Source organism: Serinus canaria, chromosome 23, assembly GCF_022539315.1.
Source record: "Serinus canaria isolate serCan28SL12 chromosome 23, serCan2020, whole genome shotgun sequence".
Taxonomy (NCBI): Eukaryota; Metazoa; Chordata; class Aves; order Passeriformes; family Fringillidae; genus Serinus; species Serinus canaria.
Window position 1 is genome coordinate 2,644,286 of NC_066336.1, and position 60,948 is coordinate 2,705,233.

General features: G+C 50.6%; 3 protein-coding genes across 4 annotated transcripts; 2 read left to right on the forward strand and 1 right to left on the reverse strand.

The window, feature by feature from the left end:
- Positions 1-18,761: 18,761 nt before the first annotated feature.
- UTP11 (UTP11 small subunit processome component) lies at positions 18,762-24,354 on the reverse strand. The gene is made up of 8 exons (XM_030233505.2): positions 24,251-24,354; positions 24,063-24,124; positions 23,460-23,562; positions 23,100-23,213; positions 21,386-21,479; positions 21,026-21,156; positions 19,612-19,722; positions 18,762-19,036 (listed from the first exon to the last, which is right to left on the reverse strand). The coding sequence occupies exons 1-8, from the start codon at positions 24,311-24,313 to the stop codon at positions 18,953-18,955; spliced, it is 762 nt and encodes a 253-aa protein (XP_030089365.1). The 5' UTR covers positions 24,314-24,354; the 3' UTR covers positions 18,762-18,952.
- A 443-nt stretch (positions 24,355-24,797) lies between these two features.
- On the forward strand, positions 24,798-50,096 carry FHL3 (four and a half LIM domains 3). 2 transcript variants are annotated; one of them, XM_030233199.2, is made up of 6 exons: positions 24,798-24,903; positions 45,441-45,625; positions 45,703-45,877; positions 46,493-46,662; positions 46,824-47,010; positions 48,160-50,096. In XM_030233199.2, the coding sequence occupies exons 2-6, from the start codon at positions 45,470-45,472 to the stop codon at positions 48,309-48,311; spliced, it is 840 nt and encodes a 279-aa protein (XP_030089059.1). In that variant the 5' UTR covers positions 24,798-24,903; positions 45,441-45,469; the 3' UTR covers positions 48,312-50,096. The 2 variants fall into 2 exon arrangements, with proteins under 2 accessions (XP_030089059.1, XP_030089060.1); XM_030233200.2 differs by having other exon boundaries at positions 24,813-24,903; positions 45,444-45,625.
- A 2,823-nt stretch (positions 50,097-52,919) lies between these two features.
- Positions 52,920-59,306, forward strand: SF3A3 (splicing factor 3a subunit 3). The gene is made up of 17 exons (XM_030233254.2): positions 52,920-53,088; positions 53,159-53,206; positions 53,358-53,410; positions 53,851-53,956; positions 54,362-54,434; positions 54,776-54,867; positions 54,992-55,074; positions 55,427-55,565; positions 55,895-55,963; positions 56,308-56,375; positions 56,717-56,824; positions 57,024-57,093; positions 57,547-57,711; positions 57,821-57,931; positions 58,300-58,390; positions 58,671-58,726; positions 59,028-59,306. The coding sequence occupies exons 1-17, from the start codon at positions 52,993-52,995 to the stop codon at positions 59,103-59,105; spliced, it is 1,506 nt and encodes a 501-aa protein (XP_030089114.1). The 5' UTR covers positions 52,920-52,992; the 3' UTR covers positions 59,106-59,306.
- The last annotated feature ends 1,642 nt before the right edge of the window (positions 59,307-60,948 follow it).

Here is a 60,948-nt window from a genome sequence, read left to right on the forward strand (position 1 = left end):
ATTCATCCTGTGCACATCCCTGGAGGATTTTCTCAGGACATCCTGGGTTAATAAACATTTTGCCTTTGTGCTGCCATGTGGAGGGTTTCTACTGAAATCTTAAAAATCCTTTGGGTGTCTTCATCCATCAGCCCCTGGAAACATTATTGATAATACAATCATTCCTTTTTTGGTCAGTCTGTTTTGTTTTTTTTATTCTTTTTCCTGCTGAAATCCTGTCATTTGTCACTGCTGGAATGTTGAGAGATGATTGGGGTCTGCCCAGGTGCAGCACAGGAGCCTTGCAAAGGCAGCCCAGGGAGGGGAGTCCTCTGGCATCCCTCTGCACCCACCCTCACAGCTACAGCTGAGGCAGGTCTGGGGACACAGCAGATGTGACATCTCAAGCTCTACTCTGGCCAGACTGGGGTTCTGGGCTGTGCCAGGGCATCCCTGTCCTGGTTTAGGTTCCCTCAACCTCCTGGGTGATCTCCAAATTGTTGGCAACGCCAGCCTTGATCCAGTCCCCCTGAACCCCCAGCTGAAAATCCGAGTGAAAATTCCAAATAATGGCTCCAAATAATGGTGGTGGCTCTGTGATCTGCACTGCCCAGGTTTGTCTGCTGGCCCCAGTGACAGGGCTGCTGGGGGAGAAGTGTGAGCCAGCAGAGCTCCTGCTGCACTGCCCTCCATCCCTGCAGGGATGGAAACCCCTCTGCTGCCCTGGGCAGCTGTGCCAGGGCTGGTGTTGGCACAGGCAGAAGGAAAAAGCCATGGGTGCCTTAACTTCCACTTTCTGGGGGTCAAGAACTGATGCTCAGAGTGACCTGGACACTGAAAACTGCCTGTCCTGTGCTGCTGTCCCTCCACCTCCTGCCCAGGGCAGGTGCTGTGTTGTGATTTCAGGGTTTACCCCAGAACCTCGGGTCCCTCCCCTGAAGATTCCCCCCCAGGTGTGTCAGTCACCTCTCCTTTCCCCTCCCAGCACTGTCTGTCAGTCCTGGCATTCCAGAAGGGCTCCAGTGATTGGCAGATTCAAAGGATGCCCTCTACCCCTGGGGGGCACTGGGCCATCCAGGTGTCCTTTGTCCCTTGAGACCTCCCCTCCTGTACCTGGCTGGTGGCTCCCTACCCCTTCCCTGCCCTCTCCCCGGGGTTAAAAGGAGCAGCACCCACGGGGTCAGGAGTTCTGCTGGAGCTGGGGCTGGGTTCAGAGGCTGTGGGCCAGAACAAAGCTCTGGATCCAAACCCTCCATCAGAACCCACTCCTTTCCTTCCCCATGGCCTTAAAGCTTCTCTGGCAGAGGGAAACCCAAGGAGCAGCCCCTGTGATGGGGGGAAGCTCCATCCTGCAGCCACCAGAGCTCCTGCACACCTGGACTTGTCCCCACGTGCCCAGCTGGAGCCCCCAGCCAGCCAAAAGTGTCTGTGGGGTGAAACACCACCCAGCCATGGCCAAAAGTGTCTGTGGGGTGAAACACCACCCAGCCATGGCCAAAAGTGTCTGTGGGGTGAAACACCACCCAGCCACGGCCAAAAGTGTCTGTGGGGTGAAACACCACCCAGCCATGGCCAAAAGTGTCCCTGGGGTGAAACACCACTTTGCCAATATTTGGTTCAGCAGCAGGGCCAGCTCAGGCATGTCCTGTCCAGCTATTTTGGTAATTATTCCAATAGGCAGGGCTGGCTCTGTGCCCAGGAGGGCTCTCAGCTGCCCAGCCTGGCTGTGAGGAGCAGACCTGCAGGCTGGCCCAGCCTTGCTGCTGCTGGGGACAGGCACAGGTCAGCATGGTTAAAAGGGAGAGAATGGAATCAATATCTGCAGTGTTTGATATTCTGCCCAGTGGAGCACTTGTTATGTCTTTAATTACTATTTCCAAAAGCACTGTGGAATCTCAGAGCAGAGGGATATCCCACAGAACCTGCTCTGGACCCTGCTCCTGCCATGGAGGATTCACCTGGTGCTTGTGGTGGCTGGGGAGGACCCCAGAGGCTGCAGTTCCTTGCTGCTGTTCTGGTAGAGGAACATCTCAGTGCTCAATAAAATCCTCTCCCATGTCAGTCCAGAGGGGCAGAGCTCCCCTCTGCCAGCAGCTGCACCCAGAGCTTGGCATGGATTTGCATAGATGAAATGATTTCTCCTGCCATTCATTCAGTCCCTCTGTCTGCCAGCTTCCCTGCTCCTCTCAGGAATCTGAGGTCCACACAGGGAGCATTCAGCTGGCCACCAGCTCTTTACTGAGCCTTGCTTTGCACAGATGTCCCCAAGCCATGCCATGAATTGTTGCTCTATAGTCACTGAGCTGTTTGGGAAAACATTTCAGATAACTGTCCTACGCACTGGGGTGACTGAATTGATGGCATTTGAATGCTCAAAAAGATAGTGTGAATTGGAAACAATGCTGTCCCTGTCACAGGCAGCAGGAGAATTCCAGCTGGTATTTTCATTGTTAATGATCAAACCCAGAGCACTGTGTGGCCTTAATACCTTGGAAGGGGCTGGAGAAATGCACAAACCAGCCTGTCACTTCCCCTTCTAGATTTTCCAAATGCCAGGGAAGGAATGCTTTTAAAATTGTCCTTCAGAGCTCCACAAGTGACACTGTAGCTTGGGGAGGGGAGGAAAGGGACAGCAGTCCAGAGAACTGTGATGGTCACCAAATCTGGAGGCTCCCCAGCCTTGGGTGGCAAGGTGGCACCTCTGCCCACAAAGGTGGGAGCCAACAGGCAGTGGTGCATCCCATGCAGTGGCAGGCAGCACTGCTGGAGGTGCTTGGCAGCCAGGAGAGCTCTGCTGCATCTGGGCTTGGCAGAGCACAGCCACCCCAACCATACATCATCCAGAGGAATGGGCACTTGGGCAGCCCATTAGAATAATACATCATTAGAGTGCTGTTGCCATGGTGATGTATTAGGGCAATACATCATTAGGTACCTTCCCCTGATGATCTATTGCTCCAAACATGGCTCCTGCCAGCACCAGCACAAGGACCACGGGGGGAGGCTTGTCTTTCTGCAGAAACTTCACCCTTCCCCTGAGGAAAAACATCTGAGAGTGGTGGCTTCACTGAGGAGACACAGGCCAGGGGCTGAACCCTCTCTCCTGAGCCTCCTGACTTGCTGAGCCTGGGGCTGTTTTCTGGGGACCCAGTACCTGCACTTTAGTGCATGTGGGCAGCAGGATCTGCCAGTGCTGCTGGACAGAGGACAGGATCTGTCCAAGCCCTGTCTGAGCCAGAGGGTCTGAGGCACCTCTGGGAGCTCCTGCAGTACTGCTGGGGGCTGGGATCCCCTGTGAGGGGCTCTCTGGGCTGCTGCTCCCTGTGTCCTTCACGCTGTGCCCTCCAGCAGGGGCTACATCACCCTGAGGAACTCATCCTCTCCTGTCCCCAGGCAGCCAAACCTGCTGGGGAGCCACGGGTGGCCACAAGGGTGGCAGAGGAGACAGATGGACCCAAAAAGGAGCCCATGGAGACAGAGGGACCCAAAAAGGAGCCCATGGCTGCTGCTGCTCACCTTCCCATGAGCTGCTCCCTTGGGATCACTTCTCCCTTGCTCTTCCCTTAGCCCTGGGGGATGCTGGCTCTAGCCTGGAATGAAACCAAAAAGGTGAGGCCAGGAGAAGTTCCAGCCAGCTGGGTCCTCAGCATCCCTCAGCATCCCTGGCTCTTTGCAGGGCTGCTCTCTTTTCAGCTCAGTGGGCTAAATAAATTGCTTCCTAGAGCAGATTGGGAAGGGAGGTTTCCCTCACTGCAAAGTATGTTGTGTGCATCAGATATAATTTGGTTTTAATTAGTGGACAAGAAAGCAGCACAGTTAATAAAGTATGCGCTTCCTTTTGCAGGGGGGCCAGTCTTGAATTCCTGGAAAATGCAATCAGATCAGAAAGAGCAGGGCAAGGTGAGCCAAGGCTGAGCTTGTCTGGGGCACTGCAAACTGAGTCCCAGCAGAGATCCCTGACCCCTGTGGCATCCCCTTGGTCAGGACCACAGCAGCAAAGCAGTTTGTGGAGCTCTTGCTGTTATTTGGTGGGGAGATGCCCCAGCAGCCTCAGCCAGTGCTGAGTGACTGTCCAGCTGCTCCCCTGCCTGCTCTCAGCTCAGGTGCAGCTGCCCAGTGCTTCCTCCCCTTTTTCCTGCACCTGGAGTGACCTCAGCCCTGTCCCAGCTGTCACAGGGCTGCTCCTGCAGCTCCAGCCCTGCTTGGGGGCTGCGGGCTCCCCAGCAGCCCTGGCTGCAGCTGCTCACACACAGAAGCTTGTGTTTGGGCAGCAGCTCTCCTGGGCTCTGTTCCCAGCACTGTGGGCTCGTGGTTAGACCACTGAAGAGCCAGGCTGCCCCCACATCACCCTGCAGATGCACACTTCCTTCCCCTGAAATCTCTGTGGGAGCAGAGCCTGCCCACTGAGGGCGCGAGGTCAAGAATAAGAGGTTGGTTGTGCTGGCTTGAGCTATGAAATAACATCCCCTGGAACTGCCCTGCTGCTGGTTCCCCAGCACTGCAGGGTGTGAGACAGCCCAGGAGAGCAAGGCTGTGTCTGCTGCTGAGAGCTCAGCACACTGCCCTGCTCCCAGCACCATCTGCAGCTCCAAGCCCAGGCTGCTTTCAGCTCCTCAATCAACTGGGCTCAATTAAGAGATAACCTGAGCCTGGGGGCACCAGCACAGCACTGATTGCTTCCCCTGTCTCTGCAAATCCTCCCCAGGCAGGGCAGAGGGGTCTGTGTGCCCTGGGCAGGAGCTGGGGGTGCAGCCCTGCTGAAGCTCTCCTGGCAGAGCTGTGATAGAGCTGACCCCCAGAGGCCAGGGTAGGGTTATTTAAAGCTCTGTTTTCCCTCTCTTCCCACCGGGACACGCAGCCAGACCCCACCCTGACAGGTCGGGAAGGGAGTGCTTGAGGGAGGCTGTGGGCATCTGAGAGGAGCAGAGCTGCCTGTGCTGCTGCAGGGCCAGGGGGTGTGCAGGGCACCACGGCTCTGTGAGGCCAGACCTGGCTGTGAGGGATGTCACACATCAATAAAGATCACTGTCAAAAAGGACAGGAAAAGGTTATTTACCAGAAAACAGGCCCAAAAGTAGGATTGCAGCAGTGACATGTGCTGTGGCCACGCTGCCAGGGCTGCACCCCACGGTGGCTCAGGGGCACTGCTGCAGTGCCAGCCCCTCTCTGTGCCACCAGGCTGCCGGCAGCCCAGCACTCTGTCCCTGTCCCTGCTGCAGGGGTGATGCTGTGCTCAGAGCAAGGCAGGCCGAGCTTTCAGAGCAAGCCCAGATCCCTGTGGTGCTCCCTGACTGCTGGGCTGGGGGGACCTGCTGTCTCTGTCCCCTCCTCTGTTGGGAGTGTGGCCCTGTGAGTGTGCTTCTCTGGGCATTGAGAACAATGTTTTCCCAAAAAAACACCCAGACAATGTTATGATTTTCAAGGTAATGTCAGTGAGAGCACTGAGCTGCTGTTGAATTGTTGATCATTTTCTGGTGACTGCAGCACAGACATTTGTGTGCCACGTTCACCTGTGGCCTCTGCAGCTGCTCTGCCGCCACAGGTGATGCACAGGTGGAGCTGGTGAAGCCCCAGAGCCTCAGACCTGGGCTGGGGAGCAGTGCCAGGGCAGGCTCAGGACATCTGGTGTCCCTCCTGATGCCAGGGCTGTTCCCAGAGGAGCACCAAAGCCTCAGGGGTGCCCTCAGCACACGCCTGGCACAGCTGGGAAGTTTTGCATCCTCCAGAGCTGTCCTGACGCCGCAGTTCAAGAGCCCCAGTGCTGTTCCTCCCTCTCCCCATCCCTGCCTCTGATTAGAGCCCTCAGAACAAACCTGCTAATGCCTTTCCCAAGCTCTCGCCCCCACACTTTTGCCCTATAAATCACTATAATTAAAGTGTTTGGAAAATGCTTTGGGAGCCCAGACAAGCATCCCCACATGCTCCACACCCAGCTTGGCAAGCCTGACTTCCTGCTGCACCCACCCTGCCGCCCCAGGCGCTGCATCCCTTCCCTCCCCAGCACCCAGCAGGACACCAGGGAGCAGACAGGACCTTTCCCAGGCTCTGAACCTGCCCCGGGCTCAGCACCTGGCCCAGGCACTGCCCCCAAACAGGGAGAGGCCACAGGGATGGGGCAGGACCCCTGACAGCCCTGGAGATGCTGTGTGTGAGGGGAGACGAGGTGCTGTGCTGCTCACAGCTCTGTGTCACCTGCTGGGACAGCCAGGGCTCTCCACGGGCTGCTGGAACCTGGGAGGAGGGGAACTGGGGAGAAATATCCTTTGAGGGGGCATGGAGGGCCTGGCACACTGCACCTGCACCTGGTCCTTCTGCCCAGCTCAGGGGATGAGCCCCAGGTCTGTCCACAGCCCCTTTGTCACTGGCACAGAGGAGGCAGCACAGGTGAGCCCTGAGGAGCCCTGGAGGAGCCCTGGAGGAGCAGGCAGGGCTGGTGGGGCACAGGCAGGAGGGCAGGGCTGCTCTGGGACTGGCAGAGCCTGCTGGGATGGCCTGGGCACCAGGATGAGGTCCCAGCTTCCCCCTGCAGCACAGTTCTGCAGGGCAGGAGCAGGTCCCATCCTGCCCCAAACCAAGGCATGAGGAACACCTGAGGTTTTGGCCTGTGTTTTGAACTTGGAGCAGAAGAGTCCTTCAGGAGCTGGTGTGAGCCACCACCTGGGGGAAAAAAAGCCATTTTTCAAGCCGTGGGCAGCAACATCCATGAAACATTCATTTATAACGCTGAGCCCCTGGAGTGCAGATCAAAGCAACTGCAGAGGGAAGGAGCAGAGCAGCAGGCAGGGAGACAGAGCTGCCTGAACAGGAGGGGCACAGGCAGACAGTGGCTCTCAGGAGCCCTGAGATGTGGCCAAGGGCAGCTCTTGGCAGGGGGAGCCTCTCTGGACACCACAGTGTGTGTGTGTGTGTGTGTGTGTGGCTCCTCTCCTCACCATCCCTGGAGCCACCACCACCTGGTGGCCTTGTCCCCTCCTGCCCTTCCTCCAGTGACCCCTTCTGATGTGTGCCCAGCCCCTCATCCCCACTCCTGAGCTCCAAGGCTCTCTGCCTGTGCCTCCCTGCCTGTTTGTCCCCTCCTCTCCCTGTGCTCAGCTGGCACCAGCTGTGCCAGGAATATTTGACTCACCTGGACTTTCCCTTTCTGTTCCCAAGTGCCCTGCTGCTCCCTGCTGCCAGCACTGCCACAGCAGCACAGGGGCCAGCCTGCAGCAAGGCCACCTGTCCCCCAGCACCTGGCCACTGTCTGGGGTGGGGAATGAACCCCCAGACACTGCCTGAGGTGAGGAATGAACCCCCCAACTACTGAGGTGGGGAATGACCCCCCAGCCACTGTTTGAGGTGGGGAATGAGCCCCCCAGCCACTGTCTGGAGTGGGGAATGAACCCCCCAGACACTGTTTGAGGTGGGGAATGCCCCCCCAGGGATGGTCCCAGGTGTGCTCCAGCCCCGTGCTGCCTGCAGAGCTGTGGCTGTGCTGCCCCAGGGGTGCAGTGCCAGATCTGGATCAGCAGAAGGGAGAGTTTTTGTTCAACCATCACACCACAGATGAGGCTGAACAGAGCTTTATGTTTTTAATTTCTTGAGCAGCTCTGTTGCAGAACCTGATCCACCAATTTTATTTCTTTTTTTTTTGGGGCTGCATGACCCTTCTAAAGATGCCAAGTGGATTTTACAGAGATGTCCCAAGTGGGGAGGCTTAAATATCTTCTGATAACAGTATACCAGCTAACAAGGTGGCCAGAGGCATTCCCAATTCCTTCAGCAGCTACAGCATCACCTATTAAGGAATTTTTGGTAGAAGTTATTCCAAGATACAAGATTGTAGAAGCAACAGACTCAGGGGAACTCATTTTTCAGGAAAGATCTTTCAAGGGGCTATGGCTACGTTATTTTTCAAACAGCACACAGGTGAAACTGAAATAAAATCCCCCTGCTTTAATCAGAAACCCTGAGACAGGACAAATTGAAGGTCCTTTCTGATTAATCACTTGGGGCAAAGGGTTTGCTCCTGTCTCTACAGGTGCAGGAATTCAGTGGGTCCCAGCCAAAAACCAGATTGCACCCCAGGAGCTGCCCCAGAGCAGTCGTGCAGGGGCACTCCTGCATCCCCTGCACCTTGGTGCTCTCCCTCTGCTTTGCCAGTCACCAGCAGGACTGAGATGCACAAGCTGCGATATGCAGCTGTCCCTGAGTGGCCACGGTGGGGATGTTACAGCTTGACAGAGCCTGTGACCTCAGGAAGTTCTGCTGCCACTTGCTCTTCCTCAGCAGGGAGGGTTTGGCAGCCCTGTGCAGCCAGAGCTCAGTCCTGCTCCCAGCTCCTGCTCAGCATGGATTTTTACCTTTTAATAAAGCAGCTCAACTGCCTGAAGTTGCCTCTCAACTCTTCTCTGGGGCTGGGATTGCCAAGAAGTGATTGAGGCATTTCATGGAGGCAGTGGGTGCAGAGGAATTTGGCAGGAGCCCAGGCTCATCAGGCACAAAGGATCTGCCATTCCTGCTTGGGCTCTCTGAGCTCCGCTCTGCCAGCACAAACTGTCCTGGGGGGGCTCTGTGTGGTGTTTGGGGGTCCCCAGGATGAAGGAGAAATTGATAAATCCTGACTCCATGTTCTTAGAAGGCCAAATATATTATATATATGATATATATTAGATATTAGAGAGTATATTATATGTATAGTAGATGTAGATTATATTATATTCGTAGATATGATATTATATTATATTATATATTAGATTATATTATATATATATATAGATTTTACATTATATATTACATTATGGATTACATTATTTTATATTTTATATTATATTACATTATATTACATTATATTCTTGTATTATATTACATTACAATACATTACATTAATTATGGATGCCATACTAAACTATACTAAAGAATAGAGAAAGGATGCCTACAGAAGGTTTAACATGAAACACTCATGGCTGGCTTCTCAGACTGACACAGCTGATGTGATTGGTCATTAAGTCAAAACAATTCACCTGTTGGATAAACAATCTCCAACCACATTCCAAAGCAGCAAAAACAGGAGAAGCAAATGAGATAATATTGTGTTCCTTTTTCTCTGAGGCTTCTCAGCTTCCCAGGAGAAAATCCTGGGCAAAGAGGATTTTCCGAAAATGTGACAGTGAGAGGCTCTGCACTCTGCCTGGCAGCTGGGAGCTCAGGAGCCCTGGGAATGGGGCAGGGGCTGGGCCACGGGGATGGGGAGAAGGATTTGGGCAGGCAGGGCTGCAAGGGGCTCAGCCCTGAGCTCGGGCTGCAGAGTCCAAGCCTCTCTCAGGGCCTCTTTGGTTTCTCTCCTGCTCTGAGCAGGGTTTGCCCCACGCTGGGGGTGAATGCACAGCAGGTACTTGCCTGGTTTTGCATCCCAGGCTGGTGTGAGTGCCTGCATGTGAGAGGGCTTTTTCCTTCCATTCCCTGGAGATAAACCCCCTTGCCATGCAGGGGCTGGTTTGGGAGCAGCACACCCAGCCTGCGTGCAGCACACCCAAAGGAGAACTGCTCCTCAATTCTCACCTGGGAGCTCACCTGCACCTGGGGGTGTGCTCCCTGTGCCACACCTGGGCACTGGCATGTGCCCTGTGCCACCCCAACCAGACAGGTGTCACTCCAAACCAACCCATCTCCTGGCGCTGAGCGCTGGTATGTGCCCTGTGACACCCCAAACCATGTGCCACCCCCAGCCCTGTGACACCACAGTTCTGTGCCACCCCAGCCCTGTGCCACCCCAGTCCTGTGACACCCCCAGCCCTGTGTCATCCCAGCCCTGTGACACCACAGTTCTGTGCCACCCCAGCCCTGTGCCACCCCAGCCCTGTGCCACCCCCAGCCCTGTGCCACTCCCAGCCCTCTGACACCCCCAGCTCTGTGACACCCCCAGCCTTGTGCCACCCCCAGCCCTGTGCCATCCCAGCCCTGTGCCACCCCCAGCCCTGTGCCATCCCAGCCCTGTGCCACTCCCAGCCCTCTGACACCCCTAGCTCTGTGACACCCCCAGCCCTGTGCCACCCCCAGCCCTGTGCCACCCCCAGCCCTGTGACACCACAGTTCTGTGCCATCCCAGCCCTGTGCCATCCCAGCCCTGTGCCACCCCCAGCCCTGTGCCACCCCAGCCATCCAGATGCCCCTCCAATCAAAGCCATCCCCTGGCACCGAGTGGGGCTGGCTGCAGCTGCAGCCCCCCCTCCCAGGAGCCCTGTGCCAGCTCCGAGGCCCAGAGCAGCGCAGGCTGCAGCTTCTGTCCCTGCAGCCTGCTGGGAGGTGGCAGAGGTGACCCTCGGCCGCTTCCTAAGCTCAGGAGCAGGGTCAGGAACAAAGGAACAAAGCTGCCTGTCAGTCCCTGACCGTGGGGGTTGACCTCAGCTTAGCTTGGTCCTGTCTGAAAGGCACCCTGAAGGCAGCACTTTAAAATTAAATACAATAGTAAATAATATAATATAATAGAATGAAAATAGAAATATACATAATATATAATACATATATAATATATATAAATATAATATATAATATATCATATATAATAATATATAACTATACAAGATGCATATAGTATAAATATAATTTTTAAAATATAGTATTAAAATTACTAAATAATACAAATAACATAATAACAAATATTAAATAATAGAATATTTATATAAATAAAACTAATTATATATAATATCATATCATATCATATCATATTGTAATATTACAATTACTGATAATATAAAATATAATAACTAGTAAATAATATATGTATATAAATAAACTAATAATATCAATGATACAATATTATAATATTAAAAATACTAAATAAAATGAATAATATTATATAATAACTAATGTTATAAACAATATAATATGTATATAAGTAAAACTAATAATATAAATATATTCATTTAATATTAAACTATTAAATATACTATTTAATATTATATTTAATAATATTGTATTAAAGTTAGTAAGTAATGTATAACAACTAATTATATTTCTATAAATAAAACAAAGACTATAAATGATACAATATAATAATAGAATTTTACAATTACTAATGCCTCTCTCCTGGATGTTTTCAGAGGGGCACCTACTCCAGATATCTCTGGAGAGTGATTTCCAGGAGCTACATGAGGCTTTTCATATGTTTTCAATGTATCCATTGCTCATCCCCTGGAGCTTCCCCTCTCCTGCAGATAGAAAGGGCAATTTGTAGAGCTTACAAAGGCTGATTAAAATATCATTGTGAAAGGGTGACATAAGCACCTGAGCAGAAAAGAATGGGAAATATTTCTCTCATTAACCAGAGACTCAGATGTCTTGTTTCCTTTTCCTTGCATCTTCCTAGAGGAGGGCAACAGGAATTTATTATCATGTGTGGAGAGAAAAGCTTCACTCCTTGGGAGATTCCTGTGAATCCTCTGCACCTGGCAGGCTGGGAGTGATCCTCCTGGCACATCTTTTTCAGATAATGCCAAAAGAGCAGCATGTTCTAAAAGCATTTTCTGCAATAATTTTCTGCAACCATTTTCTGCAATAATTTTCTGCAATCATTTTCTGCAAGTATTTTCTGCAAGCAGCCCGGCCTGAGCCCGTTTGTGTGGCCACAGCCAGTGTGGGCTGGAGCACAGCACGGGCTGTTAGCATGTCATGAACACAACAATGACTCTGTCAAGGGGAGGAAGGGTTAGGGGCAGGCAGAGTTGGAAGAATAAAGGCTTGTTTGGGGGAGTTATTCACTCAGTGCCTGCTGTAGGTGGACGGCAGCAGATTAGAAGGAAACATTATCTCTCAGGGCAAGTTCAGAAGGACAAATGAAGCCAAACTGGCACGGGGTGAGTCTCAATGCATTATTCTCTTTGCTCTACAAATCTGTGAGAACAAAGTGCTCAGTGTAAATGTTCACCAGGGCCTTTTTTACCCCTGTAGGACCACAAAAGTTCAGCATGAGATGAAGGGACACGTGTTGGCTATTAGTCCTCTACAAAGAGCATTTCAGTTTAGAATTTAGAGTCTCATAAAAACATTATTGTCTGTGTCCCAGGACATTTGTTTGTTAGGGCAACATGGACTGGAAAAAATGTGCCCCTCTGCACAGTTGTGTGCCTCATCAGCCTTGCCATGGCTGGCCCACCCCAGGGGCTACCTCAGCCTGGCATCACCCTGAGCCTCAGCCTCAACACATCCCTGTCCTCCCTGCAGGCCAGGAAGGATTGCTGCCCTAAAGAACACCTGGCCTGCCGTGTGCTGCTGCTGCAGGAGCTTGCACCTTGCTCAGGGGCCTCTCCCCCAACATGCAGCACTGCATGGAGCCTCCACTGACGTTTCTGGCTCTGCTCTGCTCACATGTGTCTGAGTTTATGCATTCACTGGGTCTGAGGTGAGGAAGAAGTTTATGTCCAAGTGAAAAAGCCAAGGATCAGAGATTTCTTGCCTCCCCCTGCCCCAGAGATCACAGTCCAGCTCTTGGAGCACCAAGGCACCTTTCCTTTCTCTGCCCTCCTTCCCGAGGCTGCTGTGGCTCAGCTCCTCAGGACTGACAAACCAAAACCCAGCTGGAGCTGCTGGACTCAGTCCTGGCTCCCTGAGTGAAATGCAGTGATGGCAGCATAGAGAAGAATCACAACACAGGATCTGACAGTCCCTCCTGGACTTGCAGGCTGGAATAAACAAAATTATGGACAAGCATTCACGAGTACATCTGTGACACTTCTGGGTTGTAAGCTGCTTGCTGCCTTCCTGCCTCAGAACCATTTTGACAAAAGGCATCCACATGATTTTGATCTTCTTAAGCCCATGGCCAGGCTTTATAAGATGCTTGGCAATCTGTGGGACAGTTTTTAGAAGCATTTTGTTTTGCATTTGGATTGTCTTGCAGCTACCAAGATGATCAGCTTTGGGCTTAGTCAGTAGAGGGAGGAAGGATTGTTGCAGTAGGAGACGTGGCAGGGCCACCCCAGGTCTGTGGCTGCCCCAGGACACTCCCAGGAGCTGTGGGCAGGCAGGGAGCAAGGCTCAGAGCAACCCTCATCTCCCCCAGGTCTGTTTGTCCTGCCAGCCTCAAAGGCAGCCAGCACTCAGCTTCTTCCTCCAGCTGCACAAGGAGCAAGTGCTTTTAAAAGGCTAAAAAAAAAAAAAAAAAAAAAGGTGGAATATATTATCTATTCACAAAGTCATTGTAAATATTAAAGAGCCCATGAGGGGAAATGTCTCTGATGATGTCTTTTCAGGAGTGTGGGAGAAAAATCCATGCAAAGGCACAACTGAGGGGTATGGCCAAAAGGCAGGAGAGGCTTTGAACAAGTTCAAAGCCACAGGGTCAGCAGTGTTCCTGGGACTGCAGCTCCCCTTCTCCCCTCAGAGCCAGCTGAAAGGTCACTTCAGCAAACCAACCATTTAAATAAAAGCTTCTAAGTCCCAGAGAGAGCTATTTGAAAATAAAAGGCATCAAAAGTGAGCTAGATGCATCTGTGTGAGTGGCAGAGGTCGTGGAGAGCCTGGGCTCGGTACAGAGTGTCTGAGCAGGGCAGGGGGGGGACAGGTAGCCCAGGTGCTGCTCAGGGTGCCCCTGGCACAGCAGGGATGGAGAGGGAGCCTCCATCCCCCTGTCTCCGTCCCCCCCCCAGCCCCCTTGGCTGCACAGAGCAGCCCTGGGAGCCTCTGCTGCCCTGCCCCACCAGTACACCCAGTACACCCAGTACACCCAGTACACCCAGGCTGGAGATCATCCCTGCTGCCACAGCAGCTGCCATGGCCAGGAGGAAAGAAACATTTCTGGAGAGGCCAAGAGCTGGGAGAGAGTCATGGCTTGGGAGGACTCATCTCCTGTGCTCCTGAGAGGTCGCAGGAAAGGACAGAAGATCACTAGAAACTCTGGGGAGATGCTTGGGTTGGAAAGGCAAGCAGAGCAGGGCAGTCCGTGGTGTTATGTAATGCAGCTCTGTTGAAACAGTGCAGGAAAGTTGCCTTGTGCCAATAAGTCAGGCAGCCACGGAGGAGCAGATGTGAATCACACCTTGCTTCATATGCCCTGCAGTGTTTTCACTTATTGTTCCAGTTTTAAAGATTAATGGCACTCAGAGATGAGTATTAGCTACGCTTCCATTTCATACTCATTATCAGAAGAGCTTTTTTCAGCATAATTAGCATGGATCAAATTTTCCAAGTGGCTCAGCAGACTGGCTGCTGTTCCTTGGCTGCTGAGAGTGCCTGGGACATCCCAGTGCTGCTGCTGGGTGCCCTGGACCCCTGAGTCCTCTCAGCACCATGTAGCCTTGAAATGTGGAGAGAAAAGGGGATGGCAGCTGCTGCAGCCCAGAAATGGGGGTTCCCTGACTTAGGCTGCCAGGAACCCCTTTGTTCTGACAGCTCTGGGGGGTGAGGGGCTGGCAGCCTCTCTGGCACTAAACAGGAGGGCAGGAGGTTCTGGCTGCTGTGGGGCAGGTGCTGGTGCTCCCAGCCCAGCAGCAGCAGCCCTGCAGCCCCAGAGCTGGGGCTGAGCTCTGCTCCAGGCTGCTCTGTGTTATCTGGGCCCTTATCTGGACACTTGTGTTATCTGTGCCTGGTGCCCAGCAGATCAGGGCATGAAGGATTGTTACCTGGAGGAATAACTGAGGTGGGTTTACCTGCACCAGGAGCCCAGCCTGGCAGTGGGGCAGGAGGTCTGGGAGAGAGTGAAGGTGTGGGAGGCTGGGAAGGGGAACTTGCTGGCATTTCCAGAGCTTACTGGGGCTGCTCTTTGGGGCTGGGACACGCTGTCCCTGCAGGGCTGGGTGTGAAGGTGCTGTGCCTGCAGGGGAAGGGCCGGGGGAGAGCAGTGGGGAGCTCTGGGGGCTGTGAGTGCTCGTGTGTGCCTGCCAGTGGTGTGGAGAAGGCCAGGGAGCACAGTGCTGAGCTGCCTGCTACACCCAATCAAGCCGTGATCGTTTCTATCACGAAGATAAACTGGCCATTGTTGCCAAAAATAAATGTTAGTGTTCCAAATCCACACTTCAATAGCACCAGCTCATTAGAGATGCATATCATTTGGCTCCAGTCCCACACCTTCTAGCTCGTTATAAATATGCAGTTGCTGCTGGCTCTACCCCAATCATCTCTGCAATCAGAGCTTTTAATTAGGTTAATTAAATTGTATCAAACCTCGCAGGGACGCAGTTCACTGATGCTGATGAGGCAGCCAAAACAGACCTTAACTCCAGCTCTAATGAAGGCCCTGCTGCAGCTAATAACAATGCATAATAAATTAGTGCTTCCCTAGAAAGGTGCACCGGGGCCTGCGTTTCAGTAAATGATGATCTGCATGCACTAATTCACTGTTGCAGGATCAGGTCTGCCAAGGCAGGGACATCCTGGGAATAGTTCTCACTAAATAATGGGCTCCTGCCTGCTTGGAGCAATGCTGCTCACCTGGGCTCTCTCAAGGCACTAACGGCTCCAGGTACACAATGTGAGACAGCAAAGCAAATATTTGCTGCTTTCACCTGGCCCAGCCCTGGCTTCACTCCTGATGCCTGGCAGCTCCCAACAGAAGCAGCAGCAGGTATTTATTCATTAGAAACCTTCTGTAATGGAATTTGGGGAGGAATGGTTTGCTAGGAGGGAAATGGGTGGCTGTGTCCAAGTGTGGCAGTGCCCAGGCTCCCCCCAGACACCAGCAGCCCTGGGTTGCTCCTAATCAAGAGGGGAAAGGTCCAAGTGGCCAAGGAGCTGTGGAACAGAGAGGTTCAGGGCAGCCATGCTGAGCAGCAATTAGTCATTCCTGATTTACATTCTGCTCTTTCAACTCCCTGCTGTGAAGCTGCTCAGGCTTGAGTGGAGGAACTTCACCACCCTTTTCTCCTTGGTGCCCTTGGGCAAGACACCTCAGCTGAACCTGGCTGTAGGATGCTGGGGAGCAGCAGAGCCAGAGCAGCCAGTCCTGCAGCTGGGGACACCTGCACCCAGCCCACAGTGCCACTGGTGACCCTGGGCTGGCAGCACCAGGGGGATGAGCAGTGGGATGATCCAGAGGTGTGGTGAGCAGATGGTGGCACACAGGGCAGCGCTGTGAGCAGGACCAAACCTCCCCTGCTCTCCTTTGTTCAAAGAACACAGCCTGAGGGGCTTCCAGAGGCTCTGGGAATCCCTCTGGCTGCCACAGCACATGGCCACTGATGGACACCCCGCTGTGGCTGTCCTGGGGGATCCAGAGCCTCCCCAGGCGAGTCAGCTTCTGTTGCCATGGCCCAGGGACCCCACTGTGCTCTCCAGTCTGGTTCAGGCTCGGAAAATGGAGCCTACAGGAAAGCAGCTGAGAAGCCTAGGGACTGCTGATGGTTCTCCTGCTAGTAAAATATATTGTTGCAGCTGCCTGGAGATAATCCTGCAAGTGTAGTCTGCTATTAACGTTTATAGACAGTCATTATCAATTGAGTTCTTCAGGACTTGAACAAGGAATTACACAAATTATTATATGGCTCAATATTCTTGAGTCACCTAAAACCTGAGCTGTGAATCTGGGGAATTTTGATATCTGTATCTTTCAAGCTGCAGAGAATCTCCTTGCTAAAGAACCTGTTGGTTCAGCTTTTGATGCTATAATTATCACAAACAAAAAATAGCTGTGGGCATTTTCTCGCTGTCCTTCCCCAGGAGGGCCCAGCTAGAGGATGGCAGATCCCACTCCTGTCTCACTTTAAATCCTGCTGTGGCCCAGTGGGCTGGGTTTTGGATTCAGTTATAAGGTACTGGCTCTTTCCAGATCCTTGCAGAAACATTTCAGTGCTTTAGTATGATGATACCAAGCTAAAAGATTGGGGAGTCAAAGAGCAAGGTGTGGATTTTTTCTTGGATGCCACTGGGAACTCTGCAGGGCAGCAGGTGTGAGTCAGCTCTGTCTGCTAAGACACAAGTTCAGAGATCAGCACCTGCCAAATCCTTCACCATGGCATGCAGGAGTAGGTGAAAAATGTTTCTGCACAAGAGCTGGCACCTCCTTTAGTCTGCTCTGACCACAAGATGACACACCACTCCACAGGTTATGGGGTTTGCAGTCAGGCTTTGGAGGTCAGGGCCCAGCACGAAGCCTGCTCAGTGTGACCATGGCAGATGTTAACAGTGCTCTGGTTTCCCTTTGTTAAAGCCTTCATGGCTTCCCAGGGAAAGTAAATCACAACAGGCACAACTTTTGCTACCCAGACCCCAGACTGTGTGTCCTGGCTGGTAGCTCAGCTCCCAGGTGCCAGTGGACACCACCATGCCCAGGACAAGCAGCGTGGCCACTGCCTGCTCAAAGAAATCCTCACAGATGCCTAGAGCATCCCATAAAAACTGGGACTAAATGCCCTTCTTCCAGGGAATAGGGCTTGTACCCATTCCAGCACTTGCTCTGCAGTGGGACAGAGGTGGACAAGGCTGTTGTTTGCCTTTTCAATTCCTGCTCCAGGATTCCTCGAGGCTCTCCCAGAACTGCTGCTTTTCTCTCCCATCCTTCGCAGCAACACTCTGGATGCAGTTAAAATTAATCAAGGGCAAAAATTAAATATTTATCTCTTTAACCCTTAGTGTAAAAGAGCTTTCCCCTGGCGGACAGCGGGGACCCCGCGGTGCGCGGTGACACCGCGGGACCGAACCGGAGCCCCGGGCGGGCACCGGGACACGGCCCCGCCGCGCGGCGCTGCTGCCCCCTGCGGGCCGCGCCCGGCACTGCGGCTGCTCCGCGCCACGGCCGGGAGGCTCGAGCGAACCGAGCCGAGCCGGACTGTCCTCACACGCGGGGCTTTGTTTTACTTTTGCCCAAGCGAACCAAACCGAACCGTCCTCACACGCGGGACTTTGCTTGCCTTTCACTTGAGCACACCGGCCCAAACTGAACCGGACCAGACCATTCTCACACACACGACTTTGTTTTCCTTTTGCTCGAGCAAACCAAACCAAACCATTCTCACACACTGGCTTTGTTTTCCTTTTGCCGGAGCGAACCAAACCATTCTCACACGTGAGGCTTTGTTTTCCCCTCCTGCTCACCCAGCCCTTAGGGAATCCACAGACTCCGGCCGCTGCAGAACTCCGTGGATGCTCCCCTGAAAAATTCTCTCCAGTTATCTCAGCAATGGAAGGAACAATGTCTGAAGCTGCATTGAAGCAGATAAAACATTGAGTTTCATCACCGAGCTGCTGGAAAAGCTCCAAAGTAGGTAGGGCCTGAGAAGAGCATCTTTTTTTTCTTCCCCCCCCCCTTGCAGACCATGTGCTTATTGCTGGCAGGGACAGGCCGATGGAGAGATAAGAAAAGGAATGTTCACACGGAGGCTCCTCTGAACGTGCCTGGGCTGCTCCAGGACACTCAGGATGTGTCTGCGCATCCCCCACCCCTGGTAATGCAACCAGCCCAAGGAAAACCCAGAGGACAAACTCCTGTCCCACACTTGGCTGCTGCGTTGTCTCCTCTTACACAGGATTTTGCCACTGCTTCAGCTTGAACTGAAGCAACTCTGGAGGAAAAGCACACAATGGAATGGTGCAAGTAGGAAATGAGAGGGATTGGGGGATGCTGGGGAAATGACTAGAGTAATTCACCTTTAAGCTGCTTGAAAGGACAGCTGAAAGAGCTGAGCTCCACTCTCTGGCTTTGGCCAGGCCCTGCTCAGCCCCAGAGCTGACAATGCCCAAGCACCTTCCCTGTCCCCGGGCTGTGCTTAACCCACCTCCCTAACGTTCCACTGTGACTTCAACTGCTCACTGATTGTTTATGGTGCATGTTACCAGGACACTCAGGCAAATCCCATGGCTTCCCACCGTAAATATCAAGAGAACAAACTCTGATTTATTAATCAATTAATTAGATGAAACACACTGATGGCTACCACAGGCCCACAGTGATTTGTTTCAACAAAGTGCTGAGCTGCAGTCAAAAGCAGGCTGGCACCAGCCCTTCTCCAAGGGATATGGCTCCTCCTTTCTGAGCAAAGACTGTAACAATTATTCCATTAAATGGCTAACGTTTCCTCTGAAACTTGAATTTGTAAATAGCTGGAGCAGTCGTTGTTTCTTTCTTCACCTTTACTTTGTGAGTTTTGTCCTGGAAAAAAAGAACAGGTAGAAATATTTGCTGCCATGCCAGGAGAAAAACCCACAGCCACATAAATCAGAGAATCCCTGTCTAGGTCTGACCATAAAAGAAAAATTGTCACTATGCACTGTTTAGGTGGGAATTATCATTTTATCTGCTCTTTTCCCCTTCAGACTGTCAGGCACAATCTGCTTTGCTCACAAGTACCAGAGAACAGGAGTCCCATTGAGACAAGTAATTTCTGTGGTCATTTTGATTTTTAAGACCTTCTCCTAACTTACAGAAATGGTTCCCTGCTTCTTACTCCTAGTGACATATTCTGGGCTCCTTGTGAGCACCATTTTTCAGCTGAGTCTTTGTCCTTGCTGACAAGGTGACACTTGGACTAGCAGATATCATTTACTGGAATGCTTCATCTCCTTGCTTTTTCCATATTAAAGAGGATTACTTATCTCTAGGAGTTATCTGCAAGTACTACTATAAAACCAGAATGAGGAAACAAACACAACACATGCAACACACACAGTCCCAGACCTAATGAGCTGAACAAAACAGATTTGGAGAAGCAGAAGCAAATCCCTCACCAGAAGATCCTTCCGTGTCTGGATTTTCTGTGAGATGACAAACATGGCCTTCTCCCTCTCGATGCGCTGCCTCAGGAGGTCATACTGGTTCTTCCTCTGCTGGGCTAATTTCTGGAAACAAGGGAAAAAAAGCTGGTTTAAGACACAGATGAACAAGACATTGTGGTCTAAATCCTCTGAATTTCAACGCTGAAATTTCAACGCTTCATTAGGGAGTCAAATGCAAGAAAACATTTGACTCCCTAATGAAAATCCAGAAGAGGGAGAACAAAAAAAAGGAGAGACCAGAGACCAATTCCTGAAGTGCTCAGAGCCTGCAGAGGCCTCTCAAAATGCAACTTGTTGGGTCAAGTTTGCCTAATGAGAGTGGATAGCTTTCCCAGCACAGGAACAGTATTACTGCAGGTGTGATTTAACTAATTAAATTAAGGAGAACAGATCCCAACATGCTTAAAATATGACTCAGACATTTAAGAGAAAACTAGTCAGTCTACGACTCGTCCAACTGCTTTACTGACAAGTCAAACTGAGACAACTGGCAGGAGGAAAGGGACCACAGGGTGTTTATTATCTGACATCTGAGTCAGAAAAAACAGGTTAAAAATTTACCAGTCGGCAATTTCAAAACAACTATTTTTATCTTGGACACAACTGACTCGTACACAGAGGACTTTCCAACAGATCTGAATTGCCTGAGCAGAATGTGCAGCAGCAAAGCCAAGTGTAGCTACTTCTGTGATACTAAAACATCAGAATAAAAGCTGACTGCATAAACAATTCATGCTGAAGAATCCTGAAACAATTCCAATTAGGAAAGCCAGGAAGTGAGACTATAGCTTAAATGGCTTTAGGAAGGAAAGTGAGGAGACAAATCTCAAGTGACTTTGGGCTCAGAACCAAATTGAAAAATACTGTAAGATCAGGAACACTGCAACAGAGACATCTGTGCTGGAATAAGCTTCTTCCTAATTCAGGGGTGCAAGGCATTTTGGGGAAGTGTGAGAGGAGACTTAACAGTGGATGCTGAAAAAAAATTACACCTAAAACAGCAGGAGTCTAATGAAAAGATAGTCCCATATGTATATGTTCCTTTATAGAGGAGAAATATCTCCGTTTTGCAGGGACACTGCCTTATCAGATCCACACCACTCTTTTCTGGCCTGTGATGGTGTCCCACAGTGAACTGGGATGCAGTGAAAGAGTACTCTGTGTTAGTCCAGGAGAAGATGGGACTGCAGGCTCCAGGCAGTCACTTGGTGATTAAGTGACATCCACTACTGCCTTGTGTCACCAATAAACGTTTTAAGAACACAGTTTTGTTCTCCTCCACAGTGGTGCAATCAATCCTTTTTAGTGCTTGCCATATAAAAGACGTAAAGCATGTAGAAGTGTGTAGCACAAGCAGCAGCAGTACCTTAAGGAGGGCAGGATCAGTAGGTCCCTTCACTGCCTCTCTCTGCAGCGTTGCAATGGTTGGTCGGTTGTACACTCTATCTACCAGCTCAGGAACAGTGTCCAGGTGAGCAGCAATGTCAAACTCCCGAACTATACATGAAAAAAAAAATAAGAATAAACTCCCACAGACTCCTTCAATAAGCAAATCTTCCAAACACATTGCTACAGTCAGCAACACAGCTCCTGCAGAAGTGATGTCCCAGCTAGCAACCATGAGGGGTTTCTAGAGCACCTGAATTTTTATTCCTAACAAATGAAAGTGTCTTTCTTTTAGACAGTGCACATGAACAGGTGACAAGAGCAAGAGTTCAGGTCTCACCTTCCCTCTCCGTGTCCACGAAGAAGAGATGCCGGCCCGGGGCGCTCCCCGCGGCGTCCAGCAGGTGGAGCTCTGCCTTCAAGCGCTCGATTTTCTGCGGAAAGTCCAAATTTGGCCAAATTCGGCGCGAGTAAAATTAAATCTCCCCCGAGGACATTTCTGTCTGTTCCTCGAGGTTACAAATAGCTGAACTCCTCCTTCCTTTTCACATCTCTGAAAACACATCTAGTGTATATTTATGACATGTCTTCACAACCTTTCCAAAGGGTCGCAGTGATTCCTGCTGTTCCCCAGGCAAAGTGCACACATCCACCTCCAAAACTGAACCCTCTGCTCAGCAAAGGGAAACGATTGTCACCAGCAAAAGCATGAAGGAAAGTTTAAAGCTGGCTTTGATTTTTTATCCCCAGTAAGAATTTGATGCTGTTTTGTGAGTCAACATCAGAGAATGCAACATCTTCAGAAGAGGATTGTATTTTTGTGGATTGCCAGTTTATATTCCAACAACCCACTCCAGATTATTCTCCTCAGCTGGGAGACCTTCTCATACTCTGAGAGGAGAGTGTAGCCGGGGGGCAGTTAGTCAGCTCCCTCAAGTAACAAGTGTTTTCCCCTGTATCAGCACTGGCGAGGCTGCACCTTGAGTGCTGTGTCCAGTTCTGGGCCCCTCAATTTAGGAAGGACATTTAGAGGCTCAAATGTGTGCAGAGAAGAGCAGCAAGGCTGGTGAAGGGTCTGGAACACAAATCCTATGGAGAATGGCTGTGGGAGCTGCCATTCTTCATAGAATTGAATTCTTCAGAGAATAAAGAATTCATTCTTCATTCTATGAAGAATTTTTAGCCTGGAGGAAAGGAGGCTCAGGGGAGACCTGATCACTCTCTACAACTCCCTGAAAGGTGGTTGTAAGCAGATGGAGGTCAGCCTCTTCTCCCAGACAACCACTGACAGAACCAAAGGACCTTAAGCTGTGCCAAGGGAAGTTTAGGCTGGACACCAGGGAAAAAATCTCTGGGTACTGGAATGAGCTACCCAGGGAGGTGGGGGAGCCACCACCATTGGAGGTGTTTAAAAAATACTGGGTGTGATGCTCAGTGCCATGGTCTGGTTTTCAGGGTGGTGTTAGGTCATAGGTTGAACTTGATGATCTCAAAGGTCTTTTTCAACATAGTTAATTCTGTGGACAAGAGGAAACAGCCTCAAGCTATGCTAGGGGAGGTTCAGGAATTCGGAAAAATTTCTTCCCTGAAAGGTAGTCAGGTACTGGAACAGGCTGCCCAGGGAAATGGTGGAATCACCATCCCTGGAAGTGTTCAAAAGGCGTGTGGCTGTGGCACCTGGGGGGACAGGTTAGTGGTGACCACGGTGGTGGTGGGTGAACAGCTGGAATTCATTATCTTAGAGCACTCTTTCAAGCTCAGGCCTTTCACCATTTCTCTATGAACAGGCTAAGCAGAAAAAGGTTTAAAGTCTTGAAATTTACATAAAAATCACTGTGTTTTTTTTTTTTATGACACAATCCACAATGTCATTTTTATTATCATCACACCTTTAGGCTTTATATCCAGCACTCCACTGACACGTCCATTGTCCTTTCCAGCTCTGCACAAATCAGACTTCACTGAACAAACACAGTAGCCAGCAGCACCAAAGAACAACACAGTGAAAAAACAATTCAGGGGAACTAGAAAACTCTAAAAATGTGAGTTATTACCTTGGCTTCTGCAACTCTTTTCATTTCTACATATTTAATATCCTGTGTCCTCATCAGTTTCACCTGCTCCGGGGTAATTTCATCCTTTGGCTGCTTTATTATATGGACTCCATCCTACAACCAGAAAAACATAGCACTTATAGTCAGCCCATCCCACCTGGAGAGCACTGTGGGGCCTGCTAACAGCAGAACTTTGTCCTTTGTCCCTCATTTTCTTCAAAGCCTTCTACAGGAACCAAACCTAATTTTAGTCATTTACCTATTAAGTCATAAATTTAAATCAAAACAAGGTAGGAGGGAAAAAAATGTTACTTGGAACAACAAAATGTAATCCTGCTTGAAGGCAGTGGAGGTTCTCACCTTCACCTCTGCACGTATCATTTTGAAGTAGAACTCATCAGGGTTCTTGTCCAGAGCTTTCTTCTGCAGTGCCCTGAGAGCATTCTGCTTCTTGTGGTAGTCACTGGGGAGGATAAAACCAACAATCACGAGTTGTTCAGCAGCTTCTCTGTGTTCACCCCGGCTGAGGCATCGAGTCTTTCTCAGCGAGGCTCAGAGCTTGGAGACAGCCTGTCCCTGTTCCTGTCCCTATCCCAGGAATTCGGGCAGGACAAGGTCCTGCAAAAGCACAGCCATGGCAGGGGCAGTAGTGTGGTACCATCCCTGTTTAAAAACACTTTAGAGTAAAATAATGGGTTTATTAGCAGCATATAACCCCAAAGGAGGAGCAGTTTTAAGTTACTCAAATCCACGTTCTTAGAATACTCCGGTACTTTTCTAGGGAAAAGGAGACCTGGTATCATCCCAATTTAAAGGCATCGGGGACCTCACAAGGAACACAGCATTTTGGAGCCAGTGTCATAACCTGGGCAAGGAAGATGGGTTCTGTATTTCCCAGGGGGAAACCCTCTGGACGGGGGGGACACCCACCCAGCGCCGCCCGCCCCCGGTGGCCGCACTCACTGGGCGCGGAGCCGGTAGTCCTTCTTCTTCTCCAGCAAGCCCAGCTTCGTCCGGGCGGCGGGCTACGGGAGAGACGGGCAGCGTGAGGGGGAGAGAGCGAGACGGGGAGAGAGCGCGGAGGGCCCGGCGGGGAGGGAGCGCAGATGGCTCGGCTAGGAGCCCGGCCCAGCCCGGCTCGGCTCACATACCTGGGCTCGCTCGCGGTGCGGGCGCTGCCGCGCCTTGGCGGCTTTCCTGAAGGCGGCCGACATGGCTGCGATGGCGGCTCCGAGCGCCGGGCCCGGGAACGCGCGTCCACACGCGGGGCGCGCGCCGGAACAGGCGGGGCCCGGGGTCAGGAGTCAGAGGCCGCGCGCGCCCCCGCCAGGAGGCGCCGCGTCCATGGCGACGGCGGGAACGCGCGCGCGGCCCCGAGCGCAGCCCCGCCCGACCCCGCCGAGACCCCCGGGTATGGGCGGCATGGGCGGGCCCGGCCGCCGCCGCCGCCGCCGCCACCGGGACAGCCCCGCGGGCCGAGCGTCACCGGTCCCTCCGCCGCCGCTCGCAGCGCTCCCGCGGAGCTGCCGTTCCCGCCGGAGCCGCCGCTTCAGGACGGGGCTCATCCCGCTGCCGGCCGCACGGGGAGCATCGCGGCGGGACCGGCCCGCTGCCCCCGCTGCTGGCGGCGCAGCGCCTCCCGCCGCCCGAGCGCCGTGCTGGGCGGGCACCGGCCCCGGGCCGCCCCCGGCCCCGCCCCGGGCCGGGCTCCGCGCTCGCGGCTGAGGAGCATCGCCGAGCGGAGCTGGGTCTGCCCAGCGCCCGGGCACCGAGAGCGGCAGCGCGGCCCCGGGACGCCGACCAGGTGGGTCGGGCCGGGCCGGGCCGGGTCGGGTCGGGTCAGATCGGGCGGGCCGGGGGCGGGAAGCGCTGCCCGCTGTGGCCCCGCAGCCTGGGCGGGTCGGGCGGTGGCGGGGGTGCCCCGGGGGGCTGAAGGGAAGGCACCGTGTCCCCGGTGCCGTCTGCGGTCGGGGCATCCCCCGGGACCCTGCCGGCGTCACGGTGGCCGTACCGGGACGTGGCTCGCCGGAGCGCTCTGCTCCGGCAGCACGATGCACACCGCTTTCCACAAGGAGAAAACCACAGTCTTTGGGCCGTGCCCCTTTGCCAGACTGCGAAGTTGAGAGCTGGAGTCGTGTTTTATGAAGAGAGTGCTGAGACTTTACCCGACCAGCAGACCCAGGAGTAAACCATAACCAAATGCTCAAATGTAGCACAGGAAAATTTTCAGCACATCTGGAGCGATTGCTGTTTTTCCAGAGAATCCCAGGGTAGCTATGGGAGAAGACTCCAAGCCTTGCTTTGTGTGTGTGTGCTAGACAAAGACTCGGAAGTCACAGTTTGGATCTCACATTAAAAAATAGCTCAGGATCATTGCAATTTTCTTTTTCCTCAACACAGTTATGTTTCAGATTTTCTTTTCTTACAGGTAACTTTTTACTGTTTTCTTTATCTGTTTCCAGTTCTGTACTTGTGGTTACCTTAACCACTGACACTTTCATGAGAACTCTTGGGGATTTTGGATAAACTTTTCCAGTTAGCCTGGGTGAAGCGTGGTGGGAGAAATTCCTCTCCACAGGCTTGCAGCGCAAACGGATCGGATGTGCCAGGGTTATGTATCTTCACGGGGCAGGATTTGATACTGAGGTCTCTTTACTTAAATCTGAACTTGCTATGTTCAGTGTTTCCCAGTTTTGAAAGCAATAAAGGAATCTTTCCAAAATAGAAAACCTATTCCTAGGAGCAGAGGTAAGGGTGAAGCTCTGGTGGATGCAGCATCCTGGTGGTAGCACAGACTTCTAGGGAGGAGTGTATGGACATTCCTTTTACTTTACTGACTCCTCTCTGAAGGAAATCTGTGGCTCTTCTAGCTGCCCAGATGTTAAAGCTGCCTTATTTCCCTGATTTCCTTTGTCAATATGTGGTTTAACTTCATGATAGGCAAAGAGGAAAGAGGAAGTCTGACATTTCTCCTATCTTATTTTTGTGCCACCCTCTCTTTCCTTTTTCCTAACATGGAGACTGTATTGTTCCCTTGCTCTTCTTGCTGACCACTTCCTGTGAGGCACAGAATTGTCAGTAGAAGTTTTATTCTTACCCAACTTGGTCTGTAATTTTGCACACTTTTTTAAATGGTGGCACAGGAGACAAAAAAATAGGTGATATGGTTAGTTGTGGGTACTAATTATAGCAGATGCTCTACAGCAAAAGATATGTTTTGGAGTGTGAACTCCATAAACCTGTGCATAGGGAGTGGTGGGACACACTAAAGGCAGGGCAGTGTTTGGAAACAGCCAGAATTCCCTAGCAGGGAGGCCCTGTGAACTGTTCCATGATCTCAGCTTCTGGAGCATCCCTGTCTCTCTGTCCTGGATTTTTTTGAGATGCCCCTTGGGGTAAAATCTGTGCCTTTCCCCTGCCTGCAGAACAGCATCTGAAGAGCTGAGAGGTGAGTAGGGTGCTGAGGGTCACTGTGGTTCCCCAGCCTTTGGGAGGACAGGAGGTGGCTGCTGTTCCTGCAGCACATCTGCCCTCAGCTCAGCTCCTGGTTTGCACTGTGCTTTCTTCTAGAGCAGGTGCTGGACCAGCCCTGCTGTCCCAGAACACAGCTGGCAGTAGGATTGCTCACCTTTCCCAGGTCATCCTGTCCTGGGGAGGAAAGGCAGGAGTCTGTTTCCTGGCTGGTGTCATCATGGTGTCCCTGATGACACATGGGTTTTTGTCTGTAGTATACCAGTCCTGTATGACTGTAGGCAGTATTCACTGGCTCTGAGTGGATTTCTGAGGGGTATGAGTTTAGCCGTGTTGTTTTCTGGCTTTGGACACAGCAGCTTCAAGACTGAGGTGAACTCTTAACTGATGGAGCCAGAAAAAACTTCCCTGCAGGCAGATTACCAAAATTCCCCGTGCACCAACTCTGGAAGCCCTGTGTTCTGTTCCCAGCCAGGACTTGCTTGCTCTATTGCTTGCCTGATGAGGTAAGGTGCTTTCTGCTGTGTTCCTAATTGCAGCTGAGTTTCTGCTGTTACACAGTTGGCTGTAGTTTGAAATGCCAGCAGAAAGGTGGAAAAAATTGATGACTCTCAATACCCAGAGTGTTTCCAATGCCCTCCGCCTTAAAAAGAACTTTTATGGTAATTGCAGCACTGATGCACAAGATTTTCATGGTGGTGCACCAGGATCCTCATTGATGTCTGTAGGATTTTTGCTGCCTATAGCTTATGTGAGGCTGTGCTTGATGAGCCACAGTTGCAGCAGCAACCTCAGGAGAGAAACAGGAATTAAACCTTGTTGCTCTGCTTCACCTTTTGTGTGATAAAGAAGTTACCCACAAAACCAGGGTCTGGCTGCTCTGAATAAAAGCCAAACCTCTTAACAGGACAAACAGCTCCATAATTCCTTTTAATTGCTCAAGTAAGAAATAATTTCTCCTCTGGTGTTCAGTATTCCTGGTTGAGATGTGCTGTTTGTGCCCAGCACAGTGCCCAAGTGCTCTGGCAGGAAGGTGCTGCCAGTGATGTTTGCAGTTCTGCTCAGAATGCAAGTGGCTCATTCCTTAGGGGCCTTTGCTGCTGCTGAAATAGGTGCAATTTCTATGGCCAAACTGGAAAAATTCAAAGAGAACTTCATCAAAATCAATTTAAGCATTTTACTCAGGTGGGTTTTTTTCAAAAGGAGGGGATAGCTGTAACTCTAAATACCAGCTGTATCTAGGAAAGGGAGATGGCCACTTGTTAGAGGGCAGAAAAGCTTTATCAGTAATATTTAATCTTCAGATTACTACTACCAGGAGCTTTAGGGTGACTTTTAAAGTAAGGTTGTGGCAGAAGGGTTTTGGTTTTGTGGCTGCCCTCTGGGAAGCTGCTGCAGTGGGCACTGTCCTGCAGCCACTCAGCAGCGAGGAGGGGGCATTTCCCACCAAGGCTCGGGTGTGTTTACTGGACTCTGTCTGCTCTGAGGTGGGAAAAGGAAAATACTTCATTCTGTGGAGATGTAGTTGCTGAGAAAAGTCCTTGGTCTTTGTTTCTTCTCTTCCTTCCGTTTTGCTCTGGTTTTACCAGGTGTAAAATACAATTGTCAGCAGTTTACACGGAAGGGGAATGTCAGTTTTCCTGTTGAAGAAAATATCAAGGATCTGATTGTGAAAGGAAAGGGGAAATTGAAGAATGCCACATGGCTTCCACCTTCCTGTATTTCACCCCAGCAGAACTGACCACTTTGTCTGCAGATACTTGCTAAATGGAGAACAATTTTAACAAATTATTCTGTCCTTACTCATAGGGGGGGAATGATATTACTGTGGGAGTAATCAGAAGGACAAGTTCTTTAGGGCTAAATTAATAATCAAGAATTATTTAGTAATGTCTTAACACAGGATCCAAAGAGCAATGGAATAAAAATCCTGAAATTTACATTCTTGTTCTTGGTGTAGTCTGATTTGATTTGGCCTGTGGTCATCTGATTCTTAATATTAATTAATTTCATTTTTTATTTGCCTCTGAATATGTTCCTGTAGATCGCCCCCCACTTGTAATCTGCAGAGTTCTTTTATATGAAGTATTTTGAACTTCCCAAATTAAAAAAAAAAAAAAAAATATTAATTCTGGACTCTTCTGTTTGGTGTCATGGCTGGAGCAACAGTCTGTTGATGTTTATGGCTAATCTGCCCAGTGCCAGTTCTGCTCAGGAATATAAATTATCTTCCAGCACCAAGTTGGTGCTGATGCCAAGGACATGATCTTGACTGCTTCCTAACTTAGCTTTGACCATCTGAGCTGTGAGGAATGAGGAATGTGCTGCATCTAACCTGGAGCTCTTGGCGGCCACCAATGTCATGGATCCAGTGAGTGGAGAAGCCAGCGCAGGTGACTGGACAGCTGGAGCTGTTTTCTCTGCACAGGAGGGGCAAAGAGAACTCTGAATAGCTCAAGGAAATGCTTGGTGTTGTTTGAACAGTCAGAGATCTGCTTCCCTAGTGCTTCCTCCAGCACATGTTACACTTGACCCTGCCAGCACTCCACGCCAATAGGAGTCAAGTCTGTCCCCAGTGGTAGATTAAACTGCTTGGCCATTGTTGCAAGTCCAAGATTTTCCTCTCTCACCCTGTATAAATGACTGCTTGGATGTGCAGCCAAAGTAAATAGGAGCTAATAAAAACTAGAGATAACACATTCAGAACAGTTGTTACGGACTAACTGTAGCACAAAGAGGCACAAGTTTTGCTGGCAGCTTTTCTGCTTGAGTTTTGAAGCTCAATTACCTGAAAAAAAGTTGGTACGGATCAAGTATAACTTCCTTTCTATTGCAAAAGGGGAACTGTAGCTGTATTCGTGTGTATCTTCAGAGTAAGAAAGGCATCTGTTAGGCTGTTGAGGCTCTGTTAGGCTGTTGAGTGCTTGCCTTGCAAGGTATAGTGCACCAGCCCCAGGTGAGCACTGCCTCACCTGAAAGCTGGAAGTGCTGTGGCAGGGCATGCAGCTTCAGAATACTCTTCTTTATTTCCCCACAGTCACTTTCCTTGTTGGCAATAAATGCATTTTCAATTGACTTTTTCAGTTCCTCAGCACACAGCCTGTGAGGACCACTGCTGTAAGGTAACACTGAGATCCACAGTCTGCCAGGGGTTGGAAGGAATGGAGATATTTACATGGATATTTACTTTTGGAAGTGCCCCAGCTTACAGTAAAGGGAAGAATGAGATTGGGGAAGTATCACAGTAGAGTGACAGAGGTTGCCCCTGTATTCCTGTGATGCAATGCTCTTGGACACCTGAGTTACAGCTGGTGCTGTGGTGAGGAGCTGGAGAGGTCTGTAATTGTTTGGGATTAAGGCTGCTTTAAGTGCCTGTATGTTACCAGCACATACTCACTGTATGTCTGGAGAGGGCTGACCTACTGGAGTCCTTCTGCAGTGGCTTTCTTTGCTTTTCCCTTCCTGAGACCTTTGGCTCTGGATCCAGTGTAGTCCTGCACCATGTCCTTCAGCCCCTTCTGCAGTGGGATGGTCTGTGATGACCAAAAAGTTAGAGAGAACTGAGGGCTGAGTGTGTGATATGGCATTAAAGGATTAATGGCTACTGAGCAATAATTACCATAAATTATGCAGACTAAGTCCAGATCTAGGAACAATTTTACCTCTTTAATTCCAAGCCAGTCATGGCTCACGCTGACAGCACACCTGGAAATGAGGTAACTGAGTAATCTGCCCACATTGTTCAGATCTGCTGGGGCTTGGGCACAGCTTTAGTATGTGTTTTCCCTGCTCCTGGGCAACCTTTGTTCTCCTGCAGCCAGGAAGTCTCCCTGATGGGATAAGACAGGGTGCTTCAGTGCCTTTCTTGAGAAGGACGCTGTTAATTCACCTGTGGTGTGACTTGCCTGTGAAATTCCCTTCCCAGATGCAAAGATCTCACTGTTATTGCAGTATGAGATGGAAACACTTCCAGTGCTGCCTGAACATGTTATTTAGGTCAGTTGCAAGGAAGATGGCAACATGAATCAGAAGAGTTGGAAGAGAAAGAAAGTCATTAGACAGCACCTTGCCATCCCCTGCCAATGTGGGGATTTTCTCTGCTGACGCAGAAGCCCGGCTGGAGCAGGAGCACACATTCAATGTCTTGTGCTCTTGGTGTGGTGGTGTGGCTGGAGCTGGACTGGCAATGAACCAGTGGGCTGCAAAGACAGACAGACCTTGTCTTTGCCACTCTGTATCAGCACCTAGATCTTCGTGGGTGAAGGAACTAATCTCTGAGAGAGACAGAACAAAGTCTCCTCCTTATCTCTCTAGAAAACAAGATATATCAGGATGATTGGCCTGAGTGCATCCATCGTGGGTGAATGAGCCTCCAGAAGGTGGTTTTACAGAGGCATGTTCATCTGTTGTTGTAATCATTGACAGCTTGGGGGATATTCCCATTCCAGTAATGGGCATGTGGTGCCCAGTGCACTAGAGCAGCTCCAAGGGAATTCAGCAGAATTCATTCACCAAGGCCTGAGTGTGCTGGGCCAGCCTTGGGCTGGAGGGCTGTCAGTGCTGGTGGGAAACCCCTGAAAATATCCCACTGGGCAGGGCTCTGCCAGGCACTCCGTTTCCCTTCCCAAAGGAAGTAGCCTGAATTTACCCAGTGCTCTGTAGAGACCTGTAGGCTAAAACAAATTATTTTTACACAGTAGGAAACATTGAGACCAACCTTAACTGATGAAGTAATTTGCCAGCTTTTAGCTTCAAGGTCCCTAGTCCCTCAGGGCTTTCCAGTGTAAAGGCTTGGGTCTGTTTCCCAGAAAGATTCTCTTGGATATGTGCTTTTGGCTCATTACTGGCTCTTTTATTTTTCCAAGAGCCAGCTCTGGTTAGCTTCGTTCTCACAGCATTGTTTTCCATTCTAGAAGAAGCTTTTGCTGGCTCTCCTAAACTATTGCATGGGAATTGCTTACTAGCTTACATTTTTTTTTGTTTGTTTTGACCCAAAGCTGTGCTTTGCTCCTCTCTGTAACACTGCCAGCATAATTTCCAGTCTCTTTTAAGCATATGTTTTGCAATAATATCTAAAGTCTTGGCTCCAAGTAACTGCCTTACAGAGAGATTAGTATCTTCTAACGAAGGAATTGAGAAGCAAATAGTGAGAACAAAAGCAATATCTCGAGAGCCTGTAAGACTATCCTGACCTTTCCCAAAGGCCTCAGCCTGGCCCTCAGTGCTCAGCAGATGGCAGAAATCAGGGTGGACTTTGATTTGTAGAGGCCTCTGCCTGGCTGCTGTGTTTGCGGGAAATGTGCTCAGCACATTGTGGCCATCTGGGCTTGACTGTACTATTCTGATAATCCCCAGGGAGCCTTCTCCAGCAAAGCTCATCCTTGATGGAAGTCCTCTCTGGCTGACCTTGTGGAAGGCTAGTATTAGCAGTGTGGGTTTTTGACATTTGACAGCAGCATTCCTCATAGGAAGAAAATGGGCTTGGGAAATGCTTTGGCCAGGAAAGAAGGTGCCACTCACCAGGTATCCATGTGGGCACACAGCTGGAATTACACTAGCAAGTGAGGAGGTTAGTGTTAATGTTTTCTAAACTCCAAGAGGAAGTGTCACAGGAATGCAAAGGCCATCAGAAAACCAACTGGAAAATTGCCTTGCTTTAGATGGGAGAACCAGATGGGGGGTTGAACCTGGAGCTGAGAGTCTCAAAATTGCAAGGGAGCTGAGTGACTGGCCATTCACAGGGAGACAAGAGTCAGATGAGGGGGTTCTGGCAGGAGCTGGAATCTTCATCTGGATCTAAATGAAGGTCTGCTCTTCAGAAGAAACGAGCTGGCTTTGTCTGAAATCAAAAGAATGATTGGGTGCTCAGCATCCCTGGAACTGACAGGTCAAAATATAGGCTGCCAAATTCAAGAAATGAGGAAAGAACAAAACCAAACCCTCTCCCAGGCTGTGTTCTGAGGCTGTGACTGCTCTGCCTCAGATATTTAGCATTTCAGGTGTGGGGGGGGTGTATGGCAGCCTGAGTGGCCAGTCCCAGGGGCAGTGCTGTCCTCAGGGAGCAGGATGTCTGCCCTGCCCTTTGCACTGTGCATCTGGCAGTGTGTGACTGATTTTGCTTCTAAATCACACACTCTCTGCTCATTACCCACCCACGATAGGCTGCTGGACCTGAGGCACCCATTCTGCTCCCTCCTGCCTGTCCCTGGCCATCCATAGTGACAAGCCTCAACCCTTTTCCTGACCTTTTGACTCTTCAGCTGTGCAGTGTGTGGAGCTTGCTCCAGGCTGCTTGTGACTCAAAATCCCAGGAGAGTTTGTGTGATGGTGCCACAGAGGCTCCTCTCCACGTCTGTCCCATGGCAGTCTGTCCCTGTGTTGCCCAGGCAAAAGGGACTCTCCTGCCTCTGGCTCTGCTGGCCAGCCCTCTCATCAGCCACACTCTTGAGAAATCTTAGTGGAGATGTGGACCTGGCAGATGGAAGCTGTTACCTCATTCCACAAAAATGCTTTGTTATTGAGAAAATGGAAACTGTCTGAGGTTTGGGAGCTGAATAGAGTCATTGGTGTCTGTTTTAACCGCAGCTTAGTGGTGACTGCTCAAAAGTTCCCCTCTCTGAGCATTCCCTTTTCCTACACCCATAATCTTCAAGGCATTGGAGGGCTGTGATGACTTAACTCATTAGCTGAGCAAAAAAAATGTTGAATGCTGCTGCATGCTCTGCAGAAACTTCACTAAAACCTCAACATCTTCCAGCAAAACAAAAATGATGAGCCAAGAAATAACCCTTTGCAAGCTGTTGGCCAGAGAAGTGATCCCTATGGATACTAAGCCAAATTCAGCCCTTTTTACAGTTTCAGCTGGGTGTCTTGTTTACTTGACTTTGAAAAGCTCTCTGAAGATTATGCAGGAACTTCTTGGAGAGAAAAGACATGCTTGGAGACTTAGGTTTGTAATTCTTAAACAAGGGTATCTGAGCCCCAGTCCTGAGGAGAAATTTCTTTTCATCAATTTTTAAAAGCAGATTTCAGCATTGTGGATTTGAGAGATTTCCCTAAAAACAGGGATTGAAGTGTTTGCAAGCTAGTTTTCATATTGCTGTGAATAATGACTTGGCTTAGTCCAGAAGAGCATTAACCTAAACACAGGCCTTGTTTTACTTAACAGATATTTGTGAAACTGGCATCTGATAGCTCTTTTTGAGAACCTTCCATAAGCATTCCTCACCAGCACCCTAAGAGAACCAAGAGCAACAGCTTTTTGGAAATAAAATGAACACTTTATTTATGTATTTTTAAACTAATTAATCTTGGCAGGCCAAATGAATGTCTTCCAGCTGCTACAGATGGTTTTCACATGACTAAATATTTTGGTGTGTAGAAAAACCTAAAATAGTGGAACCACAAGATATTAAGTATTTAATTATTACCCTGGAATGTAAATATGACCTTGATATTTTAATTTTGTTTGCCCAAATTTCAAGAGTTCCCTTACAAATCCATCAAACAATGCAGTTCTGACCTTGTTATCTGTGAATCAGAGTGACTACTCAGCATCTTCTCCAAATTTATTTAAATATCAGAGTGGGTTTTAGAAACAGGAATTTGCTTAACTGGAAAAATAATCCCAGCTGCTTGAGGCAGAACCCAGGATCAAGGTTTGAAATGTAATGGACTAGTTCTGTTCTAGATCCCTGCTTTCAGGTTTAGCCATAAAAATCCTTTCTAGGCTCAGCTCTGCCTCTTAAGCTCTTAAGGAAGGTTTTAATATAAAATACAAATTGTAAAAACAATTAGCAGTTATTTTTTAGCCTGTATCTTACCCATTTAGAATGCATGTGTTGTTCCTGTAGCTGTAAAGCAGCCTTATTTCTTGAATGATCCAAGCCCACAAGATTTCCTTCATGTGAGTGTGTCAGAGGTAATTTCTGTGGTGGTTCAAGGCTGTGTGGCTGCAGATCATACACAACCTGCATGTGCACTCAGGCTTCTTGTAAAAAATGTCTTGTTGTAGTTCTTCTAATGAAACAAAAGAAAAGGAATCATATAAAATATGTATCTGGAAGGCCTAACCTTCAGCACAGTTGAAGACAAAAATTCCTCTCTGAGGTCCACACCTGATGTCATTGTTTCTGGATATTGCTCAGGATGGGAAGACAACAAAAAAATACTGGGTCCTAAGCTGTCCCTGAGTGCAAGGACTGCATTTGTCAGCATCATGAGCCCCAGCACCAGCCTAAAATCCTGACTTTTGACCTGACCTTGGAATTCCACTACCCTCATTTAAGGGAAACGTGGATTTTTCCTTTCTTAAAAACTAACCCATTTTGAACTGGTGCATAACTTCCTGGTGCTGCCCTGTCCCAGTTCTGCCTGCCAGCTCAGCCTGCTCACTGCTAAACCCCCAAGTTTAAATAGCAGGAGCAGCTAGCAGAGGCATGGTTGGGAGATCTGGACTCTGGATTAGCTGTGCTCTGTGACAGCACAACACTGTCTGTCTGTTACAGGGCTGGAAGGCACCTTAAAGACCATGTCCTTCTCTTACTTCTCCTGCTCCTCTCAGAGTCAGGGTTGTGCAATCTGTAGGTGCAGGTCTGTACCCCACGTTGGTGGGTGTCACAGTTTCCACTGACAGGGGTATGTGCTGCATCTCCAAAGGAGAAGAAAGATGGAACTTGGATCTTGGTTCCATTTTTAGTTCTACAGGCCATGCCTAGTGCCAGAACTCTCTGAGGTGCAAATCCCTGGAGGGAGATCGCATTACTCCCTGACCTGTGGGTATTACAAGGGTAAATAATGTTTTTGCTGCTGACAGCTGTTAGGGAATTGAGGAAGCCACAATCCAATGAGAGGTGTGGGATATCAGCTCTGGAAACTGAGGACTTTTTGCATTAATGATCTTGCACTGGATCATCACATGTTTGTGTCACTGGCAGTAGAGAATCAGGGAGCTAAACTGCTTCCCAGGTAAATCTTTAGTTTGTGTCCTTAAATTTGGATTATTTATTCTCATCTTCCTCTTTCCTTGGCACATTTTCAAAAAGAAAAGGCAGCATTTAAATCTAAAGGCATTTCAGTGGCTCCCCTTAGCTCAGTGAACAGTTGACATCAAGAAAATTGCTGAGTGCCTAACTCAGAACATTCTGGAATACACAGACTAGTAGTGGAACTCACCAAGAGTCATTAAAAGCAAAAAGTGCACAGCGTGTTTTGCATCTATCTCAGCAAAGAAAAGTTTTATTTCTGCTATTTCACAACCCTATGCAAACACCATATAACTCACAGAAAGATTAAATCTGGCCCAATGTGCATGTGCAGGAGTGTTGGATGTGTTGCTTTTGGAGAGCCCAGAGCTGAGTGTGGGAAATCATAACTGCACGTCAGGTTGGTGAAGGTGCACAGATTGTGTTGTGCTTCATGCCATGTGAAACAGCAACAACTACAGGATGATGAAATAATGCTTTCAGGTCCTTGATAGCTTGGAGTTTTAATTTTAGAAGAAGATGTAGAGCAGAACTTTGAATAAAAATGGAAAAGGGGAATGCAGAGACCCTGAATTATGAGTAGATCAGACTGTTTGAGCCACACTGACCCTTTCAAGTGACAATCCAGGTTCTGCTGCTCACCCTGTTAGCACCTGACTTGGTAAGTCAGGCTGATAATGATGTTCAAGAGTTTTACACTTTATGTTAGGAGTTTTGCTTCTTTTGTTTTTTTTCTGTCATTATGACATGTAGGAGTAAAAAGGCTTTGGAAGTGAAATATGTCTACACAAAACTGGAATCATGTCTCTTGTGAAAATTTAGAGTAACTTACTGCAAGTGTCCGATTTCTGGTCACAAGTAATGACATTTAAACTCCTGTAGGAAATACAATCCCCATGCTGATGTCACCCTTGGTTTATGATATGAGTGCTTTTGTTGCTGGACAAGCACTTGAGTGTTTGCTAATGAAGTGCTGGTTTACTCCTGAGAGTTTCTGGCTGGTGGCACCTGCTGTACCTGACTGTGAGGTGAGGGTAGAGGAGCACCCTGGCACAGCTGGGTTCCTGCTGCTCCATCGCTGTCAGCAATGCAAGGTAACAGAACTGGGCTGAGCTTTTCTTTCCAGGGTTTGCCAGTTTGGGACAAATAGCTTGTAAATGGGGCACTTTTGTTCTGATCAGCTCCAGAACAGAGGGAGGGTGTTGGCATTGCAGTGAAGGCCCTGATCCTCGGGCTGTTTGAGCATGTGAACAGCTTTGGGAACTTTTTCCCAACAGTCAGAGTGCACATCAGCATCAGTGAGTGTGGAGCACCTTCCCTGCAGCAAAGAAATGAGGCATTGCTTCCCATCTGCTTCAAGGGCTGACAGCAGCTCTTCTTGGTCCTCAGCTGAAAGTTGCCAAGAGAGGAGCCTCTGTTAGAGAAAATTCTGGTCTTTCTGATCCTATTTAACCTCTGAGAGATGTGCTTCGTGTAGGTTTCCTTCAATCAGAGAATGAGATTCTCAAAAGGAGCCATGGACCTCATCAGGGACTCTTGATGTTGTTACTTCTTTTCTCTTCTTGTGGGATTTTTTTTCTTTAAAGGAACAGCTTTTCCTGCCTTTCTGAGTTTTTAGGCACAGTCAGTCCACATATTTACTGAGCTGCCTGCCAGCAGCAGCTCCAGTTCTGACATAGACATCTCCAGTGGGCAGGGGATGGGGTTGGAAACTCCATGTGTAGCTGCATGATATAAAGGCATTCATACATTTTGTGGGCATTTCTGTCCCTTAAAATAGCTGTTTCCACGTAGTCTTTTGGATGTGGCACAGCTTTCCCTTTCATGGGTGCCACCAAAGACTACTTCTGCCCAGAAACAGGAGTGCATGTTGCATCTTGCAAATTTCCTTTTAGTACTTGCAAGAAGTAATTTTGTAGAGATGTTATGCAAAATACGTGACAATTGCAACTGATGGCTTCTATTATTTAAATTTTGCAGTACTTAAGAGTCATTTTAAAGGTGCCAGTGAGAATGGTTTGAAGATAACCAGCTCTGTATCATGAAAGTAAATGACACGTGCTGGCCAGATCACCTGGCAGAGAAGTCTTCAGTCATAGCAGGGAACTTGTTTCACTTCTACCCTAGCAGGGCAGTGGCTGGAAGGTGTTCTCTTCCCCTCTCAGCCATCCCATCTGTCCCCTTTCTGTCCCCTTTGCTCGGCTGTGCTGCCCTTGGGAGCGCTGCCCTGTTTCGGGAGGGCTGCAGCTGGCACACACAGCATCTCCTGGGCAACAAATGATCCTCGTTTTTGTTTCGGAGAACCATCAAGCCAAGCCGTTCCCGGGGTGGTAACATGAGACAATTTGTCTTTTGCCAGGACTCAGTCCTCCCCCAGATTTAGAAGCTGCTCGCATGCTTGGTGCTGCAGGGCTGGCATTGCCTTTGCTTGCAAGGGACACCAGCAGCTGTAAAAAGCACTTTATAGGGAGAGTGTCCCTGTTCCTTGGGCCAAGAGCCAGCACAGGTGGGGAGGCCCTCAGGGATCTGGCAGAGAGAGAGTGCACAAGCGTCACTGCAGCGTCTCCTGTCACCTTCCTGCCTTTCTCTTCCCTCTGCTGATTTTGGAGTGCCCCAAAAAGCACAAAACTGCCAGAGCTCAGATGCACGTTACCTCTCTCCATCAATCTGCTTATATGCAAGAAACCAACTGCAAATGCTTGTGTTTGGGAGGCAAAGAATCAAATCGGAAGAGGGAGCATTTTGACCAAATTTGGTGAAAAAATTCACTTTGCCCTTTAAGTAATTGGTGTGCATTAAATAAAGCATGTCTGGGATATGTGTCTTTTCCTGCTACTGGAAGTCAAAGTCGCTTTGTTTATTGAAAAGAAACATGAAGCTGAGCAGAGCCTTAATCAGCAAAAGAGCTTTCAGGCTTGCTGGGGAGACAGGGAATAGGGACTGGGTTCAAATTGTACAGGTTGGTTTTCAGGACATGAGCTAAAAACACCATCACCAGGGCTGTGTCCAGTGCTTGAGGCAGTCCCTTGATTGCCTTTTTGGGCAAAACAGAGGTGTAAGCTCATAAGGATCTTTTATTAAGGACTGCAAAAAGCTTTGTAAATACCAACTTAAATTATCAATCAACTAAGAAATAAGAATGGCTTCATCCTCATTTTAAAAAGCAGCTGTCTCTAGGGAAAGGAAAAGTGCAAACTACAGCATAAGGATTCAGTTGTGAGAGAACTTCAGGGAAATAGAGCGGAATTACATTATTTTGCAGTAATATCTACACTGAGATGCACAGGCCCCAAGAACTAGCAACTAGAGCAGTCAGATTATTTTTTCTGCATATAGGCTGTGATGTCTGTTTGAGTTGCAAGATTCTTGTGTGCTGAGCTGATCCAAGATGAAGGTACATTGGCCTCAGTGTGCAGTTAGTCATTTCCTGTCACGCTTTCATGTTTGAATTCTGTTGTACTGCATATGACCTTTATTTTGTGGGGCAAAGAGATCTTGAAAACATGATTGCCAGGAATCCTCAGATTGTTATGTTAGATAAGCATTGAGAAATTGATATGGCTGTGGGTTACATGGGTATAAACCAATTCAGTCCAAAATTAAACTTTCAATGCTAGATTGTAGCATGCTCACAACGTGCTTATTGAGAGTACTTGCACACCTGTCCCTTGCTCCTTTTTGAGAACTGACAGGAGCAGCCCTTTCCCTGGACTGCAGCTCCTGCTCCTCCGATCAAACCAAAGCTCCTGTGATCAGTCACATTCCCTGAAACTTGGCTTCAGCATCTTTCTTCCTCTTATGGCCACTGTGACCATGTGTGCAGCTGCTGCCCTGAGCCAACCCCAGCCTCAGTGGTAGCTGTGCCTGGCTGCCAGTGTCCCCTGCTTGTCACTGGCACGTGGCACAAAAGGTACCTGTCACGAGGAGCCTCTCTGTTCTCTGCAGCCTCCACAGAGACAAGCCAGAATCTCTCCTGGCATGATTTTAAGCCATGGGTTTCTTAACTGCCTGACAGAAGGGTCTGTGTAGAGTTGGCCAGAAGTTTCTGGAGTGTTCCTATCTTGTTCCTCTGCTCTCAGACTTCTTCCATCTGTTAATGGTCTGTTTGAATGTTATGGGCCCAAAGTGCCCAAATGACTTCAATTCCTGACTTCCTGTTGAGTGCACAGAATTTGCTTACTTTGTGCTCATTTTGAATAAGATTAACAGTTGATCTCTTGAGCAAACATTCCAATTTAATGTCAGCAGAATGACATAGGCTGCCTGCTCTGCGTGTTCCCAAATAGTTTTACTGCTGTTAGCTACACCTCTGAAAGACCAAGAGTTTGTTCTGAACCTAAAATAGTTAGTTAACCCCTATAGATGTTTAGTAATAAATTTTTAACTCTGAAATCATTCCCTGTTTTTTTTACTTGGCGGAGTTTCTGTTTTTATGGTTGGATAGTAGGGACTTTACAGCTTCTTTCTCAGACCCTGGTAGAATTAACTTTCCTTAAAGAAAGTGAGTCCAGAGCAAGGGCTGAATGTTCTCCTGTGCCTCTGGTACCTCAGGAGCCCAGCACAGCAGTGGTGGCATCTTGCCCTTGCTCACCTTGGACCAGGTGTGATGTCTCTGTCACAGTTTCCTGCAGGCACCTCTGGGCAGGCTGGGGGCTGGAGGCAGGTGTGATTTTCTTGCTGATTGTATTCTGTTTAAGAGTACAATCAGACATTTATGGGATAGGTGTGGTTTTGGCACCGTCCTTTATCTGTATGCAGGGCTGCCAGGAGCAGTCTGTGATATGGCTTTGTTCTTTGGATGGGCCAACTAAAAGATCTCCCCTGAACAATGGGAAACCCTTATTTTGTCATTCTAAGACTGTATTAAAGTCATGCAGCCGTTTAGGCTTGTCTTGTCTGCTACTTCATTTTTAACGGATTCTGCTGCTTCCTCATTAAGCTGTGGGCATTTTCAGGAAGCTGCTTACCTTGCTGACAGCAAGTTATTTTATTTGAAATGCAAGGTGTTTCTTTAGAGTATTGCCAGCCATTTTACTCAATCTGTTGCACAGCCTGGAGCAACCCATGACAGCTCTGGGCAGGAGGGTGTCCTGCCCATGCTTGGGGAAAGGCTGAGGCACAGCTTGCTCAGCAGAGCTCAGTGTGTGCACATGCACGAGCACAACACCCCAGTGGTGCAGGGAGGATGTGGCCATACACCCAGCTGATCTGCTTATCTCCTGCCTCTGAGGCTCACTGTAAGAACCAAACTTTCCCTGTGTGTTGGAAAAATGAGCTGCAGCATCCTCTGCTTGTGCTGGTGATGGGGAAGCTGCTGTGTGATGCCTGTGGCTGTCCTGGTGGTCCCTGCAAAGAATCTCCTCCTTGCCATGCTGGAGCCTTTCCTACTTAAGATTTCAGAGCTGTCCTGGGGAAGGCTGAAGCTGGAAGGCAGCTTGGAGGCCAGAGCTGAGGGCAGGAAGTGACTCACTGGTGCTGCAAGCAGGCGGGTGAAACTCTAATGCAATGCTGCTCCCAAGGATGCCCCATGCAGGCTGGGTCACCCTGAGGGAGCACTGGGACCTCTCCCCAGCTGCCTCAAGCTCTCCTCTGACAGCCCTGGGGATGCTGCAGGTCTGCAGCAGCGCTGGTGGGTTTGGGAACAGAGTGGCAGGGCACAGGTAGGCATGAGAAGCAGCTTAAGAAGTGTAGAGAAACCCCCACAGCACCCCTATCCCCAAGAACCTGGGCTGGCCTGCGGCCAGGGTGCACAGTGACCCTGTGCAGATGCCCAGAAGTGGTGTCAGGAAACGTGGAATGAAAGCACTCCCAGCATAATGGAGGGGCTGGAGCTGCTCCTCAGAGCAAGCAGCTGGTTTGCCTTTTAGGGTCGGCAGCAGGCAGAAACAATTTCATGCAGATTCCAGGACCCATAATGGTTCTGGAAAGCTAGCAGGAACAAAAAGTGTTCTTCTCCTCTGCTGACCTTGGAGTGCTTTGGGGACTGTCTTTCAAAGCCGTGTCCCTGGAAGGTTTCATCCTTACATGGGGAATACTTGCCTGTCCCAGTGAGGTGGTGCTTTCTCTTCTGTGTGTCTGTTTAGGTGTGAACTGCAATTGTTTGTATTTATGCTCAGACAGCCGTGGGGAGGTGAGAATAGGCAGGGACCTGACAGACAGTCAAAAGCAGGTCTTTTCCTGTGTCCTGGAAAGATGAAGTGTTTCCCTAGGAATAACCCCATGGATTACTCTAGGGTGACTCTGTGGAGCAGCTGGTTGTGAGCTGACAACAAACAAACTGGTGTGAAGTTACATGGGGTTACAGGTTCACCACACACACACACAAGACTCCAGACCTAAGGATTTCATTGTAGGAGGAACTGTCTCAAAAAGCCACTTAAACTCTTCAGTGCTTGTGTGGATCAGGCCAGTTAAACTCTTCAGTGATTGTGTGGATCAGGCCTACTCTGTCTGTATTGCCTCCTTTGCATAACAAATCCCTGTTTTATTGGTGCTAAAATTAATGCAGTGATCTCCTGGGGCTGTTGCTAAGCCATGGCTTGGGACAATGACACCAGGCTGGTGTTGGGTGCATGTTACTCTCTAATTAGAAAGTGGACTTTGCTGTGCTTCCTTGACAAATTGCTGACCTTTTCCGTACGTGAGGCTATTCTGAGCTCTGCTCCAGACTGATCAGATTTGCATTGTGGAGCACTTTAAATGTTGTTTGTGAGTGGAGCTCTTGTTCCTAAAGCTGCTTGTTCACAGGCACAGGAGAAAAACTGAACTTCCTTTGCTCCATGAGCACAACTACATCTTTCAGGGAACTACAGGGAAAGAGGAGGCAGCTGGCAGGCATGTATCTGTGTTTATTTTTGCCCTCCAACAGCTAGTGAGACAGCTGAGCAATATCCCACATCCAGCTCCACCATCACCCTGTACAAGGTTCCTGCTTCAGCAAGCCTCTTCCCCCAGACTGGAGCCATCTGGCAATGCACTAACACCCTATTTGCAGCTGCAATCCCATCATTATAGGGCAACACCTTGGTTAGCATTTGAAGGCGTTCCTGCCATCAGCCCAGCACTCTCAACACACAGCTGATGTTTACAGGGTGGTGCAAAGGATGAGCACATGCTCGCTGGCACCAGAGCATTGCCTTTATTGTCCCTTCTGTGTCTGAGCCTCGATTAAAGAAAGGGGGGTTTAATACATTTTAAAACTCTCTGTCCTTCATAAGGAAGGCAATTCCCAGGTTCATCATTACAATCACAGTAAGAATTGTGGGCTTTTCTACTATTTCTTGTACTCCATTTCTTTTGTCCTGCTTTTCTCTTCCTGTCTCACAGCATCACATCTCAGGGACGAAGATGCTGCGTTTGCTTTGGCGCTGCCCAGGCTGCAACACCCCTGCCCAGCTCTGCATCTGAGAGCAGAACAAAGGGAGCAAACAGCTTATCTAACACAAATAACCCTGAGCAAACTTCCTGGGCCTGTTCTTGTTCTGTTGAAAAGGCAGCACAAAGTCTGTTCCCGTGTGTGCTGACTGCAGCCTTGGCCACGTGAGGCTCCTGGGCCTGGCTCTGCTGCACCCCCAGCCTGGGGGGCAGCACTCAGCTCTCAGTGTGCAGCAGGAGCACAGATTTGGGGAAAAACTGCTCAAAGTGGCCCACTGCTTTAGGGTCCTCCTTGGTATATCGTTCCTGGAGGGGTTTGTTTTTCATTTCCTCTTCTGACAGCATCAGGGTCAGGGTAGTGGTGCTCAGGAGGCTTATTCCTCATCACTGGTAAAATCCCAGCCTTCTTCATTCAGGTTGGTTTTTTTCTTCCTTTGTGTTTTCTGATGTCCTCTGAGCTTGTATTACTGGACCACAGAGCTAAAGTGCAGCCCACTGAGAAACATGGAAGTTCCCTGCTCGGGCAGTGCCTTCGCTCCCAGGCCAGGAATGCTCATTACAGGTCTTAGTACAGGCACACCTTGGAAAGTTCCCTTCACCAGGGCTGGGGAGGAAGAGATTTGGAAATTTCATATAATTCTTTGCCAGAGAGAAAGGTCCCAGGTAGCTTCAGGGAACAAAGGCAAGTGGGGTGGCAGAGAGGGCAGCAGCAGTGGGTGAGAAGCAGCCAGGAGCTGTGTGGGGGTCAGGGGAGCACCTCGGGGGTGCTCCAGAGGGGAGGGACACTGGTGGGGGGGCAGCACAAGGTGCAGTTCAGCACCCTGCACCTATGTGCCTGCCTTGTGCCCAGTATCAGACTGGGCATTGCCTTGTGCCCAGTGTCAGACTGGCATTGCCCTGTTCTGCAGGCACAGGGCTGCTGGCTGGAGCTTTGAGGGAGGCTTGGTGGAGGACTGGGTTCACCAAACCCCCTTGTGCCTGCCTTGTGCCCAGTATCAGACTGGGCATTGCCTTGTGCCCGGTATCAGACTGGGCATTGCCCTGTTCTGCAGGCACAGGGTTGGAGCTTTGGGGGAGGCTTGGTGGAGCACTGGCCCCAGCCTGTGCTGCTGGCAGGGACAGGCTGTAGAGCTGCTCCCACAGCCACACACGCTGGGCTGCCACACAGGAGGGCACGGAGTGGGCAGTGGCCTGGGTGGCAGCTGGTAACCAGTGTCTGAAAAGGAACTTTGTTCCCCCTCCGTTGGTCACGTAGCCGTGTGGGAGCACTGGATTTATTCTCCATCAGTCCTATCTGCACATACCAGGCTTGACAACAGCTGGGAGCTGTGTGGCTTGGCCAAGAATAGCCCTGGGGAGCTCTGGGCTGTGAGTCAGAGCTGTCTGGATCAGCTCCTGCCCTGGAGGCTGCCTCCCGACCTACAGCTGGCTGTGGGGAGGGGGTGCAGGGGCTGGGAGGGAGCTCCCTGACCATTAAATGCTTAACTGCAGATTGAGCTGTAATTGCTCTTTGTGAAGTGGGTGGGTTTGTGAAGAACTCAGCAGTGGAGGTGCTCTGCAGCTGACAGCTCCCTTGTAACTCAATGGGCTTGTCTACACTTGACAGCAATCCTGGGTTAAAGAAGGGTGTGATTTTGCAAGTGGAAAACTACATGTTTAGGAATAAACAGGCTGGGCTAAACGGGAGGAAGATAGTCTTGCTCTGGAGTTAATGCTCCAAAGAAAGCAAAGTAGTTCCACAAACCTGTTGTCTGTGAGGGAGATAAGCAGCAAGGAGAGATGTCAGATCTCCTTCATGCCAAGCCCCAACAGGTGCTTGTGAAACACCCATCTGCCCCTGCAGCTTCTCCCTGGAGAGTGTTTATAGTTGGAGCAACACATGCAGAACAGTTTGCTGGGACAAGGCACAGAGCAGAATGCCCAATTCCCGTTTCCCTATGGAGCTGCTGCTTTTAACCTCTGGAGAAGTTCCAGGGTTTGAGCTGCCAGCAGCCCCCAGGCAGAGCTTTCAGCCACTGTGAGGAATCCTGCTAGGGACCATGCAGGGCTGAGCGTGGGTCTCTGAAGGGCAGCTGGGCACACAGATCTCCCTTAGGGTGCCTGGCTCACAAATATCACAGTGGGCACACAGCCACGTGGCATGTGCATAGTTTTGGTGTCAAACCAAAACTTTTCATGCAGGAAATTTCTCCCTTTTTATTTTACAGTTCACTTCCCAGGATGGTAGCAAAGCTTAGCTGCATGCTGACATGTCCAGGTTTTTTGAGTGGTGCCAAAGTTCTCCAGCTGTAAACTGGAGAATAAGCCTGAAGCAAGGTTCATTGCAGGCCCTGATGTGTGCAGGCTCTTGGGGAAATGCATGCTGCCCCAGAGCAGGAGCACAGCGTGGGTCTGTCCCCTGTACTGGCAGCAGCTCTTGGTTCAGTGCGGGGACTCTGGAAGGTGGCAGGGTTGTGCAGGGGCATCTGGGACAGCCTAAGCTGATACTGACCCACACCTGCCCCAATCTCAGCAGGTGAAGGAGGGCCTCAGACCGGCACCATGACAGAGTGCTTCGACTGTGACAACTGCAAGGAGTCCCTGTATGGGCGCAAGTACATCCAGATGGACAATGGCCCGTACTGCATCCCCTGCTACGACGCGCACTTCGCCAACACCTGCGACGAGTGCAAGGAGCTGATCGGCCATGACTGCAGGGTGAGTAGAGGCCCTGCAGACAAGCAGGCCAGCTCCCAAGGCCTTTGGTCCCCTCCTCATGCTGGCTGTACTCCCAGGAGCTGTACTACGAGGACCGCCATTACCATGAGCACTGCTTCCGTTGCTTCCGCTGCGATCGCTCTCTGGCTGACGAGCCGTTCACCTGCCAGGGCAAGGAGCTGCTGTGCAACGACTGCTACTGCAGCGAGTTCTCCTCCAAATGTATCGCCTGTGAGAAGACTGTCATGCCAGGTAGGAGCAGCTGGACTTGAGCATTGCACTCTGTTCCTGGTCCCTTGGTGTCAGTTGGGGCTGCAGGTCCAGTATGAGAGCAGCATGGAAGAGAGTTAGGTCTCTATTTTCCTGCCCTTCTGTCCTTTGTTTGTCCAGCAAGACAGCACTGCTGGACATGCTGTGATCACCACAGCAGCCCCATCTATCTGTTCCCCTTTTAAATGGGGAAGTGAATGAGGGAGGAGATAACAAAGGTTTTCCTGGGCATTTTCTGCTGTGTGCTGACAAGAAGAGACAGAATGACTGAAGACGTGTAAGTGTCTCTGGAGAAGGCCTGAGGCAAAGGCGTGTGTGTCTTTACTTGGCTATTCTGGCACCATCTTCAGATGTAGGTTACGTCAGGCATCTCTGCCAGGGCCTTTGTGCCAGTGCTGGGGACATGTTCCTGCAGCCCTCCCCTTGTGGCTGTGCTGTGGGCCTGAAGCCCCCTCTCCAGCTCCATGTCCTGAACTTGCCACAGGGAGGGGAACATATAGCCGGGTGTGCAGGAGCACAGCTCATCCTGCCCAGCCCCCCAGGTCCCTGTGTGCATGTGTGCTGCTCCCCTCTGTCACTGCAGGGCTCTCTTTGCAGGCTCCCGTAAGCTGGAGTACAATGGACAGACCTGGCACGAGCATTGCTTCATATGCAGCAGCTGCCAGCAGCCCATTGGGTCACGGTCCTTCATCCCAGACAAGAAGGATTATTACTGTGTCCCCTGTTACGAGAGCAAGTTCGCTCCTCGCTGCACTCGGTGCAAAAAGGTACGTGTGGCCTGAGAGCCCAGAGCCCCCAGCTCTGCTGCAGGGACAGGGAGCTCCCTGCTCCTGCCTGAGCCCTGTCAGAGGAGGGTTCAGGTGCCAGCACCCTGGCTGGGCTCTTTCCCTTTGCCTGTGTGTCACAAGCACATGCTCTCCTCCTGCAGACCCTCACCAAGGGAGGAGTGACCTACCGGGATGAGCCCTGGCACAAGGAGTGCTTTGTCTGCACGGGCTGCAAGACCCCCTTGGCCGGGCAGCAGTTCACCTCCCAGGATGACAACCCGTACTGCATCAAGTGCTTTGGGAACCTCTATGCCAAGAAGTGCAGTGCCTGCACAAAGCCCATCACAGGTGAGCAGAACAGCTCTCTGAGGAGCCCTGCGATGCCTGGGGTTACTTCTGTCCCTTTGTCTGCATCTTTCACAGTGGGGAGCTGTGTCCTGTGGGTGGAATTCCCTCTACCCACAGGTAAAGACTCCAAAGAGACCCCTCAAAGCATGATCTCATGTCTCTGGCTTGCCTTATTTGATCCTGATTACCATGTCCTGTGAAAAGGTTGTTCACAGACAGGGAAAGCCTACAGCAGCACCTGGTGCAGGGGAGTCTGGACCTGCTGTACCAGCTAAGGCAGGGGAAATAAGGGATCCTCTTCTGCAGAACCCCCTAAGAGAGTCTGGCTTCCTTTCTGCCCTCCCCCATTTGGCCTTCCCCCTTGCAATTCCCAGCTTCTTGCTGCTGGGAAGGCAGGAGAAGCTGTGAATCAGCTGGTGACTCAGAGGATGATTCTGGCTGAGGACAACTCTCAGGCACCCACTTCCCCCCTGGTCCTTATCAGTTTGTTGCAGCCCTGGGGAGAAGAGGGTCACAGCTCACCAGTCCAACAACTGCCAGCAGAGAAAGGAAACTCCTGTGGAGCCTCTGCAGGAGCCCGGGCCTGAGCTGGTGGCTGGATGGCTCTTCCCAGGATTCGATTAAACCTCTGGAGAAGTTCCAGGATTTGAGCTGCCAGCAGCCCCCCCAGACAGAGCTTTCAGCCATTGTGAGGAATCCTTCTAGGGACCATGCAGGGCTGAGCGTGGGTCTCTGAAGGGCAGCTGGGCACACAGATCTCCCTTAGGGTGCCTGGCTCTCAGACATCACAGTGAACACACAACCACGTGGCATGTGCATGGTTTTGGTGCCAAACCAAAACTTTTCATGTTTGGAAAGTTCTGTCTGACTTCATGCACTGTGATGGTGCAGCTCCTGTCCCAGCTCCTCCTAGAGGAGAAAGCTGTGATTCTGGTCCAAGTATATCAACCCTGCAAAGTCTGCTCTGAAGCAATTTTAGTGCTTTTCTCCCACCAGAATCAAGATTCACATTATTTGATCCTGGGCTGTGTTTTGGGTGCCACCACCAGTGCTATGTGTGAAGACCTGACCTGTAGATGAGCAGTGTGTTTAGGAAGCTCATCCCTGTTTCCCCAGAGCCTCTGACACTGCCCTCTGTCCCTCCCACAGGTTTTGGAGGTGGCAAATACGTCTCCTTCGAGGACCGTCACTGGCACCACAACTGCTTCAACTGCGCGCGCTGCAGCACCTCGCTGGTGGGGAAGGGCTTCATCCCCGACAACGACGAGATCCTGTGCCGTGACTGCAGCAGCGACCTGTGAGCCCCCGAGGACACGGCGGGGCAGGGCCTTCCTCTGTTCTCCAGGGCCTTTGTGCCAGGTTCCCCGGCAGCACGGCGGGGGCAGAGCACTGGGCACAGGAGATGGGGGCTGAGCCCGAGCCGCGGTGTGTTCAGGGGGTTCCTGTGCCCCCTCCCTGCAGGCTAGAGTACGCTGTGCTATGGCTCTGTGCAGTCAAAGCTAAATAAAGCTGAAAAAGGAGCTTCGAGACCCCCCCCCCCATTATTTACTCTTTCTTTTTGCTTCCAGTCTAACCAGGCACAAGCCCAGGCCCCCAGCTGAGCAAAGGGCAGGAGCGGCTTTGGCACTGGGCTGCTGGATCTGCGTGCTGGCAAGCATGCGTTCACCCCTTGGCACTGACCTCTCCTCCTTCTCCATGTGCTTCCCTCTCTCTAGGTGACACAAGGCAGTGTCTCGGGGCCATGCAGCTAGGCCATGCTGGCCTGTGTCACAGCTGGCTTTGCACAGCCTTCCCATGTGCACAGCTGGCCCGGGCATGAAGGGCACTGTCTTCTGTTCTAGAGGTTTGGGGACACCAGGCTGCAGTGGGGTCAGGAGAAGAGCATACATCCTGTCAGATGGGATCCACCTCTGGAATTCTGTAGCACCTGACTTTTTGCAGGCCAGACCCTTTGCTCAGCACCTCCATGGCAGTGCTCTCTTAGCTGTGAATGAGGAATTCAAGTCACTTGTAGGTACAGGGCATTCAGCCCACCCACACCTACCCCATTGCCATCCACCTGTGCTGTGACTTCCCGTGGCTGGGGTGGCTGAGCTGGAGCTGAGAGTGCTGGCCTGCTGATGCTCAGGTGCATCTGGCAGAGCCCTACAAGGACATGCTGAAGGCTGAGAGCACTCAGGGCTTTATTCCTTCTCCATCCCTCTCATGAGGATCCATGGGACAGGCACTGCTATCAGAGCCCAGCTGCCAGCAGCACTGGGAGCACCAGAGATAATAAATTCAGGGAAGGGAAAATTGCCCACAGACTGTGCCTGTGATTAGTAGCTGCTGGGAGGGTCTGCAGGAGCACAGGGCTGCAGCACAGAGAGCAGCTGAGGGGGCAGCAGGATGTCCACAACCTGCTCCTCCAGGGCTGCCTGTGTCCCCAGTGGTAGGCAGGGAGCAGTGGCTCTTTCCAGCCACACTCATCCTTCCTTGGTTCCCAAACAAGAATCAAAGCAAAGATGCACCTGGGGTGGGGGGTGTGACTTTGCATTGCCCAGGTCCCAGTTGGCCCTAACTGCAAAGTAGGGTGTCTTGAGCCATCCCAGACTCACATGAGGCCTTGAGCAATCCTTGCCCGATGGCTGAGCTGGCCCTGGGCTGAGGCCCCTCCCAGTGGGATGCTCATGTCTGCCTTGTCTCTACATCTTTCTGCTTCTGTCTCACTGGGACACTTCTGCCAACTCTGCTTTCCTGCTTAGTCAGCCACATGCTTTTCTGAAAACCTGTTTTTGTGGGTGTTTTCTCTTTTGTACTCATTTGTCATAAATATCCATCATTTTGTACACAACTACAGGATAAAGGGGCTAGCCCCCCACCCAGGCTTCACTTAGGAACAGAAAATGTTATGCATGTTGAAGTGTTATTACTCTGTGTTCAGATCCTTGTTGAATCCTTGTTTGGAAGCTTTGATGACAGGAAATCAGAGTTTGTGTGTTTGCTATTATGAGAGGAGCTTGGAGCCATCTCCAGAAGGAATTTTCCTAAACCTCAGCATCCTCTGTATTTCCTACAGCTTTATACAATAAACTGTTTTCGTGACACTTTCTCTTCTGTGGCTCTTGAACAGCAGGCACAGGGCATTGCACTGAGTGGGTGCTGGGCTCTGATCAGCCTTGCCTCACCCCTGATCCCATTCTGGGGACAGGCAACCTCCACAGTGCTCGTGCCTGCCTTCCCAAAGCACAGCCCTCCATCAGCCCTGCCGGCCCTGGGTTGTGGCACAGCAACAGCATCTCCCTCCTCCTGCTGGGTGGCTGCAGGGGCCCCCTGGGGCTGGGGGTGTCCATCTGTCTGTGCTTGCTGTCTGTCCAGGCAGGCAGTTCTGCAGGACAGGCTCCAGCAGGATGTGGGGTGCTGCTGCTGCTCTGTGCTTGCAGGCTGGCTGTGGGATGGTGGGGATGGCTGCGGTACCAACCCAGCCCCGCTGTGCAGAGCAGCCTCCCTTTGCTGCAGTGAGCACTGCCTGCTGCCCCTGTCCTGCAGTGAGCACTGCCTGCTGACCCAGCCCTGCAGTGAGCTCTGCCTGCTGACCCTGCCTTGCAGTGAGCACTGCCTGCTGACCCTGCCTTGCAGTGAGCACTGCCTGCTGACCCAGCCCTGCAGTGAGCACTGCCTGCTGACCCTGCCTGCAGTGAGCACTGCCTGCTGACCCTGCCTGCAGTGAGCACTGCCTGCTGACCCTGCCCTGCAGTGAGCACTGCCTGCTGACCCAGCCCTGCAGTGAGCACTGCCTGCTGACCCAGCCCTGCAGTGAGCACTGCCTGCTGACCCTGCCCTGCAGTGAACACTGCCTGCCCACACTACCACATTCCAAGGGCACTCCTCGGGTAGATGTTGCTGCAGCCTCCAGCCAGGATATCTGTGGTCTTTCTTGGCAGCCTTCTCTGCGTGCTGCATGCTCTTTACTCATGTTTAACAGTCAGGGAGCCATGTATTCCCTAACATACGAAACTATTTTCCACAGATCCTTTACATTCACCAACAGCTGCCATGACTTGCTCTGGACTTGCCTGTTCCAGCCCTCCTAGCACAGAGGCTGGGCTCCTGTGGGTGCTGCTCTGGTGGCAGGATGGGCACAGCCCAGGGGTGCCTCTGTAGGACCATGGCACTGGTGTGTGCACATTCCTGCCTGCTCCAAAGGATCTGCTCTACTGGCTGATGGAGCTCTAGCACAATTTTTGTTGCTGCTGCTGCCCTGTGACCTGGGCTGGGCTCTGGTGCTGTGCTGGGCCTTGGAGGGTGAGTGAGCAGCTCCAGCCCAGAGGCTCCCAGCTGAGCCTGTCCTCCAGCAGCAGCAGCAGCAGCAGCACAAGCTGGGCTTTCTGCAGTGTTGTTTCCAGGGATTAACCGCAAAAGGTTTCTGCACAAGGGGCCCCCAGGCTCCTCTTTCAGTCAGCCTCCAGAGCCTCACGTTTTTAGCCAAAAAAGGAAATGACCCAGCTGCACGTAGCACTGGAACATCTGGATTTTATCCCTGTCATGAATGGGTCATGGCTGAACATGGCCCAGTGCCTGATTTACAGGAGGGGGAGGGTGATGTCATGCACAAACATCCCCCGAGACTCTGGAGAGTGGGTCTGAAACAGTCATGGAAATTTTATTAAGCACGAGGAGCAGTGTGAGTGAGGGGGGTCAGACCAGGGCTGTTGTGCTGGTGAGGTGGGAGTGGGGCAGCACTGCAGGGGTAGAAAGAGACCCTGGCACTGACCAAATCGGCCCAAGCCATGACCTCCTGCACCACTGTGGATCAGGGACAGCATTTGCAGCCCTGATGGGCACAGCCAGGTTCAAGCCACTGCCTGCGGAGTCCTACGCAGGGCCAGGAGTTGGACTTGGATGATCCTCATGGGTCCCTTCCAGTTCAGGATATTCTGTAGCTCTCTGCATTTCAGCTCCCAGCCCCTGACAGGCTGCACTGCTGCCCTGAAATGAAATGGCATCTCTTGGGGCAACTTTCTCCCACCTCCTCCCATGTGCACTGCCACCTGTGGGGTGAGCAGGAGGGTGGGCATTCAAGGGCTGGTCTTGTCCCACCTCGATGCTCCTGATGCCAGCAGCCCAACATAAGGAGGCCATGAGGCTGGGTGGGACATTGCTGCGTTTGAACTCCTTCCCTTTCCAGAGATGAAGTTTCATTCTAAGATAAATGGAAGAACACTAAGTTCAGAATCATATCTCTGTTTTTATTTTTAGGCAGGCATTCATGAAGAATAGTGATATACTTTGGGGCAACCTACAATGAAAGAGAGTAATTAAAGACAATATTTATACCTGAAGCATCATCATCTCCTCAGTGAACGATCATCTTTGTCTGCCATTAATTAAGACAAATTTTTTCTTGCTTTTGGCTTAGAGTAATTTATCGTGCATGGCAGAAAAAATACGAATCATTCATTCACATACAGTGAGTCAAAACGTAATTACAGCTTTGCGTTTGGCAGTGTTGGGGCAAGGCACCCTTGGATTCAGGGTGGATCTGAAGGAGGCATTTGAAACCCAAATGGGGTGTCTGTGGGAGGATTCGCACCGCGATCGTGCGGCTGAAAGCAAAGTCTGCGCTGCGGGCACCGAGGCACGGGCCGTGGGGAGCTGCGGGCGCGTCCCGCACGGCCCGGCCCGGCACCGAGCACCGCTGCCGGGCAACCCCGAGAGGCCTCCGGGCTGGGCAGCCCCAAAACCAAACCGGCACCGGGGGCCACTCAGTGCCCCAACCACCGGGCTGGGACATAGCCCCCTGCTGGGACACCGCGCTCGGACGCGGCCCCGGGCTCAGACACCGCGCTTGGACGCGGCCCCGCGCTGAGGGCACGGCCAGGCCGCAGCCGCCTCCTGCCGGCCGGACCGGGGAACAGCGCCGCGCCCCGGAACCGGAACCTGCCCGCACACACACCGGGGTCTTACCGAGGCCTTCCGGCGGTAGCGGGAGCCGTGCGCGGGATGGAGACGATCCTGGAGCAGCAGCGGCGGTACCATGAGGAGCGGGAGCGACTCATGGACGTGATGGTGAAGGAGATGCTCACCAAGAAGTCCACGGTACGCCCGGGACCTTGAGGGGGGGGGAGGCGCCGCCGGGCCCGCGCTCACCGCTCTGCTCTGCCCGCAGCTCCGCGACCAGATCAACTCGGACCACCGCACCCGGGCCATGCAGGACGTGAGTGCTCCGGGGCCGGGAGCGAGGCTGGGGCCGGGGCGGGGGCCGGGAGCGGGGCGGGGGCTGGGGCTGGGGCCGGGCTGCCCGGAGCGAGCGGGGCCCAGCCCGGTAACGGGCTCGGCGGCGCTCGGGCCTCTCCTTTGTTCCGCAGAGGTACATGGAGGTGAGCAGCAACCTGCGGGACCTGTACGACGACAAGGACGGGTGAGTGTGCCCGGGGTGGGCCTCGTGTGCCTGAGCGTGTCTTGCTGTTTGAAGTCAGTGTGAATGTCTCGAGAGCGACACGCGAATGGAGATGTGGCGACTGAATGCGGGGCAGGACCCGAGGGCACACGGGAGGCATCCGTGCTGGATGGACACGTTTTGTTGTGTTATGTTATGTCATGGGGAGGCCCTGGCTGCTCCAAGCGTTTGTCAGGGGGTGCAGCCCATGCGAGGGGATGTGGCCACAAGCCCCTGAGCCCACTGGGCTTGAAGGTTTGCAGTCAGACACTGCAGCACAGACCTGGACTAAGGCTGTGTCAGTGTCACCCTTCCCTTCCCTTCCCTTCCCTTCCCTTCCCTTCCCTTCCCTTCCCTTCCCTTCCTTCCCTTCCCTTCCCTTCCCTTCCCTTCGTAATCTCTTGCTGTCCATGAACTCACAGCCTGCGTAAGGAAGAACTCAGTGCCATTTCTGGGCCAAATGAATTTGCAGAGTTTTACAACAGACTGAAGCAAATTAAGGAATTTCACCGGAAGCACCCAAATGAGGTGAGTTGATACCTGGTCCATGGGAACAGGTGAGATGTGCTCTGTTGGGTCTCATCACTACAGGAAACAGAGCTTTTGTTTCCCCAGTTTTATTGTATTAACACACAAGTACTGAGAACACTCAGTATAGCTGCTCAGGGTCAGGAGCATGTGAGGGAGCAGTGCAGAACACTCACCCTGTTCCTTGCTAGAACAGGGATGTTCAGCTGAGCTGGGATCAGATCTCACCTTTCTTGTCTTGGCTAAAGCCACACTTTTGCCTTTGTGCAGAAAGAAAGATGACAAAGCTTCGAGTCTCTTTTCTGTTTGCAGTTTCATTATTTGCCACCTTGTGTGATTTTATATTAGTTATTCTGGGACAGGAGCTGAAGTAAGTCACTGTGTGCCTTGTATCTGCCCATGCAGATCTGTGTTCCTATGTCAGTGGAGTTTGAGGAGCTGCTGAAGGCCAGAGACAACCCAAGTGAAGAAGCTCAGAGTAAGTTTGTAGTTTGCTCGAGCTCTGGCATTATTTAATAGGTTGTTTGATCTGGTTTGCATGTTTCAGGGCCTCATCTCCCTTTTACTAAATGAATTCTGAAAATTCTCCTGTCTCAATGTTGCTGAACTGCAGTTTATGGAATATTCCCCAGTGAGGCTGCTGTTCCTGAGGAATGTTCTGGTGCTTGCAGTTGGGGCTGCTCAATGAGTGTCAGAGGCATGATAGAACCTTCCTTAAACAATGACTTCACAGCTGATCCTTTTCCAGTTCAAAACCAGTTGTATAATAAGTAGGGCATATTAAGCTCATAATAAAGCTTTTCATGATCTTTCCTACAGATCTGGTGGAGTTCACAGACGAGGAAGGGTATGGACGATACTTGGATCTGCATGATTGTTACCTCAAGTACATTAACCTGAAATCATCAGAGGTGAGTGGCTGCTCTGTGTGTGCCCGGGATCTCCAGGCCCAGCACAGGCTGGGGCTTCTCTTTTCTGGGAGCTGCTTGTTAATTTGGTCATGTATGAACTCTGACTCAGACTTTCTCTTCTTAGAAATTGGATTATATCACTTACTTATCCACATTTGACCAACTCTTCGATATTCCCAAGGAGAGAAAAAATGCTGAATATAAGAGGTGAGCCTGTTTGCCTGCTTCCTTTATGGTGAGAAGGAATTTGCTTCTGAAGTGTCCAGCTGCAGAGATTATAATTAACAGTCAAACTTAACTCACATAAATTGGGTCCCTGAGCTCAGTCATATGTCTGAGCCCCAAGCAAACTTGCAGTGCAGCAGGAGATGTGGAGAGGCACATTTACCTCAGAGGAAGAGCTTTAATGTACCCTTGGAACTGTTATGTCAAGAAAATCCTGTGTGAGAAACTGGCCTGACCTTGGTCACGTCCCTCTGCAGCTCTGGAGCATGGTGCCTGTCCAAAGGTGTGGTTAGAGGGTGACAGTGAATTACCTGTGCTCATATTCCCCTGCCAGGTATCTTGAAATGCTCCTTGAGTACCTGCAGGATTACACAGATCGAGTGAAGCCATTGCTGGACCAGAATGAACTTTTTGGGAAAATTCAGACAGAGTTTGAGAAGAAGTGGGAGAACGGCACATTCCCGGGCTGGCCGGTGAGCAGCCTGAGCCTGGATGATGCTCTGTGTTTGGGAGGGGGTTGTGGGAGTCATTTGTGCTGGGGTGACCATGACAATGAGGGCTGCAGCTCTGTGTCACCAGGATGCAGGGTGATACTGACCTACCTTTAAAACCCAGCATAACTGGTTTAAAACGAGCATTGTTTCAGATTTGCTTTTTTTGCATCTTTACTATTGCTCCATTTTCAGTTTAGTAAGAGGATTTTTCTCTGTGAAATGAGCTGCTTTATTAGAGATTAAAATGCTCTATGGCCAGAAGTGTTGTAGTTTGTCATGCAGCTCTTGCATGTGGTTTTTTTTGGCAGAAAGAGACCAGCAGTGCCCTCACCCATGCTGGTGCCCACCTGGACCTCTCGGCCTTCTCCTCCTGGGAGGTATGTTTCCAGTACTCTGCACCTACTGCCACATTTTGGGCAGGTGGAAGTTCAATCATTTGGGGTTTTTGTGTAGTTTTAGTGCTGTGTTTTTGTCCCTGGCTCTGTGCTTCCTGGGTAAACCTTTGATGATGCTGTTGATGTGATTTCTCCCATTGAGGGGTGTAACTTGAAAGATCTGGTTAGATTTGTCACATTCCTCATTTTCCTGGGAGCAGGGGTACAGTCCTTTCTTAAATACTGTTCATCAGGGTTTTTTCTTCCTTAATAAGCTAAAGTGGGCTATATCCATATTGTATGTGTTGAACAGCTTGTCTCTTACAGTGGTTTATTTAATTGAACAGGAATTGGCCTCCCTGGGACTGGACAGGTTAAAATCAGCTTTGCTGGCTCTGGGGCTGAAGTGTGGCGGGTAAGGTGCAATTTTGTAGAGTTTCCTTCAGTTTCTGAGGTGTTTCTGTATCAGATTTCTGTCTGGAATATCTGTGTGGTTATCTCTGTTGTACTGGAATTACCTTAGAGATGTTTGAAAGATGAAACATTAAGAATCAAGCAGTGAGATCTGCTGCTCTGAACTGCTCTGTATAGGAGTCTCTGGTGCAGTAGACTTTGACTTGAGGAATGAAGACAAAGATAAAAGGAATCTTATGGTTTCCTAAAAGCTACATTTAGGTTTTTATTGCATGAATTCAGATAGTTCTCAGGAAATGTAAAACTGCAGTCTAGACTCATCCCTTCCCTGCTTCTCTGCAGGACTCTGGAGGAGCGTGCTCAGAGGCTCTTTAGCACTAAAGGCAAATCCCTGGAAGCTCTTGATCCTTCCTTGTTTGCTAAGAATCCAAAGACAAAAGGGAGCAAAAGGTGAGTTCTCAGAGGTCAGTCTGAGGCTGGCAATGTTCTCTCCTCTTGGATGAGGAGTGTTCTATAGTCACCACTCCTGTGTAGTTAGAGATTCTGGAGTGTTAGAAGCTTTTCATGTTGGACCAAGTAGTGCTGAACCAAACAGAAGGTACCAGAGCTGAACTTGTGTGTTTAATGAAGATACCCTCGTCTGTTTCAGGGACACTGAAAGAAATAAAGATCTTGCATTCCTAGAAGCTCAGATTTATGAGTATGTGGAAGTTCTTGGGGTAAGGATTTTATTTTGTTTTTAAGCTTTTTATTTTAGAGCTGTCAAATAGTGACTGGAACATTGTCCTTATCTTTACCTAGTGCTTTCATAGACAGCATCACATCAGTGTGCTGCACCACATCTGTCTTGTGCCTAAGTCATACAGCACTGCAAACCTTTACTTGATCTGCCTTGCTCCTTGCTTTTAGTTTTGGGGGATTGTTTTCGGGGGGATGGCTGCTGCTGCAGTAACATTGGAAGTGCTAATAGGTGATACAAGGTTGCATTCTTTGCTAGTAGGAAATGTCAGGGCACTAAAAACTGAAACTGTTTGAGTAAGGTAGGAGTTCTCTGCTTCACACTGGTCTTCTGTGTCCTCCCTCTGTGCACTGAGGGAGTTTTTGGCTACGAGAGTTTGGCCTTTTTGCTGTCATGGTGTGTGGACAGTCCCTTCCTTTCTCTCTCCCTCCAGGAACAAAGGCACCTCACCCACGAGAACGTGCAGCGCAAGCAGGCACGGACAGGGGAGGAGAGAGAGGAGGAGGAGGAAGAGCAGATCAGCGAGAGTGAGAGTGAAGATGAGGAAAATGAAATCATTTATAATCCTAAAAATCTGCCTCTTGGTTGGGATGGGAAGGTAACTGAGACTTATCAGGCCTGGAGAAGGGGGACAGGTCACTGTCCTGCTGCTTCTCTGTTTGAGTTTATTTGCCATGTGACCTAATCCTGCTGTCTCCTTGCTCCAGCCCATTCCATACTGGTTGTACAAACTCCATGGACTGAACATCAACTACAACTGTGAGATCTGTGGTAACTACACCTACCGAGGGCCCAAGGCGTTCCAGAGGCACTTTGCAGTAAGTGCCCATCACTGCAGGAACAGCCCTGCTGCATTCATTCTTGCACTTAATGAGTCCCTGGGGTCCCTGAGCAGCATTTTTGCCATGTGGGTCTGAGCCTGTGCTGCAGGGCCATGCAACAGGACTCAGAGATCATGTTAGGCATACAGAGATCTCTTTTGCTACCATCCCTGCCCATTTGAACACCCATTCCAGTGCTCAGGTCTGATGGGTGCAGCGTGGCTGTTGATGGCTGGTGTGATGTTACTGGCTGCAGGACAAGAAAATAATGTTTTTTATAGAGGACTGGTAGATTTCTACTGTGATGGTATGTCTTGCACCCTGTTCAGATGGTAATGTCTTGTGGTGTCATCTCTTGCCCCCAGGAGTGGAGACATGCCCATGGAATGCGGTGCCTGGGCATTCCCAACACAGCACACTTTGCCAATGTCACACAGATCGAAGATGCAGTCTCGTGTAAGTAGTGATGGCAGAGCAGGAACATGTTAAAGACACCACCTTTTCTGAAGGAGTGACTTTGGACCTTGGTCTCATGTCCCACCCCAAACACTCCTTTTCAAGTCTTGTTGCTGCAGTTCAGTGCCTTTCAATGAGCACATGGTGGAATGATAACTTTGTAATGGATGTTAGATACATTCCTGGATTTAAAAGGGAGGGGGGAAAGCTCATGTGTGTATTCTTTAGAAACCAGTGACAAGGGAAGTGACATAGATCCTGTGTGACTTTGTGTTTGCAGTGTGGGCAAAGCTGAAACAGCAGAAGGCTTCAGAGAGGTGGCAGCCCGATACAGAGGTGAGCAGTGAGAGGCATTCATGGGAAACCCTTCTTCCTGGGTGTGAGCAGTGTCCTCACTTAATCTGGTGCCTTTTCATAAACTTCTGTTCCAAAGCCATTTTTCAATAGGGTGCAGGGCTAAAGTGGGAAGTACAACTGTAGTACAACTCTGGCCCTGGCTGAGCTCTTCTCCCAGGAACTGCTGGCAGATCCACTGCCTGCCTTCCTGCACAGAAATTCTGGCAGGCTGCTCATGTTCAGTGGCTGCTCTTGGAGCTAACATTTGAGTGCTGTCTCTAAACTGTTGGTTCTGTTCCAGGAGGAATATGAGGATTCCAGTGGGAACGTGGTGAATAAAAAGACCTACGAAGACCTGAAGCGCCAAGGGCTGCTGTAGCTGTTCCCAGGTCAAGGATCCCACATTGTGGAGAGAGTGGATCTGGCAGCAGCTGTGACTTCTTCATTGTCTGGATTTTGTATGTGCATGAATATAGATTTCAAGAATACTTTATAGAGTCACTTTCTAGTAAGCCCCTTAGACTTGTGACATTGTTTTATATTAAAAAAATACCTTGAAAAATAAAGTCATTGTAATTTAGGAAGTGCTGAGAGACTTGTCTTCTTTCATATGCTGGAAGGAAGAGTTTTGATTACAGTGTGTTTAAAATGCTTTTTACACAGCTGTCAGAAAATTCCTTCTTTCATTTCCACTCTGCTGGAAATGTTTATGCTGAGGGTTGACTCTGAAACTCTGGGCACTGTGTGCTGACAGGTACTGGTCCTATTTCTAGATCTTGGTGTGAACTTGTGGTTTTCTTTGAAAAACAAGGTCGCCTGGCTTACAGAACTGTTTTTACCTTGGGTCTGTCTCCCTGGGGAGCTTTGGCCATTGCTCTTTTCAGAGAACTACCAACAGCTTCAGGTTTGGCTCTGGGGTGATTTCTGTGGCACTGCTGTTGGCTTGAATGTCCTGGTATGTTATTTGTGTGCAGATCCTTCTGTGGTGCAGGAGGAGATGGGAACAGAGACTGTGTTTAGAGGGGCCTGTTGTGGCTTCAGGAGCATCCTTGGCCCCTGGTGCACACTTGGAGGTGTCTGTACATACCCCATGGATTCATGATGCCTCAAGAATTGCAGCTCCACTGTGCAGAGGCCGCTCACATCACGTGTGGCAGTAGCACTTGTGTCCCCTAGTCCCCTGAGTGCAGAGGTGGCTTGTGTGACATGTCCACCTCACAAAGCCCTCTCTCCACTGCTGTGCAGGTTTGTGTCTCTGCCCCTGTGGAGCTGCATGTGACCCTTCCCTGGGGGCAGGCTGCCAGGGGTGGGGCTGGGCTGTGGGGCTGTACCACAGCAGCTGCTCAGAGGTGCTCCAGTGCTGGCAGTGACTGCAGGTGTGCTGGGGCTTCAGGAGCAGGCAGACAGGTGAGTCAGTGCTGTGGGCTCTTTCCCTGCCTGGGGGGAAGGTTGTTCTGGGATGAGGCTGTGTCAGGCAGATGTTGGTTCCTTGCCTGCCCTGGGCTCTGTGAGGATGTCCAGAGCTGTTCTGGGTGGTGGCTGGGCTGGTGAGGATGCCCAGAGCTGTTCTGGGTGGTGGCTGGGCTGGTGAGGATGCCCAGAGCTGTTCTGGGTGGTGGCTGGGCTGGTGAGGATGCCCAGAGCTGTTCTGGGTGGTGGCTGGGCTGGTGAGGATGCCCAGAGCTGTTCTGAGTGGTGGCTGGGCTGGTGAGGATGCCCAGAGCTGTTCTGGGTGGTGGCTGGGCTGGTTTGCAGGGTGAGGTGCCAGCTGGCTCTTTCTGTCACTCTGAAGCCTTAGAGGTGTCTGAATGAGCTTCAGCCCCTCCAGGTCCTGGGGGAATGGTGACTGAGTCTAAGTCATAGAACAGGAGGGGAGTATTACAATTCTCCTTGGAGAATTTGGCTTTGGAGCCTGTTTGGGGTCACACCTCCACCATTTCCTTAGCAAAACAGGTCAACATTTGGAATGCAAATAGAGGATGGAGAGCCAGGTGACATCTTCCCTTGCAGCAGCAAACTGCTGCGTGGTGGCACTTTTCCCTGTGTCACCCTGCTGGTGGCAGCTGCCTGCAGGGCTGTGAGCTCCAGGGAGGGCTGTTGCCACACCAACAGCACACTCAGAGCTCCCCGGGGCTCCTGATCCCCATCAGCAGCCACGGCAGCCTCGGTGGATTCCTGGAGCCTCTCAGGAGGGGCTGCCTGGCTGTCTCGGGGCTGAGCAC

Excerpts from the sequence above, each read along its gene's own strand:
- SF3A3 (XM_030233254.2), top strand. The coding sequence starts at position 52,993 with ATGGAGACGATCCTGGAGCAGCAGCGGCGGTACCATGAGGAGCGGGAG. Across the intron at positions 54,435-54,775 it reads CCCAAGTGAAGAAGCTCAGA|ATCTGGTGGAGTTCACAGAC; the intron begins GTAAGTTTGTAG and ends TCTTTCCTACAG. Across the intron at positions 55,964-56,307 it reads CGGCCTTCTCCTCCTGGGAG|GAATTGGCCTCCCTGGGACT; the intron begins GTATGTTTCCAG and ends TTAATTGAACAG.
- FHL3 (XM_030233199.2), top strand. The coding sequence starts at position 45,470 with ATGACAGAGTGCTTCGACTGTGACAACTGCAAGGAGTCCCTGTATGGG. Across the intron at positions 45,626-45,702 it reads TGATCGGCCATGACTGCAGG|GAGCTGTACTACGAGGACCG; the intron begins GTGAGTAGAGGC and ends CTGTACTCCCAG. Across the intron at positions 45,878-46,492 it reads TGAGAAGACTGTCATGCCAG|GCTCCCGTAAGCTGGAGTAC; the intron begins GTAGGAGCAGCT and ends CTCTCTTTGCAG.
- UTP11 (XM_030233505.2), bottom strand. The coding sequence starts at position 24,313 with ATGTCGGCCGCCTTCAGGAAAGCCGCCAAGGCGCGGCAGCGCCCGCAC. Across the intron at positions 21,157-21,385 it reads CGTGGACACGGAGAGGGAAG|TTCGGGAGTTTGACATTGCT; the intron begins GTGAGACCTGAA and ends TTTCATGTATAG. Across the intron at positions 19,037-19,611 it reads AGACACGGAAGGATCTTCTG|GACAAAACTCACAAAGTAAA; the intron begins GTGAGGGATTTG and ends CTTTTTTTCCAG.